The sequence below is a fragment of the Oncorhynchus mykiss genome, chromosome 20 (assembly GCF_057628025.1).
Source record: "Oncorhynchus mykiss isolate SJ-2025 chromosome 20, ASM5762802v1, whole genome shotgun sequence".
NCBI classification, from domain to species: domain Eukaryota; kingdom Metazoa; phylum Chordata; class Actinopteri; order Salmoniformes; family Salmonidae; genus Oncorhynchus; species Oncorhynchus mykiss.
The window spans coordinates 36,455,279-36,527,367 of NC_143041.1; the positions used below are offsets into that span (position 1 = coordinate 36,455,279).

The following is a 72,089-nucleotide window of genomic DNA, read 5'->3' on the forward strand; positions in this document are numbered from 1 at the left end:
GAAATGCACAAGGTCCTCTACTCCGCCAATTAATCCACACATAAAACGGTCAACTGAATCGTTTCTAGTTATCTCTCTTCCTTCCAGGCATTTTCTTCTCTTGACTTATATTACGATTGGCAACTTTCATAAATTAGGTGCATTACCGCCACTGACCTCATTCATCTTTCAGTCACCCACGTGGGTATAACCAATGAGCAGATGGCACGTGGGTACCTGCTTCTATAAACCAATGATAAGATGGGAGAGGCAGGACTTGCAGCGCGATCTGCGTCAGAAATAGAACTGATTTCTATTTTAGCCCTTGGCAACGCAGACGCTCGTTGGCACGCACTGTCACGACTTCCACAGAAGGTGGTTCCTCTCTCCTGTGCTCGGCAGTCGGCATCGCCGGCCTACTAGCCATCACCGATCCATTTTTCCTTTTCCGTTTGTTTTGTCTTTGGTTCTTTCACACCTGGTTTCATTTGCTTTAATTTCTGTGTGTATAATTACCCCTGTTGCCTGCTTAGGTTTGTGCGGGATTATTCGTGTGATGTTGCTCGTTGAGGTTGTGCCTTAGTTATTTTCACATATTATACAGAGTGTGTATAAGTTTAAGGAGCGTTGTTTTTCCTCCTTCTGTGAGTACTGTGTTCTCTTTTGTCGAGGGCGTTTATTTGGTATTGTACCTGACCTTTTTGTGGTGGACTTGCCTATTAAAAGACGCTACTTGGACATCTCTGCTCTCCTGTGCTTGACTCCTTCACCTACCTGTAAACACAATAACGTAACACGCTCGAGCAATGTGGGTGAAATAATTGAATAACATAGATTTCAAAATGTATTCTCACGCAACTCAATGCAACTCACGCGACGCGATTGGTGTGGTCAGGCTGTTAGAGACTTACCCAGAAAGACTCCCAGCTGTACTTATCTAATCAAAATATATCATTGTTAAATTTTCTAGACAGTCACTCACAAACTATATATAGACTACCATCGCTGTCCATGGTGATGAAATGTCTTATGTGGCTGCCTATCGAAACGGTGATAGGATTTCTGTGGTGCCAGGGCATGTAGCATGTAGCTTTGCTTTAGCTAATGGATAGCCTAAATGTGTATTGGTATAGGCTTATTTGGTCTTCATTTTCTCATGTTAACCCTAACATTTCACAAAGCTATACTGTACATGGTGTCACAGGGCATCCATTTAGACAGCTGGGTGGCAGCAATAATGTATTTACTTGGTCATTAATTCAAGTTGAAAATTAAAACATTGCAGATTGTAAAATAAATGTCTGATTCAACTAATCAGCAATCAATAGATTTTTTTTTTGTATACAACTGTCCTGCATAGACTACTAAATCTGCATGACATGAGCTGTCCTTGGGCTAGAAATTTATGCATAAAAAGTTATGCCTAAAACCAGTCTATTAATGCCAATCTCTCTTTTTTCTATGTATAGTAGCTACCGTATGCGACTGATTGCATCGTCTTGTATTTTTGTGTGCAAATTTTTTCATCGTGGCCTGTAGGCCCTACTGTTTTTCTATCCTAAGCATTGACAACCCAGACAGTCATTCCTGAGACATTGTGCATTTTATGTCCATTGTGCTGCACACACTTGTTGATGTTGCAACCACACAACTCAAATGCTGGTTCACCAGTATGAACAAAATTGTAAACTGCTTTTTTTTTTTTATCCTTCAAGAACTGTTGTCCGCTCAAGATTATAATCTGTGGCTGTCCAGTATCCAGACGACATGTCCCAGAGTTTCCTATACAGTTAATCTCTTTCCGTAACATGTTGAAGCCGGCAATTAAGGAGAAAGCAAGAGGGTCAATTAAAGATGTTAACTGCTGTATTTGAAGCACCACTCCCTTTTCTGCCCAGTTTCCCTGTAGCTGTCACTTCTGTAAGGATCGACACTGGTAGACGAGAAGCAAGTACAGGGAGTGAACATTTAATTAACAACGGATATGAAACAGGACAGGACAGCATCTGGACATGAAAACATAACAAAATTAATGCTGACACGAGGAACCAATGGAGGAACAGACAGATATAGATGGGGCAATCAACAAGGTGAAGGAGTCCAAGTGAATCCAATGAGTGCTGATGCGCGTAATGATGGTGACAGGTGTGCGTAATGTAGGGAAGCCCTTGAGCGCCAGAGAGGGAGAGTGGGAGCAGGGGTGACAGCTTCTGCAGAAAGATTGTTTTCTAAACAAAAATTCATAAAGAACTACATAAGAAGCATTAGGGTCTCGGTCTGATATGCACTTTGAACATCTGAGTAACCTCAACTGATTCCACTGGCACCATTGTAGTCTTGACCACGGCATTTGTTCACCGATATCCCTTTACTTTCAATCAGTTCAATTATTATAGGCACTTTGATCAGTCACATTCTTGAAGCCCAATTAAAAAATACTTAGCTTCCTATGTGGAAATTAAAAATGATTATGAATGAAGTACTGTCAAAATTATTTAATTTAATACATAAAAAATCAACATCAATGTCAGACAAGGGCATGGGCCCCCAGAGAAAGTGTGTCCGGTATTCCAGTGGACTGATACTGATCAAAGGGTGGCCAGCCCTGCGGCCACTTTGAGAACTCTTAAGCCACGTTTCCATTGGCACTTTGATGTCAACCCAGGTTAGGCTAGCCTTGGTGGGCTAGCTCGAATTGCATTTCCACTACCTTCAGAAATTATAAATGATGTCATGTTGCTAGGTAGCCAATAGCTGACTGTGCAGCTGTCTTCGATGATGTTGCTAGCTAGCAAGATGTTGAAGAATTTAATTCACCCTCACCATGCTGTAACTAACGTTACCCATACTCCCGCCAGTGTCAGCCATGTATTTGCTAATGTTAGCCAGCTAACTAATCTGTTAGTTAGCATAATTGCTAGTATAACAGGCTAGCTAGCTAAATTCCTACCTTTCTTGCCATGGTAATAGCTATTAGCTAGCTAGCTAACCAAGCAAACCAAACAACAGGTTTGATATGATGTAGCTACCTAGCTTTCAATGCGACCTGGCCAGCTAAAGTTCCTGCTAGCTCATGTTAGCTAGCTAGCTTGTTTCAACTCTGATTTGCAAGCTAACTTTGGGAAGCTACTTAGCATTCAGGGGCTGACTGTTCTCATAAAAGTTTGTGTAGTGCAAAAATAAATGAAGGATCCAGCTATGGCGGTAATTTGTGTCATGTTTGACTACAGCAGTATTGCTTGTCCATGTGCTAGCTAAAAGCAACAGGCTAGCTGTGGTGTCAGCCTCCAGCAGTGATCAGCTGGTGGTTGGATAGCAACGACGTCACCAGCCCAAATTATAATCGAGCTGGCACCAGTTGTGGAACTGGGCTGTATTGGCCTGGGATTCCCTCGATCCAGCTCAATTTTTGAGAATTCCATTCGAGCCAGCTCGAATTTGACCCTAATTTAGCCCTAATTTTAAGTGTCAGTGGAAATGGGAGTTTAGATAGAGTTTATTGCCTGAGTTTGTTTACATAACATCTTGACTGAGTTTGTTTACATAATGTCTTGCCTGGGTTTGTTTTGTTGCCCCGACATTTTGATATTTCTTAAATACAAATCAAGTAAATGAGACTTACTGAGTCTGGCTTTAACATTACGGGTGTGTTTGTATATTCACTCTGGCGTAACAGAGTGCGCTCAGATTGCACACTGGGGATTTATAAATTCAGAGCGTTGTTGTAGGGTTGATCTGACCGTTCTGACCTCACAATGGCAACCAAGCACCCAAACTAACTGGCTAAATTTGGCTAGCTTGCTAGCTATAGCTACTTCCAGACACAAATTAGAGAACACCCCACTCTGAACATTTTACTCGCCCTAGCAGAGCTGATTAGAGTGTTTTCATGTTATCAAGAGAGTAAATGTGTTATGGCAACAATTGATACTTTTTTTAGCCAATGTTTAGGCCTACTTACAACTGTCATAACAACCAAGTTTAGGGACGTTCATAAATTATTTAATTATTCTGCGCTCTTCACTGTCAAATCAGAGTGCTCTGATATTGCAGTAGATTAGGCCTACCAGGGTGAATTTACGAACACTGATTTTAAAAGTGAGGCATGTGGTATATCAGAAATTATGTTATAGAATTATTGTCAACCTATTGTCATATAATTATAAATAGCCTACACTTTATAAGGGTTTAATACCAATGTTCTGTAGCCTATAAATAGCCTCTAAAATATATCTAAACAGACTATAAATGTATAAATGTTGTATGTGCTTGCCTTGACAAAAGTTACAATTCGGAGCTATTAATTAAACCAAAAGAAAAACGTGTGCGTAAAGGTTTTGGGAACGTTTTGAAAACGCTGGACTGCAAAGACTAGAGAGGGGATTTTGTGTTCATTTACAGCTACATATGAAGCGTAACAAAGCATCAGTCTTTCAGCATCCTGTGCGAATCCACAGAAAAACGTGGGTAGTGTGTGCTTCCTACAGTCCTCGCAACCAAGCGCTTTGCTCTCCCAAAACTAAAAGCCTAACCACCTCGCTATAACTTTCTCTCTATCAATAACTCCTCCCCGAAACCGAATTCCGTTCTGATTTTGCTAATGAAGTGGGCTTGATAGAGAAGTGGGATTGGGGCACGAGAGAGCGCGAGGGAGGGGGTCACGGGTGGATGGTAACTGCCGCTCTAACAGGTACGAGCAAATTACGCTATCAGAAAGGAATTATGTAGTTCCGCCTCAGCAACGGTTCCTAACATTTCATACTTAAACGTGACTGACAGGGTCGTAGTGAGAAGTAAGTATATAAGAGGGAGGGAGACTAGTGATTAAGCCACTATCGCTCAAGTCCTCCCTGCGTAATGTGGATCTAGTGAAGTAAACTAAGCGCACTTTACATTTTATGCACCGGGTTATAGCAGTTTTTGTGTTTTCATTCTACTATTCATACTTATCAGAATAATATATATTGTTATTATCTCCTTTTTCATTGGATATCTAACATATTTTTTTCAAAGGGGGATTTGCACTTTCACCAGGTAAGTTGTTGCATTCAAGTTTACTGCTAGTCAAAATCATTTAGTCAAAGAATTATTCATATGCAAACCTATATTCTGTTATTAGATTCATTCGTGTTGGTTAACATTATGCATTTGAAGAAATTGTTTTAGAAGTAGTGTATTCTCTTTTCCCAATAGCCTAAATACTATATGTGCACGTTGTAAGGTGCTTAATTGATGTATCTTCCGAGATACATCTGTGTTCGTTTTAGAGACAGTTGTTAGGCTGCTTTACAGCGTTGCTATTGTTGAAGCAGATCTGTGGATTTTACGTTAGGGGATGCACATGTAATGGCATGGCATGACTGAGAGCTTCAGTATTCACAGTTGCAATGAACTTGGTGTCGCTTTGTGACAGCAGAGCAGAATGTAAATAAAAACTAGATAGCCTATAATGGCTAGACAACTTTATTTATGAGATGTGAAGTAAAGTTTCGTCAACTTTACTTGACTTATTATTACATTGTCGTTACAAAAGTGATAAAGTTAACAACTTACAATGTGCCTTTGATGATAATCAGCTTTTGTGTCTCTTGTGTTTTGAAGGAGATATGATACTCAGGAGAAGTCTCAACTTGCTGCCTATTTTATTACTTTGCTCCTCAGCGCTACCTCAAGGTAAATCTACTTATGCATAAAGTTTATACGCCTTATCATCATCATTATTCTATCCACTATTCAATTACATTTGTATTGATGAATAAGTGTGATGTTTGTATGGCTTTCGTAGATGCTGTAGGTTTTAGTGTAACTAGATGTAAAAAAAAAATAATAATAATAATAATAAGCATGAGTGAATATGATGCTGTCACTTTTGCTTGTGCATAGAAGCATACCCAGTTAGGTAATAGCCAGGGCTCTACAACCCTGCTCTGTTCTTGGAGTGGTACTGTGCTGTAGGTTTTTTAGTTACAACTCTAATCTAGCACACCTGATTCTAATAATTTGCTAGTTGATAAGCTAAATCAAGTTAGTTACAACTGGGCTTGGAATGAAAACCTACAGGAGGGTTGCTCTCCAGGAACAGGGTTGGAGAGCCCTGTTATAGACCTTGTTAAAATCAGTTGATCAGATTTTCGTAAAGAATGCCATGCTGTTTCATCAAGCTAATTTGCTGTACACGTTCTCCTCTCCTTACCTATCCCCTGTATGACTCATGGAAGATGGTGAGGTCACAATGGATGACGACACAACGTTTGACCTGTTTGATATTAGCGGTATCACACGCAAGACTCTGGGCGCCAAGCAATTCCGTGGCCAAGACACGGACAACCCCGCTTACCGCTTCATCCGCTTTGACCATTTGCCCTCTGTGAGCGCGCCCGTGCTCAAACAGATGCTTCTGCAAATCCAGAACAACGAGGGCTTCGTGTTCGTGGCCAGCATGCGTCAGGACCGCGGCTCGCGGGGAACCCTCATCGCATTGGAAGGCGCCAACGGCCAACGGCAGTTTGAAATCGTCTCCAACGGTCGTGCCAACACGCTGGACCTTGTCTACTGGGTGGACGGCTCTCAAAATGTTGTCTCCTTCGAGGATGTTGACCTGTCTGACTCGCAGTGGAAGAATATCACACTTCATGTTCATGGCGAAAATGCAAATCTGTTTGTGGGCTGCAGTCTCATCGACAGCTTCATCTTGGATGAGCCTTTCTACGAGCACCTGCAGGCAGAGGATAGCCGAATGTTCGTCGCCAAGGGATCCATCCGCGAAAACCATTTCAGGGTAAGAATTTCTCCTGTAGAATAGACCACTATATTATGCTATTCAACTCAAGCTTGGTTCCCAGTCGTTCCCAGTAGTAAAAAAAAATTAATGTAGACTGTTCTTTTAGACTGTATTTTTATAAGGAAGAAATGTCCATTTTCCTTCTGCACTTTATTACTTGTGTGGTCTTCCGCAGGGTGTGCCTTTGTTAAAAATAAAAACCCTACTACACCATGCCCAAAAGTCCTAACATACTCTTAGTATTAGTCATAATAAAGGTTTAAGAAGTTAATACACCATATAGCATTACAAAGAAGTGAGCCATGTAATTATGAGAGAATATTCTTATTGACAGACTACACGGGCCTTTATGGTTTTACTGAGCCTGTCACTTCACGCTACACGACTCCAGACCATGTAGAAGCCAATGGCCCTCCCTTCGAGGAGGGTTCAAGGGTTCAACAAGGACCTACTGGAAATATGGCATGAAGTGCATTCAAAATGGCAATCTTTTTTTGGGTCGAGAAAAGTAGTGCACTAAATATAGGGAAATGGATTCCATTTCAGATCTATCCCCTTGAGTCATGAGGATGAGTCTAATATTTACCGTTAAGAATAACTCATTCGGTATTAATTTACCTTGACATAGTAGCTCAAGGTAAGCGAATACCAAATAAGTTGTTCCTAGCTGCTAGTCCAATGTGACACACAACTGTCCAAGTAGTCATTGATCAATCTCTTGTCTTGTCACACAGGGCTTACTGCAGAATGTTCGCTTCATGTTCGACACATCCGTGGATGATGTTCTGAGGAACAAAGGCTGTGAAGTCACTAAGGCTGGTAAGGGTTTTTGGCTAACTTTACTGTACTGGTTGTGTTCATTAAGCACCAAATGAAGAAGAAAAAAAGTTTCAAACAGGGAGGGACTACCTAGACTTGTCCAATGAGAAAGGCTCATTTTTGTTTGCCATTGCAAAAAGTTTTAGAATGTTTTCCAATGCGTGCCCTAAGAACATGCCGCTGTAGTTTGGATAGACTGAATTCTACCAATTGGGACGATATGGATATTTATTTCAAGGACATCATCTGGAAGACCGTCTAAAATCGTGCTGTATTGTGTTACAGCAATTATCATTTACGCTGTGTTTACACAGAAAGCCCAATTCTGATATTAGCGGTATCACACGCAAGACTCTGGGCGCCAAGCAATTCTGCAGCTGAGACGCAGACTACCCCGCTACATCCGCTTCGACCATTTACTCTCTGTGATCGCGCCCGTGCTCGAACAGATACTTCTGCAAATCCAGAACACAATAATGGCCAAAAGAGCTGATCTGATTGGTCGAATGACCAATTAGTCTAAAAAATATCAGAATTGGGGTGCCTGTGTAAACGCAGCCTTTAGTAACCTTTTCCCAAACCGGTTTGTGCTGTACAGCAAACTGTTATGGTCTTTGTCATCCCAAGTTTGTCATGAAATTGACCATATAAATGGACAAAACAGCACAAACAGATCTGGGACTGACTGAAGCTAGCCCTTTTTGTGTATCTGTGGTATTGTTTTCATGCTTTGAATATTCTGATGATCCGACTTTAACTCGTCCTTCCTGACCTGCTCTGACCTCCTTTAAACTCCCTATTAAAGCTCCATCCAATGCAGATGTGACTGAACGATCCATCCTTCTGCCTCATAGGCTGCAGCATCCCAAATGGCACCCTATTCCCTATAGTGCACAACATTAGGGTGCCATTTCAGATTGCAGCCACAGTCACATGCAACCTCTTACAGCTTTGGTCTTCTGCGTTTCATTTAGATAAAACCGTAACACATTTCCACAACAGACTCCAACCACTTAAAAAGATGGAGTTCTTCTTTATTTCCATTGTGTCTGGTTCCGCTATTCTATCATTTTTTTTTCGATCTGTAGTTTTAGTGGGTCACAGAAAGCTTGTAGATCTGATATGTGGAGATTTCTGACAGCATTACATCATGTTAGCGGAAACAGCTGTGTCAGTGTGGTTGTGTGAGGTCAACAAGTGTGTGTGTGTGCGCTGCGGTCGTCAACACAAAAGGAGATACTGTACAGATGCTTACATTTATTTCCATTGGCAGTGGAAGAAATGCCTGGGGAAGAAAAATAGAGAAAGTAAAATGCTATGCTGGAAGGAATTAAGGGAGTCACCACCGCTTTGCCCTGCACACACACACACACACACACACACACACACACACACACACACACACACACACACACACACACACACACACACACACATACACACACATACACACACATACACACACATAGTGAGGTCATGAATTGGCTGATGGGGTAGTAGCCTCTCTGCTGCTTTTGTTCACACTGGGCGTGAGGCCCTGTAATCCTCAGTAGGGGCTTTTGAGAAGATCCAGAAACCCCAGCGTGTGTGTGTGGGTGTGGGTGTGTGTTCTCGCGTGAGTGCGTGCGTGCGTGCGTGCCAGAATTTGTGTGCTTGTAGCTCCATTGTTGAGTACCATTCGATTCTACCTGAGTGAGCACATTTTATGTTATGTCACCAAGACTTCCCATTGAGTCACTGGAAAAAGTCTAGATGCTCCTACCAGCCAAGGTCTTACCCTGGCATCAGATATCTCTAACGCTAGCTCAAAAGTCACTCATAAAATCACACGATTCATAGTCATACAAAACTGCCACGTTGTACAGTTTATGAGAAGCAGTTGAAATATTGTGTGTCTTCCCCTCTATCTCAGTCAAAAAGAGGAGAGGAAAGAATTGAAAGAGGAGGAAAAAGGAGTTGTGAACCAACCAGAATATCTCATCAGATATGTCCTAAAGTCACACACATACACACATAGTCTTGTACAGTTAACCTTGTGGGGACACACAATTCAGTCCTATTCAAAATCCTATTTTCCCTAACCCCTAACAATAAACCCTAACCTGTACTCTTACCCTTACCCTAACCTTAACCCAAAAACCAAACCTAAACCTAACCTTTGCTCCTAACCCTAACCCTTAACGTAAATCTAACTCTAACCTTAACCCTAAACCCCATAGAAATAGCATTTGACATCGTGGGGACTAACAAAATGTCCCAGTTGGTCATATTCTTGTTTGTTTACTATTCTTCGGAATAGTAACACTGTTATCTGTGACTGTTTTGTTTGTCTTCTGTAGTTTCTTAATCATTGTACCTAAACTGTATGTGTTAACATGTATATGCAAGGCCCAGCTGTAAAATAGACCTTGGTCTCAGTCTGTGTTCTTTGTTAAAAATAAAGGTAGAATAATAACTTGGGAGATTATTGTGGTTAAACGGGGCCAGCATGACTGGGACCTAGCCTGATTTAGAGTCCCTAACCACCCATTCATCTCTGCTCAACTTCTACACCTGGCATGCACACACATGCAAACACATATAGACACACACACACACACAAACACACTTGGCTGGACACACTGCGTTCCTCAGGCCTTTCCTCACCAGGAACCCCAGTCTGAGACTCTGCTCTGGGGCCACTAATCTATCTGATGTTCTATCTGTCATTTTCTTATGCATTTATCAGAGTTTAAATAAATAAAAAGCAGTACAATATACTATTAAACAGATGTATGTTATATCTGTGGACAGTTTATCATGTTGTAGACCAGGTAATAGTCAGTCAAACACTTGACGTGAGACCTCTGGGATTATGGGTGAGACAATGTGGATCATAGAATAACTAAATATTGCTTAGTGATTGTAAACTGTAGGGACTGTTGAGGCAATGAGTATAACAAAAGCATTATCTTCGCTATGATACAAACACAAAGCATCCAACAAGTAGAGGGGAAAAACCCGGCCTGGTCCCACATCTGTTTTTGCTGTCCTGCCAATTCCTATGGTCATTTTGGCCTATTGTTGGGAATTCAGCAAACACACACACACACACACACACACACACACACACACACACACACACACACACACACACACACACACACACACACACACACACACACACACACACACACACACACTAACAGCCCCCCAGGAGGAGTGAGACTGATGGATAAACAGACACATCCCTTCCTGTCAAAAGCCAATCTCTCTCTCTCTCTCTCTCTCTCTCTCTCTCTCTTTCTCTCTCTCTCTCAGTTACTAGCTATGCCCTGGACTAGAGGTAGTGACAGATTATAGCTCTAGTCCAGGGCATTAGAGCACTGCATGCGCACATACCAACGGAGATGCAGAATATCATCTGTGCCACATGCGCATGCGCTTTGATATTTGCAGACCAGGTGGCCTCCGCGAGCATAATCTGCAGCTGGATGCTTCTTCTCCAGGCAGGCTCAATCAAACAAACGCTCAAAGTATTTGAAAGAAAAAAAATACCATTTGAGCCCAGGTCTGTGTTGGACTAGTGAGACAGAGCCAAGACCATTCTCTTCCAAAGGAAGACTTGTTGCAGGCCCAGCTGTCTGCCAGCCCAGCCCAGCCTGCTCATCCCACCCCATCAAACCACAGCTGAGCTCTGCTCTGTTTATAAAACAAACAACCACCCATCGGGCTCTGGCGCCCGCAGCAGAACGTCTCTGTGATTCACTCTGAGAGCGTCAACGTGAAGCAATTTCCTAGCTTGGGCTTTTTGCAAAAATCCATCTCTATCTCCGACTCCCACCATTAAGGCCCACTGTGGCTGTGTCCCAAATGGCACCCTCTTCACTATATAGTGCACTACTTTGTACCAGAGCCCTATTGGCCCTAGGTGGGCTGAGGACACATGTTAAAAATAAAATGGAAGTGGATGATGAAACAAAACAGTGTGCTTTACTTATGAGAACTCTACTAAGTGCCCTCCCTCTCATCTCTGGGGTAAAGAAACATTATGACACAAAGCTGCTTTTCTAATCAAGTTGTGAGCGGACACATTTTGAGTTCTCTTAGAACGTTTTCATGTGCTTTTAAACCCCCCCACCTCCACCCCAGCCTGCCCTCCTCAGTTTCTGTGTGCTGTCTGATGGTATAGTTGACAGAAGATCATCAGCCACCCGAGCCATGGCCCGTTCACCCCACGACCCGTTCACCCCACGACCCGTTCACCCCACGGCCCATTCACCCCATGACCATCTAGAACGTGGAGACAGTACAGGTGCATCAAAGCTTGGACAGAGAGACTGTAAAAACAGCTTCCATCTCCAGGCCATCAGGCTGTTAAATAGTCAACACTAGCCGGCCTCTGCACAGTACCCTGCCCTGAACCTTAGTCACTGTTCTAGCTGGCTAACACCTGGTACTTTATCCTGCACCTTAGAGACTGTTGTCCTATGTACATAGTCATTGAACATTGATCACTTTAATAATGTTTACATACTGTTTTACCGACTTCATATGTACAGTATACAGTGGGGCAAAAAAGTATATAGTCAGCCACCAATTGTGCAAGTTCTCCCACTTAAAAAGATGAGAGAGGCCTGTAATTTTCATCATAGGTACACTTCAACTATGACAGACAAAATGAGGGAAAAAAATCCAGAAAATCACATTGTAGGATTTTTAATGAATTTATTAGCAAATTATGGTGGAAAATAAGTATTTGGTCACCTACAAACAAGCAAGATTTCTTTCTCTCACAGACCTGTAACTTCTTATTTAAGAGGCTCCTCTGTCCTCCACTCGTTACCTGTATTAAGGGCACCTGTTTGAACTTGTTATCAGTATAAAAGACACCTGTCCACAACCTCAAACAGTCAGACTCCAAACTCCACTATGGCCAAGACCAAAGAGCTGTCAAAGGACACCAGAAACAAAATTGTAGACCTGCACCAGGCTGGGAAGACTGAATCTGCAATAGGTAAGCAGCTTGGTTTGAAGAAATCAACTGTGGGAGCAATTATTAGGAAATGGAAGACATACAAGACCACTGATAATCTCCCTCGATCTGGGGCTCCACGCAAGATCTCACCCCGTGGGGTCAAAATGATCACAAGAACAGTGAGCAAAAATCACAGAACCACACGGGGGGACCTAGTGAATGACCTGCAGAGAGCTGGGACCAAAGTAACAAAGCCTACCATCAGTAACACACTACGCCGCCAGGGACTCAAATCCTGCAGTGCCAGACGTGTCCCCCTGCTTAAGCCAGTACATGTCCAGGCCCGTCTGAAGTTTGCTAGAGAGCATTTGGATGATCCAGAAGAAGATTGGGAGAATGTCATATGGTCAGATGAAACCAAAATATAACTTTTTGGTAAAAACTCAACTCGTCGTGTTTGGACGACAAAGAATGCTGAGTTGCATCCAAAGAACACCATACCTACTGTGAAGCATGGGGGTGGAAACATGCTTTGGGGCTGTTTTTCTGCAAAGGGACCAGGACGACTGATCTGTGTAAAGGAAAGAATGAATGGGGCCATGTATTGTGAGATTTTGAGTGAAAACCTCCTTCCATCAGCAAGGGCATTGAAGATGAAACGTGGCTGGGTCTTTCAGCATGAAAATTATCCCAAACACACCGCCCGGGCAACGAAGGAGTGGCTTCGTTAGAAGCATTTCAAGGTCCTGGAGTGGCCTAGCCAGTCTCCAGATCTCAACCCCATAGAAAATCTTTGGAGGGAGTTGAAAGTCTGTGTTGCCCAGCAACAGCCCCAAAACATCACTGCTCTAGAGGAGATCTGCATGGAGGAATGGGCCACAATACCAGCAACAGTGTGTGAAAACCTTGTGAAGACTTACAGAAAACGTTTGACCTCTGTCATTGCCAACAAAGGGTATATAACAAAGTAATGAGATAAACTTATGTTATTGACCAAATACTTATTTTCCACCATAATTTGCAAATAAATTCATAAAAAATCCTACAATGTGATTTTCTGGATTTTTTTTCTTCTCATTTTGTCTGTCATAGTTGAAGTGTACCTATGATGAAAATTACAGGCCTCTCTCATCTTTTTAAGTGGGAGAACTTGCACAATTGGTGGCTGACTAAATACTTTTTTGCCCCACTGTATACTGTATTCTAGTCAAGGCTCATCCTATATACTGTAAGTACTGCTGCTGAATAACTACTGCTATTCATATAAAGGAAAATATGTGTACGAGACCAATAAAATTGAATTTGATTTGAGATGGAAGATTTTATTTCCTAAAGTCAAACATATGCAATCCCTCAATCTCCATGCTGTTTCTGCTCCATGGACATCTCCTTTAAGGACTCAGTATGGTGATCTTAAAGGAGAGGAAAATCATTCAGTTATGTCCTTTCTGCTTACCTCATCATCACACTCCTGCATCAGTAGTGTTCATCACATGTATTGTTCATCATATTCTGTATGTATTGATCAATTATTCATCCAATCTCCCTCTCTCTCTGTCCACCTGGAACCCCCTGTCCCCCTGGCAGACGAGGCCAACGTGGTGGTGAGTGAGAGCACAGATATGGAGGATGTGAGTACCTCCACAGCCATCACCACTAACTTCATCGGCCAAAAGACAGAGAAGCTGGGAGCAGATATGTGTGAACGATCCTGTGAGGAACTCAGCACCATGTTCCAGGAGCTCAAAGGACTGCGGGTTGTAGTGGGGAACCTCATAGACGGCCTGCAGAAAGTGGTATGTACAGTTGTCCTCCAATCAGGAAAGGGGAGCGGGCAAGAAAATAAGAAAATAGTACATTATTTAAGCAACAAGGCCTGAAGGGGTGTGGTATATTGGCCATATATCACAAATCCCAGAGGTGCCTTATTGCTATTATAAACTGGTTACCAACATAATTAGAACAGTAAAAATAAATGTTTTGTCAAACCCGTGGTATGCGGTCTGATGTACCACGGCTGTCACCCAATCAGCATTCAGGGTTCGAACCACCTAGTTTATAACCACCTAGCTTATAATATGTCTTTGATGTCTACTGTCAGTACTGCTTTCTATGAAACCGGGTATGCGATCAAATTAGTGTACTTAATGAACTGAATCAGCTGACCAGTTACTTTGATTCTTTAAAATAATGTTTATAGAATGATAGACTGTTGTTAGGAGTGACCGAGAAGATTAGGGAAAATTGGGAGTATGTGTTGGTTGAAGTCTTCTTTAGAGGTTAAGATGAGAGAACTGAGACTTTCTAGAGAGTTGCTGGTAAAGTGACCCAAATACCCTGTTTGAAGTCATGAAGCCAGGCATGCTAAAACTACTTTAGCAGCTGAGTTAAGTGTGTGAGTCAGAGTCAGATTGTGAGTCAGTGAGGCTGGGTTTTATTGGATGTAACATGTGGATATAGGAAGTGTTCCCTTGGCTGTGATTGGCTCCAGCTAGTGGCTCCTCTCCACTCTGATGTCTGGCTATGTTTAACCAGCCCATGTGCTTCCTTCTCCTTCCTCTTTGTTTGTGTGTGTATGTGTGTGCGCGTGCGTGAGCGCTTGTGTGCATGTCTGGGTGGGTGTGTGCGTGCGTGCTTGTGTGTGTGCGTGTATGTGTGTGTGTGCTTGTGTGTGTGGGTGTGTGTGTGTTGGCGTGATCCATGGGAATCAACTCACTAACTGTTCACTGGGAGGAGAAGCACTTATGGTCCCCAAGGCTCTTCCAGACCAAGTGGTGTCTCATAACCACTCATAACACTGCAGCTCACGGCACACTACCACCATCTCACACACACACACACACACACACACACACACACACACACACACACACACACACACACACACACACACACACACACACACACACACACACACACACACACACTTAGGCTCTAGCTCATGTACTGCTGATAGTACCCCAGTGTTTCAGAAGCTCAGCCAGCAGGAATCCATTCAACTCTATGGTCAGAGGTTACAATGTGCAAATAGAACAACATTCCTTTAAATGTCTGCTTTCCCATCAACATTAGAGCAATGGAGTTCAGTAAACGCACACACACACACATACACACGTTCACACACACACACACACGTTCACACACACACACACACACACACACACACACACACACACACACACACACACACACACACACACACACACACAAACTTTTACAACTTAATAAAGATGTGACCCTGTTGCCCTCCTTGAAGTAGCTGCGTGTATACAGGCACCACATTTCTGATCTTTTTCTCAATTATAGGCAAAAAAGCTGATCTGATTGGTCAAAAGACCACAAATTGGGTTAACAAGATACATATACAGTACCATACCTCCCTACATCTTTACTCCATATGGAGGGAGGTATGAAGTTATTCTATGTACCTTTGTTGTCAGATTTAAATCTTTCCGTAGCGTTCTGTCTGTCTGTCTGTCTGTTTTTCTATCTTCGGACAGAGGATACATAAAGCTCCATACATCTTCCTTCAATATGGATGGAGTTATGGACATGTGCTTTTATTGTCCTTTTCTTTCTTTAGGGAGGTTTTTGACTGTAGGCTATGTCTGTCTATTTGGCTGTTGTTGTATACTCAGACAGAAGTTTAAGACTGTAGGCTATGTCTGTCTATCTGGCTGTTGTTGTATACTCAGACAGAAGTTTAAGACTGTAGACTATGTCTGTCTATCTGGCTGTTGTTGTATACTCAGACAGAAGTTTAAGACTGTAGGCTATGTCTGTCTATCTGGCTGTTGTTGTATACTCAGACAGAAGTTTAAGACTGTAGGCTATGTCTGTCTATCTGGCTGTTGTTGTATACTCAGACAGAAGTTTAAGGCTGTAGACTATTTGCGTCTGTATCTTCACTCCTCAGACAGTGGAAAAAAACGGTGATTAGTGATTAGTATTAGTGTCAGTGATGAGCTATGTGTCTGTCTGATTCCTCTCTCCAGACAGAGGAGAACACAGTAATGAAGGATGCTTTGGGGAAGATGAAGAACTCCAAGGAGAAACACATGTGTTGGCAGGACGGACGGCTGTTTGAAGATAAGGAGGACTGGGTGGTGGACAGCTGCACCACGTGTACCTGCCAGGTAGGAGACATACAGACCACCTTAAATGGAGAGACATGAGAGACATAGAATGTGCTAGGGGGATAGATATGGTTATTCATAGAATGATAGATTTGGTTGGTTGGTTGATTTATGTATTGATCCCAAATGAATCAGTGTCCTACACCTTTTAAAGGTGCCCAGCTCCTATGGACTTACAAAACACTAATTCATACGTAGGTCTGATCACCTATCACTTGATACCAACTAATGTCAAAACATTTTTTTTCTCATTACAGGACTCAAAGATCGTGTGTCACCAAATCACTTGTCCTCCTGTGGCCTGTGCTAGCCCCTCCTTCATCGACGGAGAGTGTTGCCCTGTGTGTCTGTGTAAGTAGTCACCCATTCTACACAACATTCTATTGTTAAAGCCGCATTCTGCCATTTCAACAGCCCAACCCTGCCCAAAAATAGCAGAATGTGGCCAAAAAATGTATTTACAAATTGCAGACCACACCTTTAATGACTGTTTAAGTAAGCTTTACAGGAGTAATCGCAATTACAAAACATACTGAAGTGAAAACTAGACTCCCGTGCACTGTAAAAACAATGGCATCACATTGACCAATAAACAACTACTGTAACACGCATTCTCTCACACACACACACCTTGATTCATTTCACATTTGGCTGAAGTCCTTTCTAAATACAACGCCTCCGATGCCAGATCTGAGTACTGGAGAAACAACGTTACCATGCATATCACGCTTTAATAATATAGCAGTGTTATTGTTGTAAACCGGATGGTCTGTAAAGGGACGACCACATGTTTTATGGTTCTACATGAAACCAGAGGTACTACAGGCTGCAATGCTTTCATACTCTGAAATGGTCACTGTGGACTTAGAACCATGATATAAAACCTACAAATCAAAGCAGACTGCTGGCCAGAGCTTTGTTTCTCTGCAGCTTTTGAATCCGTTCCAAGCTCAAACAATGCGAGAGACTGTAGAGGAGAGGGTGTGGTGGGGAAAAGATGCAATAATACGATGAGTTGACTTCATTTTAGAAAGATAGCACGTTTATTTTGACGTTTCCATTTATTTTACATTTTATTGCATTGGGGGGGGGGGGGGGGGGGGGGAAATATCACCTGAGAGCTTATTTTGTAATAAAAAATATTTAAAAAATAAAGCCTTTTTCCAAGGAAGCAGGTTTTCAATATCAGAGCCAGAATAAAACATGATTTGTCAATAACCCCTTGTGTGTTTCTGTTTCCTCCAGCTAAGGACAGTGAGGACGGCTGGTCCCCCTGGTCGGAGTGGACAGAGTGTACTGTCACCTGTGGGACAGGTACTCAACAGAGGGGACGCTCATGTGATGCCACCAGTAACACCTGCTCCGGACCATCCATCCAGACCAGGAAATGCAGCCTGGGAAAATGTGACAGCCGAGGTGAGTCTCAACGTCTCTGCTGCAGTCCACTTTGTGTGAACCTACCTTGTTGTTTGCTGAACTCTATTGATTAGACACTATTGGTTTTCTTGTTTTATTCTAATGTGTTTTGCAATTTTTAAATGCACTTTAAATAAAGTTTGATTTGACTTGATTTGATTAGACCAACAAAGGACCTATGGGTGAGCACGATGGTATCTCTGCTTGCTCCCAACTCATACCATTACCACTGACTAAGTTAGAGTAGTTTTAGCACAAACCAAAACAGCATCATAATAGGTTTACAGACAGGAAATAGGTGATGGGCCATAGCAAGCTATCCGCTTTAGATTTCGACGAGGGAGGAGCTGTTGTTTATTATATTTATTTCTTCTTAACACAGTTCTATTTTTGTTGTCAATTCTTGCATATTTTTTCTAAATACTTACTATTATGTTCGCTAGCTGGACACACTAACGCCGCAGAGTGCTAATCTGTAAACCAATCACAACTCGTGTACTATCCATGGTATTATCTCTGCTAATCACATCTGCCAATCACGTTATCCATGTCTAACATAGTAAAAAGCTGGTGACATCTAGAGAGAGATCGCCATCCAACAAACTGCTATCAGGTGAAGTATTTTTATTTTATTTCTACTTATTTAGTTAGAGAAACATGATACCATCAATGCAAGCTGTAAAATGACTCCCAATTTAGAACACAGCAACCTTAGTAATCTAGCTAGCTTGCTAGTTAGCTACAGTAGCTAGTTACAACAAGTACATATGTTTCTAGCTAGCAGGAGCAGATTGCTGTATCACTAGCTAGCATGTCATTCCGCAATCAGTTTATTCCCTGTAATAATTGAAGACTACAAAAATCTATAGGACAAGTAGTGAAATCTAATACAGTCATCAAGACAGGACCCACTTATTTCATTCATACTGACAAATAAGAAATGTCACATTATCCTTGTCAATAGTTGGAGTAGGATGATTGCAGAGCACCCTTCCTCAGACTGTCAGTAAGTTCATTTTCTAGCTCACAAACTACATTTCTTTACTGTGATGTCTCTCACGTTTGTCTCACATGATCTATTCAGCTCTCCCTTTTTCCTGCTCTTAGAGATCGATCAAGTGCTATTCACCAAGCATTGGCTGATTCACTCACCTATGAGGAGAACCATCATACTGCACTTTGAACTAGCTGTTTGAACACTATTTAGGCATTGGGATCGCATATGCATTTGCCTGTTTTATCTTACACAGTCTAGTGCATTTTAGAGTTGAAGAACACCCACTACAGATACACATGCTTGTTAGAGCATCTTTATTCATTATTGTCTCTCACTTTTGTCTCCCATAATCTATTCACCAAGTCCTGCAGTTTGAACTAGCCCTGCTGTCACTATTTAGACATTGAGGTCAAAAATGCATATGGCTGTTGTCTTTCCTTTGTGTGTTTTGTCTTACACAATCGAGTGCAGTTTAGTGTTGAAGAACACCAACTACAGATACACGTACTTGTTTGAGCATCTCAAAGACTAAATTCAATGTAGAATCAGAGGTGAAAAACAGATCATTTTACTATTGTACCATGCAGTGGGGAGAATTCTATTGTCCCAGTCAGGAGCCCAGGCTTTTGACATAGATGGTAGAGTTCTCATCTCTGGACCACACAAGCTTTAGATTGCATTCTGCTAAGGCAATTGTCTCTCTCTACAGCTGTCAGCTACATATGGTGACCAGGGTGTGATCCTTTCGATACGCCTAGAGGACCTGGGTTCACAAATACTCCTAGAGAGAAAGGGGAATACTGAATCATGTGTTGATGACAGTTCTACAGTGTCCATCAGAGGTCCAGGCTATCGGCATAGAGAGTAAAGGACTGCAACATTGTAAGATAGTGCCCTCCACGGCACTTGATATACATTGATTGGTAGGTTACACTATATTTAGACACTTCAAATACCGCCTGAGACACCTTTGCTATTTGTCTCCGTACTCAATAAAGGGTGAAACACTATTTGTTGATTGTGTTCTTTGTTCGTATGTATATGCATGAAACGTACATGATGGAAAACATACAGTTGAAGTCGGAAGTTTACATACACCTTAGCCAAATACATTTAAACTGAGTTTTTCACAATTCTTGACATTTAATCCTTGTAAAAATGTCCTGTTTTAGGTCAGCTAGGATCACCACTTTATTTTAAGAATGTGAAATGTCAGAATAATAGTAGAGTAGAATGATTTATTTAAGCTTTTATTTCTTTCATCACATTCCCAGTGGGTCAGAAGTTTACAGACACTCAATTAGTATTTGGTAGCATTGCCTTTAAATTGTTTAACTTGGGTCAAACGTTTCGGGTATGTAACGATTCTCTTCTTGTGAAGTAGAGGCGGACCAAAGCGCAGCGTGGTGGTTGTTCATTGTATTTTATTCACGACACTATACATGAACAAACTAACGAAAAAACAAGAAACGTGAGAACTCAAAACCTAATACAGCCTATCTGGTGAATACTACACAAAGACAGGAACAATCACCCACAAACACACAGTGAAACCCAGGCTACCTAAGTATGATTCTCAATCAGAGACAACTAATGACACCTGCCTCTGATTGAGAACCATACTAGGCCGAAAACATAGAACTGCCCCAAAACATAGAAAAACAAACATAGACTGCCCACCCAACTCACGCCCTGACCATACTAAATAAATACAAAAACAAAGGAAATAGAGGTCAGAACGTGACAGTACCCCCCCCCAAAGGTGCGGACTCCGGCCGCAAAACCTTGACCTATAGGGGAGGGTCTGGGTGGGCGTCTGTCCGCGGTGGCGGCTCTGGCGCGGGACGCGGACCCCACTTCACCATTGTCTCAGTCCGCCTTATTGTCCGCCTCCGTGGCTTACTCACCATGCCCACCCCTCTCAATGACCCCACTGGACAGAGGGGCTGCTTGGGACAGAGGGGCAGCTTCTCGGGACAGAGGGACAGCTGCTCGGGACAGAGGGACAGCTGCTCGGGACAGAGGGACAGCTGCTCGGGACAGAGGGACAGCTGCTCGGGACAGAGGGACAGCTGCTCGGGACAGAGGGACAGCTGCTCCGGGCGGAGGGGCTCTAGCGGCCCCTGGCTGACTGGCGGCACTGGCGGCCCCTGGCTGACTGGCGGCCCCTGGCTGACTGGCGGCACTGGCGGCCCCTGGTTGACTGGCGGCGCTGGCGCTGGGCTGACTGGCGGCACTGGCGGCCCCTGGTTGACTGGCGCACTGGCGGCCCCTGGCTGACTGGCGGCACTGGCGGCCCCTGGCTGACGGGCGGCACTGGCGGCCCCTGGCTGACGGGCGGCACTGGCGGCTCCTGGCTGACGGGCGGCATTGGCGGCTCCTGGCAGACGGGCGGCACTGGCGGCGCTGGGCAGACGGGCGGCACTGGCGGCGCTGGGCAGACGGGCGGCACTGGCGGCGCTGGGCAGACGGGCGGCACTGGCGGCGCTGGGCAGACGGGCGGCACTGGCGGCGCTGGGCAGACGGGCGGCACTGGCGGCGCTGGGCAGACGGGCGGCGCTGGCGGCGCTGGCGGCGCTGGGCAGACGGGCGGCGCTGGCGGCGCTGGGCAGACGGGCGGCACTGGCGGCGCTGGGCAGACGGGCGGCGTTGGGCAGACGGGAAGCTCCGATGGCGCCGGGCAGACGGGAAGCTCCGGCAGAGGCGCCGGGCAGACGGGAAGCTCCGGCAGAGGCGCCGGACAGGCGGGAGGCTCCGGCAGAGGCGCCGGACAGGCGGGAGGCTCCGGCAGAGGCGCCGGACAGGCGGGAGGCTCCGGCAGAGGCGCCGGACAGGCGGGAGGCTCCGGCAGAGGCGCCGGACAGGCGGGAGGCTCCGGCAGAGGCGCCGGACAGGCGGGAGGCTCCGGCAGAGGCGCCGGACAGACGGGAGACTCCGGCAGCGCTGGAGAGGAGGAAGGCTCTGGACGGATGGGCCGGAGAGACAGCCTGGTACGGGGAGCTGCCACCGGAGGGCTGGGGTGTGGAGGTGGTGACGGATAGACCGGGCCGTGCAGGCGCACTGGAGCTCTTGAGCACCGAGCCTGCCCAACCTTACCCGGTAGAATGGTCCCGGTCGCCCTGCCAGTGCGGCGAGGTGGAATAGCCCGCACTGGGCTATGCAGGCGAACCGGGGACACCGTGCGCAAGGCTGGTGCCATGTAAGCCGGCCCAAGGAGACGCACTGGAGACCAGATGCGTAGAGCCGGCTTCATGGCACTTGGCTCGATGCCCACTCTAGCCCGGCCGATACGCGGAGCTGGAATGTACCGCACCGGGCTGTGCACCCGCACTGGGGACACCGTGCGCTCCACAGCATAACACGGTGCCTGCCCGGTCTCTCTAGCCCCCCGGTAACCACAGGAAGTTGGCTCAGGTCTCCTACCTGGCGTAGCCATACTCCCTGTTAGCCCCCCCCCAAGAAATTTTTGGGGCTGACTCCCGGGCTTCCATCCACGACGCCGCGCTGCCTCCTCATACCAGCGCCTCTCCGCTTTCGCCGCCTCCAGTTCTTCTTTGGGACGGCGATATTCTCCTGGCTGAGCCCAGGGTCCTCTTCCGTCTAATTCGTCCTCCCATGTCCATACCTCCTCGCGCTGCTCCTGCTGCTGCTTTTTCCTTTGCCCATTACCACACCGCTTGGTCCTGTTGTGGTGGGTGATTCTGTAACAATTCTCTTCTTGTGAAGTAGAGGCGGACCAAAGCGCAGCGTGGTGGTTGTTCATTGTATTTTATTCACGACACTATACATGAACAAACTAACGAAAAAACAAGAAACGTGAGAACTCAAAACCTAATACAGCCTATCTGGTGAATACTACACAAAGACAGGAACAATCACCCACAAACACACAGTGAAACCCAGGCTACCTAAGTATGATTCTCAATCAGAGACAACTAATGACACCTGCCTCTGATTGAGAACCATACTAGGCCGAAAACATAGAACTGCCCCAAAACATAGAAAAACAAACATAGACTGCCCACCCAACTCACGCCCTGACCATACTAAATAAATACAAAAACAAAGGAAATAGAGGTCAGAACGTGACAGTACCCCCCCCCAAAGGTGCGGACTCCGGCCGCAAAACCTTGACCTATAGGGGAGGGTCTGGGTGGGCGTCTGTCCGCGGTGGCGGCTCTGGCGCGGGACGCGGACCCCACTTCACCATTGTCTCAGTCCGCCTTATTGTCCGCCTCCGTGGCTTACTCACCATGCCCACCCCTCTCAATGACCCCACTGGACAGAGGGGCTGCTTGGGACAGAGGGGCAGCTTCTCGGGACAGAGGGACAGCTGCTCGGGACAGAGGGACAGCTGCTCGGGACAGAGGGACAGCTGCTCGGGACAGAGGGACAGCTGCTCGGGACAGAGGGACAGCTGCTCGGGACAGAGGGACAGCTGCTCCGGGCGGAGGGGCTCTAGCGGCCCCTGGCTGACTGGCGGCACTGGCGGCCCCTGGCTGACTGGCGGCCCCTGGCTGACTGGCGGCACTGGCGGCCCCTGGTTGACTGGCGGCGCTGGCGCTGGGCTGACTGGCGGCACTGGCGGCCCCTGGTTGACTGGCGCACTGGCGGCCCCTGGCTGACTGGCGGCACTGGCGGCCCCTGGCTGACGGGCGGCACTGGCGGCCCCTGGCTGACGGGCGGCACTGGCGGCTCCTGGCTGACGGGCGGCATTGGCGGCTCCTGGCAGACGGGCGGCACTGGCGGCGCTGGGCAGACGGGCGGCACTGGCGGCGCTGGGCAGACGGGCGGCACTGGCGGCGCTGGGCAGACGGGCGGCACTGGCGGCGCTGGGCAGACGGGCGGCGCTGGCGGCGCTGGCGGCGCTGGGCAGACGGGCGGCGCTGGCGGCGCTGGGCAGACGGGCGGCGCTGGCGGCGCTGGGCAGACGGGCGGCACTGGCGGCGCTGGGCAGACGGGCGGCGTTGGGCAGACGGGAAGCTCCGATGGCGCCGGGCAGACGGGAAGCTCCGGCAGAGGCGCCGGGCAGACGGGAAGCTCCGGCAGAGGCGCCGGACAGGCGGGAGGCTCCGGCAGAGGCGCCGGACAGGCGGGAGGCTCCGGCAGAGGCGCCGGACAGGCGGGAGGCTCCGGCAGAGGCGCCGGACAGGCGGGAGGCTCCGGCAGAGGCGCCGGACAGGCGGGAGGCTCCGGCAGAGGCGCCGGACAGGCGGGAGGCTCCGGCAGAGGCGCCGGACAGACGGGAGACTCCGGCAGCGCTGGAGAGGAGGAAGGCTCTGGACGGATGGGCCGGAGAGACAGCCTGGTACGGGGAGCTGCCACCGGAGGGCTGGGGTGTGGAGGTGGTGACGGATAGACCGGGCCGTGCAGGCGCACTGGAGCTCTTGAGCACCGAGCCTGCCCAACCTTACCCGGTAGAATGGTCCCGGTCGCCCTGCCAGTGCGGCGAGGTGGAATAGCCCGCACTGGGCTATGCAGGCGAACCGGGGACACCGTGCGCAAGGCTGGTGCCATGTAAGCCGGCCCAAGGAGACGCACTGGAGACCAGATGCGTAGAGCCGGCTTCATGGCACTTGGCTCGATGCCCACTCTAGCCCGGCCGATACGCGGAGCTGGAATGTACCGCACCGGGCTGTGCACCCGCACTGGGGACACCGTGCGCTCCACAGCATAACACGGTGCCTGCCCGGTCTCTCTAGCCCCCCGGTAACCACAGGAAGTTGGCTCAGGTCTCCTACCTGGCGTAGCCATACTCCCTGTTAGCCCCCCCCCAAGAAATTTTTGGGGCTGACTCCCGGGCTTCCATCCACGACGCCGCGCTGCCTCCTCATACCAGCGCCTCTCCGCTTTCGCCGCCTCCAGTTCTTCTTTGGGACGGCGATATTCTCCTGGCTGAGCCCAGGGTCCTCTTCCGTCTAATTCGTCCTCCCATGTCCATACCTCCTCGCGCTGCTCCTGCTGCTGCTTTTTCCTTTGCCCATTACCACACCGCTTGGTCCTGTTGTGGTGGGTGATTCTGTAACAATTCTCTTCTTGTGAAGTAGAGGCGGACCAAAGCGCAGCGTGGTGGTTGTTCATTGTATTTTATTCACGACACTATACATGAACAAACTAACGAAAAAACAAGAAACGTGAGAACTCAAAACCTAATACAGCCTATCTGGTGAATACTACACAAAGACAGGAACAATCACCCACAAACACACAGTGAAACCCAGGCTACCTAAGTATGATTCTCAATCAGAGACAACTAATGACACCTGCCTCTGATTGAGAACCATACTAGGCCGAAAACATAGAACTGCCCCAAAACATAGAAAAACAAACATAGACTGCCCACCCAACTCACGCCCTGACCATACTAAATAAATACAAAAACAAAGGAAATAGAGGTCAGAACGTGACAGGGTAGCCTTCCACAAGCTTCCCATAATAAGTTGGGTGAATTTTGGCCCACTCCTCCTGACAGAGCTGGTGTAACTGAGTCAGGTTTGTAGGCCTCCTTGCTCGCACACGCTTTTTCAGTTCTGCCCACACATTTTCAATAGGATTGAGGTCAGGGCTTTGTGATGGCCACTCCAATACCTTGACTTTGTTGTCCTTAAGCCATTTTGCCACAACTTTGGAAGTATGCTTGGGGTCATTGTCCATTTGGAAGACCCATTCGTGACTTAACATCCTGACTGATTTAACATTTAACTGATGTCTTAAGATGTTGCTTCAATATATCCACATCATTTTCCACCCTCATGATGCCCTCTATTCTGTGAAGTGCACCAGTCCCTCCTTCAGCAAAGCACCCTCACAACATGATGCTGCCACCCCCATGCTTCACGGTTGGGATTGTGTTCTTCGGCTTGCAAGCCCAAACATAACGATGGTCATTATGGCCTAACAGTTCTATTTTTGTTTCATCAGCCCAGAGGACATTTCTCCAAAAAGTACGATCTTTGTCCCCACGTGCAGTTGAAAATCGTAGTCTGGCTTTTTTTTTGCTTGCTCCTGAGCAGTGGCTTCTTCCTTGCTGAGCTGCCTTTCAGGTTATGTCGATATAGGACTTGTTTACTGCGGATATAGATACTTTTGTACATGTTTCCTCCAGAATCTTCACAAGGTCCTTTGCTGTTGTTCTGGGATTGATTTGCACTTTTCGCAGCAAAGTACGTTCATCTCTAGGAGACAGAACGCGTCTCCTTCCTGAGCGGTATGACAGCTGGTGTTTATACTTGCGTACTATTGTTTGTACAGATGAACGTTGTACCTTCAGGCGTTTGGAAATTGCTCCCAAGGATGAACCAGACTTGTGGAGGTCTACAATTTATTTTCTGAGGTCTTGGCTGATTCCTTTTGATTTTCCAATGATGTCAAGCAAAGAGGCGCTGAGCTTGAAGGTAGGCCTTGAAATACATCCACAGGTACACCACCAATTGACTCAAATGATGTCAATTAGCCTATCAGCTTCTAAAGTCATGACATCATTTTCTGGAATTTTCCAAGCTGTTGAAAGGCACAGTCAACTTAGTGTATGTAAACTTCTGACCCACTGGAATTGTGATACAGTGAATTATAAGTGAAATAATCTGTCTGTAAACAATTGTTGGAAAAATTACTTGTGTCATGCACAAAGTAGATGTTTTAACCAACTTACCAAAACAGTAGTTTGTTAACGAGAAATTTGTGGAGTGGTTGAAAAACAAGTTTTAAAGACTCCAACCTAAGTGCATGTAAACTTCCGTCTTCAACTGTATCTCACACTCAGTCATAGTTACTAAAATAATGAAAATAAATAATGATTGCCAAGATTTTGGCACCGTCAACTTTTAGAAGGTTAGTAGGAAATTGTATCATTTAAACCACCTAAATATACTCACATTCACTGAACATGTAGTATCTGAACCTCAAACATTAATTTCCCAACTGCTGCTCTTTATCCTTCTCCATATCTTATACTCCAATGCATCCAGCATGTCCACCATGGTATTGGGCAGCTGCTATTTGAGAAAGCAACTCTGGTTATTTAGAAAACTCTGGTCATCTTATTGCAGAGCACATTGTGTTTTTAGAGAAGATTGTATTGCAAGGTGTCCTAAATGTGTAGGTTATGCCGTATGTATTGGCTAAAGTGGGTATGCAGCTGTCGTTTTTTAAACCTCCATTCTAGCACATGACACACACACCCACCCTTTTATTGGGGTTTCTATGTGAAGTGTATGATTGAATGTTTATCTTAGCCTGCATCTAGTTACATTGAAATTAGACATACAGTGCCTTGCAAAAGTATTCAGCCCCCTTTTGCCACATTTCAGGCTTCAAACATAAAGATATAAAACTGTATTTTTTTGTGAAGAATCAACAACAAGTGGGATACAATCATGAAGTGGAACGACATTTATTGGATATTTCAAACTTTTTTAACAAATCAAAAACTGAAAAATTGGGCGTGCAAAATTATTCAGCCCCTTTACTTTCAGTGCAGCAAACTCTCTCCAGAAGTTCAGTGAGGATCTCTGAATGATCTAATGTTGACCTAAATGACTAATGATGATAAATACAATCCACCTGTGTGTAATCAAGTCTCCGTATAAATGCACCTGCACTGTGATAGTCTCAGAGGTCCGTTAAAAGCGCAGAGAACATCATGAAGAACAAGGAACACACCAGGCAGGTCCGAGATACTGTTGTGAAGAAGTTTAAAGCCGTATTTGGATACAAAAAGATTTCCCAAGCTTTAAACATCCCAAGGAGCACTGTGCAAGCGATAATATTGAAATGGAAGGAGCATCAGACCACTGCAAATCTACCAAGACCTGGCCGTCCCTCTAAACTTTCAGCTCATACAAGGAGAAGACTGATCAGAGATGCAGCCAAGAGGCCCATGATCACTCTGGATGAACTGCAGAGATCTACAGCTGAGGTGGGAGACTCTGTCCATAGGACAACAATCAGTCGTATATTGCACAAATCTGGCCTTTATGGAAGAGTGGCAAGAAGAAAGCCATTTCTTAAAGATATCCATAAAAAGTGTTGTTTAAAGTTTGCCACAAGCCACCTGGGAGACACAACAAACATGTAGAAGAAGGTGCTCTGGTCAGATGAAACCAAAATTGAACTTTTTGGCAACAATGCAAAACATTATGTTTGGCGTAAAAGCAACACAGCTCATCACCCTGAACACACCATCCCCACTGTCAAACATGGTGGTGGCAGCATCATGGTTTGGGCCTGCTTTTCTTCAGCAGGGACAAGGAAGATGGTTGAAATTGATGGGAAGATGGATGGAGCCAAATACAGGACCATTCTGGAAGAAAACCTGATGGAGTCTGCAAAAGACCTGAGACTGGGACAGAGATTTGTCTTCCAACAAGACAATGATCCAAAACATAAAGCAAAATCTACAATGGAATGGTTCAAAAATAAACATATCCAGGTGTTAGAATGGCCAAGTCAAAGTCCAGACCTGAATCCAATCGAGAATCTGTGGAAAGAACTGAAAACTGCTTTTCACAAATGCTCTCCATCCAACCTCACTGAGCTCGAGCTGTTTTGCAAGGAGGAATGGGAAAAAATGTCAGTCTCTCGATGTGCAAAACTGATAGAGACATACCCCAAGCGACTTACAGCTGTAATCGCAGCAAAAGGTGGCACTACAAAGTATTAACTTAAGGGGGCTGAATAATTTTGCACACCCAATTTTTCAGTTTTTGATTTGTTAAAAAAGTTTGAAATATCCACTAAATGTAGTTCCACTTCATGATTGTGTCCCACTTGTTGTTGATTCTTCACAAAAACATACCGTTTTATATCTTTATGTTTGAAGCCTGAAATGTGGCAAAAGGTCGCAAAGTTCAAGGGGGCCGAATACTTTCGCACGGCACTGTATAATCGTGCCAAAGCATGGTTCAATAAAATGGGTTCACTGACAGATACTAATGATACACAAAAATGGTTATTTACTGTAACATTGGCTAGCTTTCAATAAATTGGCTTAAAGGTCAACAGAGTTACCTCTTCATACAATCAAGACAATTCGTATTGCATGCTGCATGTTTCAAGGGTACTCGAAAACACATTTATCTTATTTCAGTCTTTGGAAGCTAGCTAGCTATATCTGTTCCTCTTCATCAGACAGCAGCTCGTGTTTTCACAAGAGGCTGTGTTTACATCGTAGATAGAAGTTGGCTGCCTTCATCATGAGGGGTACAGTGCCTTGCGAAAGTATTCGGCCACCTTGAACTTTGCGACCTTTTGCCACATTTCAGGCTTTTGCCACATTTCAAACATAAAGATATAAAACTGTATTTTTTTGTGAAGAATCAACAACAAGTGGGACACAATCATGAAGTGGAACGACATTTATTGGATATTTCAAACTTTTTTAACAAATCAAAAACTGAAAAATTGGGCGTGCAAAATTATTCAGCCCCCTTAAGTTAATACTTTGTAGCGCCACCTTTTGCTGCGATTACAGCTGTAAGTCGCTTTGGGTATGTCTATCAGTTTTGCACATCGAGAGACTGACATTTTTTCCCATTCCTCCTTGCAAAACAGCTCGAGCTCAGTGAGGTTGGATGGAGAGCATTTGTGAACAGCAGTTTTCAGTTCTTTCCACAGATTCTCGATTGGATTCAGGTCTGGACTTTGACTTGGCCATTCTAACACCTGGATATGTTTATTTTTGAACCATTCCATTGTAGATTTTGCTTTATGTTTTGGATCATTGTCTTGTTGGAAGACAAATCTCCGTCCCAGTCTTAAGGTCTTTTGCAGACTCCATCAGGTTTTCTTCCAGAATGGTCCTGTATTTGGCTCCATCCATCTTCCCATCAATTTCAACCATCTTCCCTGTCCCTGCTGAAGAAAAGCAGGCCCAAACCATGATGCTGCCACCACCATGTTTGACAGTGGGGATGGTGTGTTCAGCTGTGTTGCTTTTACGCCAAACATAACGTTTTGCATTGTTGCCAAAAAGTTCCATTTTGGTTTCATCTGACCAGAGCACCCAGGTGTCTCCCAGGTGGCTTGTGGCAAACTTTAAACAACACTTTTTATGGATATCTTTAAGAAATGGCTTTCTTCTTGCCACTCTTCCATAAAGGCCAGATTTGTGCAATATACGACTGATTGTTGTCCTATGGACAGAGTCTCCCACCTCAGCTGTAGATCTCTGCAGTTCATCCAGAGTGATCATGGGCCTCTTGGCTGCATCTCTGATCAGTCTTCTCCTTGTATGAGCTGAAAGTTTAGAGGGACGGCCAGGTCTTGGTAGATTTGCAGTGGTCTGATACTCCTTCCATTTCAATATTATCGCTTGCACAGTGTTCCTTGGGATGTTTAAAGCTTGGGAAATCTTTTTGTATCCAAATTCGGCTTTAAACTTCTTCACAACAGTATCTCGGACCTGCCTAGTGTGTGCCTTGTTCTTCATGATGCTCTCTGCGCTTTTAACGGACCTCTGAGACTATCACAGTGCAGGTGCATTTATACGGAGACTTGATTACACACAGGTGGATTGTATTTATCATCATTAGTCATTTAGGTCAACATTGGATCATTCAGAGATCCTCACTGAACTTCTGGAGAGAGTTTGCTGCACTGAAAGTAAAGGGGCTGAATAATTTTGCACACCCAATTTTTCAGTTTTTGATTTGTTAAAAAAGTTTGAAATATCCAATAAATGTCGTTCCACTTCATGATTGTGTCCCACTTGTTGTTGATTCTTCACAAAAAAATACAGTTTTATATCTTTATGTTTGAAGCCTGAAATGTGGCAAAAGGTCGCAAAGTTCAAGGGGGCCGAATACTTTCGCAAGGCACTGTATGTACAGGAGTTCTGATTGGTTACAAATTTAGCAGTTCAGCAAATTTGCCTGAGCAGATAGTGTTGAAATATATTTTTTATGAGAAATTGTGCAAGAATTGAAGATGCCAACAAAGTTATAGTCATCATAAGAATGATGAATGATGACAGGGATCGATCAACTTCACCATTTTCAGCTTCGGGCCTCCACCTACAACATAAAAACAATATTTTCCTGCAGTTGCTATGTGAGTGTGTGTGTGTGTGTGTGTGTGAGTATGTATGTCAGTAGAAGCAGATGTGTCATGTTGGAACAGGAGAAATAAATAGAAATCTAGAGGAACGCTGCTCTGCTGGGGTGGAGATGGTTGGACAGAGACCTCATCCCTCTCTGGCTCAAAACCCTGTGACTTGTCTTTGTTTGTCTCTGTCTGTCTGTCTGTCTGTCTGTCTGTCTGTCTGTCTGTCTGTCTGTCTGTCTGTTTGTTTGTTGTGGTAAATAGATCCCGTGCAGGGTTGTGCACTGACTCACTAGTACCCAGTATACTGCAACCAAAATACCCAGCAATACAATATTTGAATCTGAATATATTACACATGTCTTTTCCCTATGCTCTGACTTAACTGTGTGTGTTCAGTTCGTCAGAATGGTGGGTGGAGCCTGTGGTCTCCCTGGTCATCATGCTCAGTGACGTGTGGCGAGGGCCAGATCACCAGGATACGCCACTGCAACGCACCCACACCACAACTGGGGGGCAAGGACTGTGAGGGCCAGGGGAGAGATACACAGCGCTGTGAGGCCAAGCCCTGTCCCAGTGAGTATGGTGGTCCTAGCAGGACAACATAGACAATGTTGTCTTGGAAATCCTGCATCCGGGGAGGCAACCAGTCTGTCTAGAGCAAGACTATAGACACAATGTCCATACCAGACCTGGGTTTAACATTTTAGCTTTCTTTCAAATAATTTAGCTGTGCATTGATTGAGCTAGACTATTTCTTTTGAAAGATATCAAATACTGTTTGAATCCAGTATAAAGTAGTTTGAACAAGTATTTTGGTCTGATTCATACCCACTTACTTGGATTTACAAACAGGGAGAAGTAGAAGAGTTTTACACCTCTACCCACTCGTATAGAAGTTCACATGCTAACAGTGCTATGTGTCTGTCTTTCATAAAACTGAGAGTGCACTGGCCACTACAGAATGGATGCAAAGTGGTTACATATTTCCTGTGTATGACTGTAGGCCTACAACTACTACTGTAATTCTTTGCTACACTTTCTTACAGTAAATAGACTTGATAAGACAGTCATGTCTTATCAAAGATTGTAAAACCTCCCCATGGACTCTTGGAAGACTAGCCCCCATTGTGATCTAAGAGATCAGCAAACATTGTGATGATCTACTAACTGTTTATTTGTTGTCCATGTGCAGTTGACGGTGGTTGGGGACCGTGGTCGCCTTGGGCGATCTGCTCGGCAACCTGTGGGGGTGGAGTTAAGGGTCGGACCCGTGTCTGTAACAGCCCCGAACCCCAGTACGGAGGCAAGAAGTGCCCTGGGGAGACCAACGACAGTGATGCCTGCAACAAACAAGAATGCCCTATCGGTGAGTGTGTGTGTTTGTGTGTCCCATTCAGCACCTCTGACCCAAACCCTCATCCCTTTCTCTTTCCCTTTGAGGCATTTTAACCTTCCTTACTCCCTTTGAGTTATTCCAGTTCATTCTTGCATTCCAGTTGAGTTATTATTTCTAATTTCAACATTCCTGTGATAAGTGCTCTAAGAATGGCCTCCAGGCAAATTTTTGTCAAATATTTGTGCTGATAACAAAGTCTGGAAGGATGTGTTTTGCCTCTTTGTAGAATGCACATTGTGTTTGGTCAACAAGCTTTGAAAGCACTGAAACCTGTTAACTTTGAGAGAAATGAAGAGAGCAACCTGAAGTGAACAACCTGGGGAAGCTGAATGTCAATATTCTAAATAAACAAATGTCCAAATGTAGCTGCATTAGGCATGTCCTGGTTCTCTTCCTAACCAGTCGCCAACAAACTATGGAGAATTGCTTCCCTGTCAGACGGTTGCTTTAGTTCTAACTATTTTCTAACTCTGTTAAAAGTATTTTCTAACTCTGTTAAAAGTCTTTTCTAACCACTGCGTTATTGTTCCCTGTCAGACGGTTGTCTGTCTAACCCATGCTTCGGAGGAGTGGACTGTAACAGTGCCCCCGACGGATCCTGGGAGTGTGGGCCATGCCCTCTCGGTTTCCGCGGCAACGGAACCCACTGCGAAGACGTCAACGAGGTAATTTTGGGTTAAAGAAGCATGTTACACAAGTCAGATACTTGGTTAACCCACTAACTAATGGTTAACACTAACCTTAACCTTAGCCCTAAATACATTTTCATCCCCAGGCTATGTCTAACCTTAGGATCTTCCTTTACTCATTCATATTCATGACCTATTGCCCTACTTAGAATCTACATCTCATTCTGATCCTCTTCCTCCACAGTGTCACATGTTCCCTGATTGATCTGATTGATTTTATTATTGATCGATTGAATATCATCTATTCTGATCCTCTTCCGCCACAGTGTCACATGATCTCTGATAGATCAATTTATTTGATTGATTTTATGATTGATCAATTTGATATAATCTACTTCTGATCCTCTTCCTCCTCATCGTGACATGGTCTCTGCTCTCTGATTGATCTGCTCCTCTTCCTCCTCATCGTGACATGGTCTCTGCTCTCTGATTGATTGATTTGATCCTCTTCCTCCTCAGTGTGACATGGTGTCTGACATATGCTTTAAAGCTGGTGGAGCATCGCGTTGCATCAACACAGACCCAGGGTTCCACTGTCTGTCCTGCCCACCCCGCTACAAGGGAACGCAGCCCTTCGGCATGGGGGTGGAAGCTGCCAAGAAGAACAAACAGGTACGTCTGTATCACTCAACATCGGTTTTAGGTCTAGTGTATTATTTAGACTGCATTTACGCCGTTGCTGACAGGTGTATAAAATTGGGCACACAGCCATCCAATTTCCATTAGATTGGCCTTACTGAAGAACTTAGTGACTTTCAACGTGGCACCGTCATAGGATGCCACCTTTCCAACAAGTCAGTTCATCACATTTCTGTCCTGCTAGAGCTGCCCTGGTCAACTGTAAGTGCTGTTATTGTGAAGGGGAAATGTCTAGGCGTAACAATGGCTCAGCCACAAGGTGGTAGGCCACATAAGCTCACAGAATGGGACCGCCAAGTGCTGACGCGCTATAATAATTACCTGTCCTCTGTTGCAACAATCACTACCGAGTTCCAAACTGCCTTTGGAAGCAACATCAGCAGCAGAACTGTTAGTTGGGAGCTTCATGAAATGGGTCTCCATGGCCAAGCAGCTGCATACAAGCCTAAGATCACCATGCGCAATGCCAAGCTTCAGCTGGAGTGGTGTAAAGCTCACCGCCATTGGACTCTGGAGCAGTGGAAATACGTTCTCTGGAGTGATGAATCATGCTTCACCACCTGCAGTCCGAAGGACAAATCTGGGTTTGGTGGATGCCAGGAGAACACCACCTGCCCAAATGCATAGTGCCAACAATAAAGTTTGGTGGAGGACGAATAATGGTCTGGGGCTGTTTGTCATAGTTCAGGCCCATTAGTTCCAGTGAAGGGAAATGTTAACTCTACAGTATACAATTACATTCTAGACGATTCTGTGCTTCCAACTTTGTGGCAACAGTTCGGGGAAGGCCCTTTGCCGTTTCAGCATGACAATGCACCTGTGCACAAAACGAGGTCCATACAGAAATGTTTTTTTGAGATCGATGTGGAAGAACTTAACTGGCCTGTACAGAGCCATGACCTCAACCCCATCGAACACCTCGCCAACTGTGAGTCAGGCCTAATCGCCCATCATCAGTGATTTATTAGTGGCCCACATTTTTAGAATGAGTCTACACTCTGCTGCAAGGGTGGACTCCACTATGCATGAACATAGCACACCTTGACTCTGTATAAGGAGAGAGAGAGGGAGAATGTTATGAAGCTGTAATATATATATATATATATATAGATAGATATATATAATATATATATAGATATAGATATAGATATATAGAGATGTGTATATATAATAGCAAACATCTGCTATACTTCTCTCTTCATACTTCACCTGTGCTTGGTGTTACAGTATGAGTGGAGGTCTTAGATGGGATGAGAACTATAAAGTGATGTCTATGTCTCTCTGATGTTGTTGTTTGTGTTATCTACGTTTCCACTCTAGCAACACATGTATTACTGTTTAATGCAGCTCTGTCATGTCAATAGCTATTTCCCAGTGGGAACACACTGGTTGAATCAACGTTGTTTCTGAAATTACGTCGAACCAATGTGGAATAGACGTAGAATTGACAACATCTGTTGTGGCATACATACATCGTTTCTGCTTTGAAACCATGATAATTGAGTTCACACACAGATTTGTTTTGGAAAGTTGAATCATCACTCCACTATCCAATAGACCTGGGTTCAAATACTATTTAAAATAATTTACAATTCTTTATCTGGACTTGATTGAGCTTGCCTGGCACAATGAACAATGGAATAGTAAAAAAAAAACTACAGGCTAAAGTATTTGAAAGATCTCAAATAGTATTTGAACCTAGATCTGCTGTTCTGCCCTAACATTGCGTAACAGACCTTGTGAATCATTGCTTTGTCACTGGCTTTTAAAAACTGTACCGGCTCTGATCCTAGGCCAACATCGTACACATTGATTTGAGGAAAGGGGAAAGGGGAATTGTCTCATTGTCTCATCTGTTTCCCAGAGCTGATGAAAAAAAGAAAGGCCTTGTTATTGGTCATCACGTAACATTGTTGTAACTTTGTAGCATATGAGGTCACGGAGTGGCATCAAATCACTTCCTATTGATGGACATCTGTAGCAATACAGATACGACAGTGTTGTCTTTGATTCTCTTGCCGTAGCTACATAAAACACTGTAGCAGAATCCACAGGGTTCATGGCAGAGCAGAGGACATGACAGAACATAACATGACATCTGAGAATACACTTCACCCCAAGAAATGAGACTCACTGATTTACAGAACGTTTATTATGCTCATGCACTGTCCTCTCCTGTACAACCCAAGACAGTTTGACTTGATGCTCTCTCTCTCCTCAGGACAACTCTCCACTCCTGTACAATGCCAGAGAGTTTGACTTGATGCTCTCTCTCTCTCCCTCCCTCCCCCCAGGTCTGCGAGCCAGAGAACCCCTGCAAAGACAAGACCCACAACTGTCACCGGTCCTCAGAGTGTATCTACATCAGCCACTTTAGTGAACCCATGTACAAGTGTGAGTGCAGGATCGGCTACGCTGGTGATGGCTTCATCTGTGGAGAGGACTCAGACCTGGATGGATGGCCTAATCAGAACTTGGTGTGTGGGGCCAACGCCACCTATCACTGCAAAAAGGTAACAGACTCTAACTTTATGTTCTCTGTGGGCCACTTTCCTGGATCCAGAGTAAGCCTAGTCTCTAGTCCCCATTTAAATATGCACTCTTGAACTTTTGTATAATATCAGCCAGTAGTTTTGAAAGTGGTGCTCACGAGCCAAAACTGGTCCCTATTTTTGTGTACTACGTAATCCATTTGGTGTGATATGTTACCAATCCAATTCGTGCAATATGTTACACATTTATTGTGCTTAAGATTGTGGAGTGCATTTTTAAGTCTAGACCTTCCTGGAATAAAAAGGACTTTCAATTGAGATTCTCAATTGAGCATACGCTTTAGTCCAGGACTAGGCTAAATCTTATTAAGTCCAGGAAACTGTCCTAATAACTTTTATCCTCAACAACAGACCTGCAGATTTTCCACATTTTCTAATCTTACGGTATGACAATGTTTGACATTTTTCTTCCTGTGGCTATTTCTAAAACTGTTTCCATTTATTTATCAATATTTAACAGGATAACTGCCCCAACCTGCCTAACTCTGGACAGGAAGATTTTGACAAAGATGGTCAGGGAGACGCTTGTGACCAGGATGATGACAACGATGGAATCGTGGATGAAAGAGTAAGATATCTTTTATAAGGCAAATGTGTTAAATAGATGATGGATGAAAAGTTTCACTAACTCTTGCTACAGTCTTAGAAAAAAAAGTACAATCTAGAACCAAAAAGGATTCTATCTGGGACCAAAAACAGTTCTACCTGGAACCAAAATAGTTATCCTTTGGTGACAGCCGAAGAATTGTTTTGGAACCCTTTATTCTAAGAGTGTATGACAATGGAAGTTTGCTTCAAAGGTCAATGTTTGATTGTTAAAACCAACACATTTTTCAGCAAATGTCTTCATCAGGGTATTTAGATGAGTTCAATAGCGAATCAAATGCCCTCTCCAAGAAAACGGACACTCTAATCATTCCCATTTCGCTGCTCTCTCTCTTCAGGACAACTGTCCTCTCCTGTACAACCCCAGACAGTTTGAATTGATGCTCTCTCTCTTCAGGACAACTGTCCTCTCCTGTACAACCCCAGACAGTTTGACTTGATGCTCTCTCTCTTCAGGACAACTGTCCTCTCCTGTAAAACCCCAGACAGTTTGACTTGATGCTCTCTCTCTCTCTCTCTCCTCAGCACAACTGTCCTCTCCTGTACAATGCCAGAGAGTTTGACTTGATTCTCTCTCTCTCTCTCTCTCTCTCTCTCTCTCTCTCCCTCCTCAGGGCAACTGTTCTCTCCTGTACAACGCCAGACAGTTTGACTTGATGCTCTCTCTCTCTCTCCTCAGGACAACTGTCCTCTAATGTACAACCCCAGACAGTTTGACTTTGATAAGGATGATGTGGGGGATCGTTGTGACAACTGCCCCTACGAACACAACCCTGCCCAGATCGACACAGACCACAATGGGGAAGGTGACGCCTGTGCTATCGACATTGATGGAGATGGTACTAGCCTTTTCTTACCATGTTACTAAACATGATACTTTGCTGTATTATAATGATATTAAGTGAGAACAGGGAAAGGCTCCTTAAACTCTTATAACTTTTATATTTCGTGTAATATATTATTTAAAAGTCATTCATTTGTATTGCTATTGACAGTAGTTGGCTCTGAACTAGTCATGACATTTAAAAAAAAAAAAATCTTAATGAATACTCAGAAAATATTTGATGGATTATTGCAGGATAGTAAATCATGCAAAGGAATGACCAGCTGGCACGGTTTTGCGATTAATCTTTCCGCCCTCAACCATGAAGTGATTGATTAGCATTAGCAACTTCTATGGCACGGAAGGCGAAATGCCACATGCAAGAACAGGCAAGCAAATATCTAGGATTATGACTACAGATATGTCCTGCACACATGATATTACCGCTGCATGTTGTTTAATGTCCATTTCCCTATTCCTTTAGAAATCCTAAACGAGCAAGACAACTGCCCGTACTTGTACAACAATGACCAGAAGGACACTGACATGGATGGAGTCGGTGACCAGTGTGACAACTGTCCTCTGCTACACAACCCTGACCAGGTGGGAATAAAGAACAGTCACTTTGCCTTTTATGTAATTACAAAAAGGACATCATCGCTATCAGGGTTGCAAAATTCCAGAAACGCTCCCCAAATTCACAGGATTTCTAGACATTCCCAGTTGAAGGATTTGGATGACCCTTCTTATTCCTCACTCTGGGGATCTTGCAACCGGGATTTCTGGAAAACATTTGGAAAAGTTCAGGAAAATGTTTGATTTTTTTTTTATCATGCTGGCCACTGTAACACTCCTGTCCTCTCCTGTCCTCTCCTCTTTAACAGGCTGACACAGACAATGACCTTGTAGGAGACCAGTGTGACAACAACCAGGATATCGATGAAGACGGTCACCAGAATAACCTGGACAACTGTCCTTACGTCGCCAACTCCAACCAGGCCGACCACGATAAGGACGGCAAGGGGGACGCCTGTGACTTCGACGATGACAATGACGGTATCCCTGACGATAGGGACAACTGTAGATTGACACCCAACAAAGATCAACTGGACTCTGATGGTAAGGGGGACAACACACACACAGACAAACACACCATGGATCAGCATGTTGAATACCCTCATGCCCGTGAAGAATGCTGTAACAGTAGCTGCCTATAGCTGCCTGAGGAGGAATTAGTATCCAGTAGGTTGATTTGTGACTTCTGTAATAGCCCTGTATACACTACCATAGATACTATCTAACATCACACAGAGGATTGCTTGTGATACAAGAATCTTCCGTTGAGACGTCCCTGCACCTGTCCACCCTCCTTTTTACACTAACCTTTATAGATATAGGTCAACATGCCATGTCCCATTGTCCTGTAAACTATAGCTACTACTTTAACAGCGGTTGTGTATGATATCAGAATAGCGTTTTTCTGCATCTGCCCACCATAAAAAACATGGGGTGCCTTTTACCTCTTAACCACCTTTTCATTCATATATTTACCGTTCAGTATGTCTTGTTCCATTTCCCTCTCTCTCTCTCCAAAATGTAGAAGTATGGTGGGCGGTTTAGAAGTAGTGTTCACACATCCAGGAACTTGCAGGTGTAGGGTACAAAAAGTCAACTGATGATAGAAATATAGATATCTGTATAAGGTTGAATTGTTGAATGCTCCCGCAGTTTTATTGTGGTGCAAGTATGGTGGGTCAGACATTAAGGAGTTAACAAAAATGGGTATTTCTGGGTTAGGGTTGATGACGTCATTAGCGTGGGACTTTATCGTGCGGGAACCCATGAGGGAATCATCCGCCAGACACCCAGCCGCCAGGCCATGAAGTTTTATTTCCGAAGGGGGCATCTGTGCTAATCCACAGTGCCCAATTTCAATTTCATCATGCAGAGTTACCTGAAGTTTGTGTAACTGGCTTTAACTAGAAGCAGGCTGTGTGGAGACTGGGAGAGGTAGGGAGGGAGAGGGAACTAGAGAGTGAAAGAGAGAGCGATGGAGAAAGAGAGAAGGAGAAAGAGAATGAGATACTTCTCAAAGACAAACCCTAGAGCCAGATCCCTTAACCCTCTTAACACCTCATCAGAAGGTGTTTATTTGATAGAATCAAGTCAGCTTCCTGTGCAATTACAGAAGAGTAGAGGAGAAAGTGGAGAAAACAGGCTTTACAGCTCGCTGGCAACTTCCCTTTGCTCTGTATTATGAGTCTGTTTCTAATAGACTATGGCCTCTGAGATCGTTACATTATTCAGTAGAAGTTGTCACGGCATGCAGATGGCTGAGACTCCTTATTGGACTTGGCAGACATTAAAATCTACAGGAATTGCAATTCTTGCGATTATTTTTATGAAACGCTGGCAGAGTGAGTGAAACGTCTGCCTTCCCTGTGGTAGGAATGTTGCAACATTATTGCTAGTGTGGAAACTATCGTTCCATTAAAAAGGAATAGGAGAGCAACAAATATATATTATTAATTCATGGTGCTCTTTTATTCATTCAAAAAGGTGACACGTTTCAGCACAGGAAGTGACACAGTGGTCTAAGGCTCTGCATCGCAGTGCTTGAGGCGTCACTACAGACACCCTGGTTCGAATCCAGGCTGTATTCCAACCGGCCGTGATTGGGTGTCCCATAGGGCGGTGTAAAATTGGCCCATCGTCTTCCGGGTTTGGCCGGGGTAGGCCGTCATTGTAAATAAGAATTTGTTCTTAACTGACTTGCCTGGTTAAATAAATAAAAATAAACACCATAGTCTCTGTCAAAGTTCTCACAATAGGCCTCTGTATTTTAACCCAGCATCTTCCATTCTTCTATCAACAGGCGACGGTAGAGGAGACGCCTGCAAAGACGACTTTGACAACGACAACATCCCGGACTTCCTTGACGTGTGTCCTGAGAACAATGCCGTCAGCGTCACAAACTTCCGGAAGTTTCAGATGGTGCACCTGGACCCCAAGGGAACAGCGCAGATCGACCCCAACTGGGTGGTTAGACATCAAGGCAAGGAGCTGGTACAGACCGTCAACTCTGACCCTGGCATCGCTGTTGGTGAGTAGGATATAACCTCAATATGTAGTCCCTATACTGCCGTAAAAGAGAGAGAAATATTAGCGATAGATTAAAGATATTTAAATCACTACAGTTTAGAGATGTGCAGAATGTCAACTCTGACCCTGTCAACGCAGTGGGCGACCTTACCTCAGATACTTTCATATATTCCCTTGTAGGGTAGCAAAATTCAATAAACTTTCCCTTTTGCCTGATTTTTCAGAAATCCCAGATTCCCTCCCAGCTTATTCCCTCCTGATTCCAGGAATCCGCAATATGGATTTCAGGACATTTGCAACCCTATACAGTTGTATGATAATTTAGATCTGATATGTTACCATATGCAAGATGTCCAACTATTTATATGATCTATAAATATCAAGAGGAGCAGAAGTATTATTCAAATGTGTGTCCCACCAACCACCCTAGGTGTTCACTTTTTCTGTTCCACCGTCCTAGGCTTTGATGAGTTCAACGCGGTGGACTTCAGTGGTACGTTCTACGTGAACACGGACCGGGATGATGACTATGCTGGCTTTGTGTTCGGTTACCAGTCGAGCGGCCGCTTCTACGTGGTGATGTGGAAGCAGATCACTCAGACCTACTGGGAAGACAAACCCTCCAAGGCCTTTGGTATCTCTGGTGTCTCTCTCAAGGTGGTCAACTCAACTACGGGCACAGGGGAGAACCTGAGAAACGCCCTGTGGCACACAGGCAACACAAAAAATCAGGTATGCTAAGATCCAATATATAATTTCGTAGAGACAAAAAATCATATGGTTTCTCTGGTTTAGCCACACCCTCTATTAAGCAATCTTTCAAGCAGCCAGTCGAATTTATAAAGTAATCATAAATCATAGATCTTCAATAATTAAATGGTTTCCTTATCTGTTGTCCACAGGTGCGCACTCTGTGGCACGACCCAAAGAACATTGGCTGGAAGGATTACACAGCCTACAGGTGGCACCTCATCCACAGACCCAAGACTGGATTCATCAGGTGAGCAGGTCTAGCCTAATGCCTAGGCTTTAGCTCAGTGGGCTAACACAGTCGTGTGGTATGTAGGAGACCCGGGATTGAATCCAGCCAATCACACCCATCGCACTTTCCTCAGTAACAGTCTGAAAATACTTTTTATGATAATAAACTATAGGTTAACCTCTAGTGACACCCCATCCCGTGAACGGGACCGTTGTCATCATCTGACACTAATTAGCATAACGCAACAGACATAAATCTTCCTAGAAAATATTCCTATTCATGAAAATCACAAGTGAAATATATTGGAACACAGCTTAGCCTTTTGTTAATCACCCTGTCATCTCAGATTTTCAAAATATGCTTTACAGCCAAAGCTAGACAAGCATTTGTGTAAGTTTATCGATAGCCTAGCATTATGCCCTGCTAGCAGCAGGCAACCTTGTCATGAAAATCAGAAAAACAATCAAATTAAATCGTTTACCTTTGATGAACTTCAGATGTTTTCACTCACGAGACTCTAAAGTTCATTTTTTCGCAAAATATTATTTTTGTAGGCGAAATAGCTCCGTTTGTTCTTCACGTTTGGCTGAAAAATCATCCGGAAATTGCGGTCACGGCAACACCGAAAAATATTCCAAATTAGCTCCATAATATCGACAGAAACATGGCAAACGTTGTTTAGAATAAATCCTCAAGGTCTTTTTCAAATATCTATTGGATAATATATCCACCGGGACAATTGGTTTCTCAGAAGCGATTGGAATAATGACTACCTCTGTACTTTACGCAAGATTTTCTCCGGGAGCATCATGTTACTACTTGCGCAATGTAGCCCCCTACGGGTATTCTTCAACATAAATGCGTAATACTACGTCACAATGCTGTAGACACCTCGGAATACCTAGAAAGCGTAAGCTGGTTCATAGCACATTCACAGCTCAATAGGGACTCATTGGCATGCAGCGCTTTCAAAATATGGGGCACTTCCGGATTGGATTTTTCTCAGGCTTTCGCCTGCAACATCAGTTCTGTTATACTCAGACAATATCTTTACAGTTTTGGAAACGTTAGAGTGTTTTCTATCCAAAGCTGTCAATCATATGCATATTCTAGCATCTTGTCCTGACAAAATATACGTTTTTTTTTTTCAAAAATGAAAATACTGCCCCTAGAGTCGCAACAGGTTAAGCTGTTTTGTCCATAGTGTGCTTTGTCCAAATGTACAGTACTCCAGCACTCCACTCAGTTTCAATCATTCATGTATTGTCTTGTTGTGTTTTGTAGGGTTGTGGTCTATGAAGGGAAACAGATCTTGGCAGACTCAGGACCAGTGTACGACAAGACGTTTGCTGGAGGACGGTTAGGCCTGTTTGTCTTCTCCCAGGAACTGGTCTTCTTCTCTGATCTCAAATATGAGTGTAGAGGTGAGTCATGTAGTTAGCAACACCGTTCTAGCCAGGTCCCCGATCTGTTTGTGCTGTCTTGCTAACTCCTATGGTGTCACGCCAATGACCATAGGAGTTGGCAAGATGGCACAAACAGATCTGGGACCAGGCTAGTACAGTTGTGAATGGTTTGTGAAAAGAATGGTTGGTTGGTAATTGTGGAAGAGATCTCTCCTATTTGGGAGACAAAATGCAGATGAAGGGGTAAAAAAAAGTGTTTTTAAAACCTTCCAAATCTTTTCCAATACTCAGATAAGCTGGAGTTTCCAACTGTGTTGTCCATCAGGTAACAATCATAAAGGTGTATCTGTTTTGTGTCGGCTGTATAAAAAATCACAAAAAAACCAGAAGTCACGCTTTTGTTTCTGCTGTAACGCTGAAGTTCGGCTATATGGATGTAATAGAGCCCTTTGACTATGTTGTGTGCATACTGTATGTGTGTGGTTCAGATTTTTCGGTGTGTGTGTGTGTGTGACACTGTGAGAGGTCTGGTGTGTGTGTGTGACACTGTGAGAGGTCTGGTGTGTGTGTGTGTGTGACACTGTGTGTGTGTGTGTGTGTGTGTGTGTGTGTGTGTGTGTGTGACACTGTGTGTGTGACACTGTGTGTGTGACACTGTGTGTGTGTGTGTGTGTGTGTGTGTGTGTGTGTGTGTGTGTGTGTGTGTGTGTGTGTGTGTGTGTGTGTGTGTGTGTGTGACACTGTGTGTGACACTGTGAGTGACACTGTGAGAGGTCTGGTGTGTGTGACACTGTGTGTGTGTGTGTGTGTGTGTGTGTGTGTGTGTGTGTGTGTGTGTGTGTGTGTGTGTGTGTGTGTGTGTGTGTGTGACACTGTGTGTGTGACACTGTGTGTGTGACACTGTGTGTGTGTGTGTGTGTGTGTGTGTGTGTGACACTGTGTGTGACACTGTGAGTGACACTGTGAGAGGTCTGGTGTGTGTGACACTGTGTGTGTGTGTGTGTGTGTGTGTGTGTGTGTGTGTGTGTGTGTGTGTGTGTGTGTGTGTGTGTGTGTGTGTGTGTGTGTGTGACACTGTGTGAGAGGTCTGGTGTGTGTGTGTGGTCTTAAAGGGTTTCAGGTGCTACTTTGATCTCAAATACGAGAATATTGCTTGTTCACGCTTTACTGTATGATACACACAATGCTCCACCGGTTGCTGTATTGTTGGCTATATTTCCATACCATATTGTGTATGTATACGGCTGTATAGATTACTCTATATACTGTATGACTCTGGATATGCTGTTATTCCTTAGCTTTTTTGTTATAAATGTGCTTAGAATAAATAATCATACATTTTCTCCTATTTTCACTAGATAACTGAACAGCGTTGGATGTGAAAACTTCAAATGGCTAAAGACACTAAACCTCATAACCTGATCATCAGCCTTTTGCTGATTCGTTCGTCATTTCAACCAATGAAATGGAGCTTCAGCTTCGCCCCACCAAAGTATTTTTGCCTCTAACTTTCCATTGAAGAGGCAGCCGAGGCCTTTTCCAGTTTTTCTGAGTGCCTTATGTGAAAAGACATATCCTTGAGAAATGAAAACCGATGACAAATGAAAAAGGCCTTGTGGACAAATGAAAAAGGTCTTAGCAATGATAAAAACTAAGTAACCGATGTTGACAACATATTATAGGGATTATTTGTACAACCACTTATGTGCTTTACTCCGATTTCTTCCAAACTTTTTACAGCTTTACATTAACAAAAGAAAATATAAAACTATTGTTACTCGATAAATATTGATATTGTTTGTGCTGGAAAAGAGATCAACTTGATGCTAAGTACAATGTACAATAAAGGCGTCTAGGTTGCTTAGCAACTAAAGGTTTCTGTATTGACCTCAGCAGTTTCAGCCCTGCAGTGAAAAATTGGATCAATTTTAATATTTACTGCCAAATATCCACCAAACTCTTAATCAATACCAAAGCACACTGATGTACTTCGCTAACTTGAACAAAGTTCTTATTTTTTGTATTGATTCTTATACCACCCAGAATGCAGTTTTGTTAAAACGGTCTTCAGTTGCTCATTTAAAATGTTTGTCAAACTCTAAAAAGGTTGACCGTGAGACCGTCTTATAGCATTTTAAAGTACTTTGGGATGAAGATGTTTATACTAAGTTTGTATTATAATTTCTTCTGTAAATTATTATCACGAGTTTATGTCTTGCTGGTTTGTTTGTTTTGTTTGTTTGCTTTTTTGTTAGAGATTGTAAATAATTTATTTATTTGTTTACACTGACGAAATTTCACAATTGAAGATTGTTGGATATCAACATAAAAATTTCTCAAACATCAAGTTAAAAATACACTATCACAAACTTTGTGTACTATGCAGTGTTATGCCATGTGTTATACTGAACAAAAATTTAAATAATAAAACAACATGCAACAATTTTATTGATTTTACTGAGTTACAGTTCATATGAGAAAATCAGTTAATTGAAATAAATTCATTAGGCCCTAATCTATGGATTTCACATGACTGGGAATACAGATATGTATCTGTTGGTCAAAGAAACCTTTAAAAAAAATGGGCCTCACAGTGGGCCTCAGGATCTTGTCACAATATCTTTGTACATTCAAATTGCCATCGACAAAATGGTGTTCGTTGTCCGTAGCTTATGCCTGTCTGTAACATAACCCCACCACCACAGGGCACTCTGTTCACAATGTTGGCATCAGCAAACCGCTCGCCCACACAACGCCATACACGTTGTCTGCGGTTGTGAGGCCGGTTCGACATACTGCCAAATACTCTAAAATGACGTTGGAGGTGGCTTACGGTAGAGAAATGAACATTACATTTTCTGGCAATAGCTCTGGTGGACATTTCTGCAGTCAGCATCCCAACTGCACACTCCCTCAAAAACTTGACACATCTGTGGCATTGTGTTGTGACAAAACTGGCCTTTTATTGTCCCCAGCACAAAGTGCATCTGTGTAATGAACATGCTGTTTAATCAGCTTCTTGATATGCCACACCTGTCAGGTGGATGGATTATCTTGGCGTAAGAGAAATGCTCACTAACAGGAATATAAACAAATTCGTGCACACAATTTGAGAGAAATAAGCTTTTTGTGCTTATGAAAAGTTTCTGGGATCTTTTATTTCAGCTCATGAAACATGGGACCAACACTTTACATTTTGCATTTATATTTTTGTTCAGTGTACTTGATGGATATGTTAGCCAAATTCTCAAGAAAGGCCCTATAATCACTCAGATAAAATATACAAAACAATGCAGTGGTTTTAAGAGAAGGTGTAGTAGCTATAGTTTGGGTTAGTTGTAACACTCTATTCCAATATCCCTCTAGCATACCCCTTACAATGAAGCAATAGGATACTGTGCATGCATTCTAAGTAGTATGCTAGTATGGACATTGGAACACAGCCTTAAGTGTTGAGGAAGTGAAGATGATGTAAGAGTGAAACATTGATGTAATGGTAAGAGTGTCACGTATGGGGTTAGATGTAGTAGTAGTACCTGTGAGAGAGCAACAGTGATTATTATGTTAACAGTTCACAGCATCCTTGACCTTGACAACTGATGGTCTGAGGTTTGAGTGTGTATGCCTGGTGTGACAGGGAGCATTTGACTTCATGTAAATGTAATGTGTTGTTCACAGATGGATGAGGAAAGAACGTTCTGCTTTGAATGAGTGAAATATGTAACCAGATGAAGGCCATTCTAGAATCTATCAAAAATCTAGTAAAAAGGTTTCTTGTAACTTTTGGTTGACTTATATGGATCAAGGATATTTGCAATGTATAGCTTTTTGGTTGTTGTTTGTCTGTATAGCGTTAATTGTTGCCCAGTTTTGTTTTTTGTAGTTAGTAACTAGCTTAGTTGTATTTTGTGAGGGATTTTGCAATGCATAAATGTCAATTTTTCAGCTTTTCCTTTGTTGTTAGATCTACATTGTCTACAAACCATTTTTTGTTAGTCTATCACTTAAAATAAATGATCTTGTTTCATAAATAAATTGTTTGTACACCATCTCTTTTTCTTTGAGATAATGACAATTATGGAAGAAAATGAAAACGTGTTTATATTTGACATTAAATCGATTAATTATTTAATGAAAATATCTAATAATTTAAGTAGTATTAAGAGAAAATATAACAAAACAATATAGCCCCGATATATGAATCTAGCTTCTACAAAGATGAGATTGAAAACTTTAATTTCAAAGCTATTATGTAAACCATTTTCCAAACTTGGAACATGTTAAGAGCTCTAAATGTGGCAGTCAATATTGATAGAAAGGTTTTTGTCCCACGCTGGATGCTAAAGATGAGACCTTTTAGCAGGTTAGTTAACTCCTTTCACATTCCATGAAATGACATTGAGGGGTTGGAGTTGTCAACAAAGCAACATGACAGAAATATGATGCCAAGTTTTGAACTACTGGTAGTTTCAATGAGAAGATATATAAAGCGATCTGTGCATTTGAACAACAGCATAAATACACTATTTAGAATGAGCAGGCAGCTCACAAACGAACGAGTGTACTAGGGAGAATGCAACAAGCATAGAGATGCAATAAGTGAAAACACATTATCTGACTGAAGATAGCTAGCTAAAATAATGTCACAAAGCATGATCACTTGGCTAGTGCATATAAGTCAGATATTAGTTTAGAAAGACTTGAAATTGGCATGGGAGTTGGCATGGGGGCAAGCTATCAGCTAGCCATAGCTACGGTGCATTTGGAAAGTATTCAGACCCCTTCACTTTTTCCACATTTTGTTATGATACATCCTTATTCTAAAATGGATTAACTTATTTATTTTCCTCATCGATCTATACACAATACCCCATAAACAGGTATTTAGACATTTTTACAAATGTATTACAAAAAAAAAACTAAAAGTACTCAGACCCTTTGCGGTGAGACTCAAAATTGAGCTCAGGTGCATCCTGTTTCGATTGATCATCCTTGAGATGTTTCTACAATTTGATTGGAGTCCACCTGTGGTAAATTAAATTGATTGGACATGATTTGGAAAGGCACACTCCTGTCTATATAAGGTCCGACAGTTGACAGTGCATGTCAAGTCCCCAAGAACACAGCTGCCTTCATCATTCTTAAATGGAAGAGGTTTGGAACCACCAAGACTCTTCCTACAGAGAAGGGTCTTGGTCAGGTGACCAAAAACCTGATGGTCACTCTGACAGAGCTCCAGAGTTCCTCTGTGGAGATGAGAGAACCTTCCAGAAGGACAACCATCTCTGCAGCACTCCACCAATCAGGCTTTTATGGTAGAGTGGGCAGACGGAAGCCACTCCTCAGTAAAGGGCACATGATTCTCTGGCCTGACGAAAGCAATATTGAACTCTTTGGCCTGAATGCAGAGCATCACATCCGGAGGAAACCAGGCACCGCTCATCACCTGGCCAATACCATCCTTACGGTGAAGCATGTTGGTGGCAGCATCATGCTGTGGGGATGTTTTTCAGCGACAGGGACTGGGAGACTAGTCAGGATCAAGGTGGAGATGAACGGAGCAAAGTACAGAGAGATCCTTGATGAAAACCTGCTCCAGAGCACTTAGGACTTCAGCCAAGGGGTCTGAATACATTCTGACTGCACTGTAGATAGCTGCTTATCAAAGGTAGATAACTGGTTTGTGATTTGTGATACACACATTTTTTTGCTGTTTTAGTCCACACAACATGTTGTCCTGTCACCTACAGTAGAATCTGATTAACACCATGGGGGGAAACAATAAAATTGGCCAGCCACATTCATGAATTTTTGTCCTATCAGATCCACGATTTGAAGGTTCTAGCTAGTGTATTCCTCTGCCCTTTGACTCTTGTTGCATGTAGATGTCCAGTTTATCAGGTCCCAGGCTGCCATGACTGTTATGATTATTTATTTACAAGTTCATTCAAATTAGCTTTTTGCTTTCGCGCCATCTGTACCTGATATAGCAGGTACGTGCGGATATAAGCCTACTGGCGTGAGAGACTTTTTGAGAAAGAGATTAGAGCAGACCCAGAAGTTGTGATTTGGGCACCCAAGCACAGTCCATTTACTTTGTGCTGTTATAATTTATGCTGTAAAATCCTGCGATTTCATCGGGGCAGCCCCCCCCCTTATCTGACCTTGCTGTGAAAATCCCCAAAAAAGAAATGTTCGAAGAGGTCTTTGCTCCAAGATCAGACACAAACACACACACACGCATGCACACAAATCATTGTCAAGTTCAACGCTAATAAAAAAAACAACGTAACCATTTAAAATAAAATTATGCAGTCACTAAATTATACATCCATTTGCACAAGCAATTGTGTTCCTTGGAATGCACAGCTGCAAATGGGATTCAGATGTTTTTTCTTGTCACGTTGCTGCTCAGGCCTTTGTTACACATCACTAGTATAATAGCACAGAATGACTTGCTCATGCACTCTGTGGCATAGTAGCAGCACATCCTCAATGAAAAACCCAAAGTGGACCTTGAAAAACCCTAACTAATAGCCAAACAGCACATTATATTATATTATATTCGATTCTACAATATATGGAACCAAAGTGATGAGGTAAATAGTTTGAAAACAGCAGCAGAAAATAGATAAAGTGTGTGTTGTACATTGCTGTTGTACATGTGTTGCAGAGGGGTGGTAGAAGTCTATGTACAGTCTATTGCTGTTGCATAGTGTGATGGTCTTTTTGAGGTCTTCGTGACAGGAGCATCAGCACCAGGAAAGAATCTGTGGCATCTGATAAGTGTCGGGGGTGGTAGGAACAGGAAAACACTAAAGGACGGGTGGAGGGGTAGAACAATGGGGGCTTAACTACTGAGGCATCTGCAGGAGTCTGAGGAGTCTGCAGGACGGCAGGCAGCCTAACGGTTAAGAGTGTTGTGCCAATGACTGAAAGGTCGCTGGTTTGAATTCCTGAGCCGACTAGGTGAAAAAATCTGCTGATGTGCCCTTGAGCAAGGCACTTATTAACCCTCATTGCTCCTGTAATTTGCTCTGGATAAGAGCATATGTAAAATGCATGCTGTACCATCTGTCCATGAGGTGTGCCGAGATCAAGGAGACGTATGGGTTAACTCCTACAAAAGGGGAAGGAGATAAAGGGGTGGATTGATAAAAGGGAGAATAAAGGCCTTCTCTTTGATACACACTGCCGTTTTGATGAGAGGGGTTATATTTCTCCAGCCCCATCCCAGGTTAAAAAAATATAGTTGTGGTTGTGTGGCTTAGTGTCTGGGCCCTTAGGGCTGAGGCCCACTGAATAAGCCCACGTGGCATGCACCACAGCCTGGGTATGGGTCGGCCGCAAGGTCCTGGCACCAGGCCCAGAGAGTTTTCCTGGTGGTTCTTTAGAGAGGTTTGGAGCACCATCTGAAGTCACCAAAATATTTATTTATGCATTCTGTTCGAAATGTGTTCTCAAATCTGGCTGTAATTTAGAGTCCTTTGAGCAAATGACTAACCCTAGCTTCATGTCCACATCCATTTCAACCCTAACCTTAGCCTCAACCACAATCACAACCCTAACCCTAGCTTCATGTCCACATCCATTTCAACCTTAACCTTAGCCTCAACCACAATCACAACCCTAACCTTAGCCTCAACCACAATCACAACCCTAACCCTGGCTTCAAGTCTACATTCATTTTGACCCTAACCTTAGCCTCAACCACAACCCTAACCCTGGCTTCATGTCCACATTCATTTTGACCCTAACACTAGACAGAGCAGATGAGCCGGTTTCCAGACGTGTCAGTGTGTGTACAGTGTTGATTACTGTAATCAGTTACATTACAGTTGAAAAATATTGTAATCAGATTACAGATACTTCTGAAAAACTAGATGATTACTTATAAATTCCAAAAGGATGCTTGCGAAAAATGTTTAAGTTTGTTCCACCTGAGCGAGTCTTTGATGGTTCCTTTTTGTCTTCTTCTAATGCCTCTTCAGAAGACAGTAAACCAAATGTTAATGAAAGTAATCTGATTACGTTACTGAGTTTGGGTAATCCAAAAATTACATTCTTGATTACAATTTTGTACAAGTCACTAGTAACCGTAACAGATTACATTTAAAAATGTAACCTACCCAACTCTGTGTGTGTGTGTGTGTGTGTGTGTGTTTGTGGGTGTAGGTGTGGGTATATGTGTGGGTGTGCGTGCGTGTCCTATTTGGCTAGTTCGGCTACAGTAAGACGGATGTGGGCCTTGGCACCACAACGTCAGTCTAAACAAGCCCAGGCTAGGGAGACAGACACAGCAGCCAGCAAGAGCAGAGCACCGTGGGCTAAGTCCCAAATGTCCCCATATTCCCTACATAGTGCACTACTTTTGACCAGATCCCTAAGGGTCCTCGTCAAACATAGTGCACAATATAGGGAATAGGGTACCATGTTGGACGCATAGAGAGCCCTGGCCCCAGACTGACTGAGGGAGAAAAATGGAAGGGAAACCTCTTATCCAAACAGGTTTAAAGGGAAAACTGCCCTGTGTGATGTTCTTCTCCTTCAGACACAGAGGTGGGAAATACCTGCCTGTCTCCAGTCTCTTATCCCCAGGCTCACCACCTCTCTTTTTATCTCCCTCTCTGTCTCTCTCTTTCTCTCTTTCTTTCTCTCTCACTTTGCCTCTCGCTTTCCATCTCCTATCTCTCTTCGCGACTCTCCACATGGCTGCTCCTTGCCATGCCGTCCCTCTTCCTCTCCTCCCCTTCCCGCCCTGCTTCATCTCTTCTCTGAGCTAGTCGAGATATAAATACATGTAGTTGGTGTGTGGCTGAGGCTTCACAGCATAACATGGAAGGAAATATGAGGATTCCAAATAGAGGAAAACATTTTTTCCCTTGGAAAATAGAACTCAGCAAGTATACTGCTCTCAAACAAGATTATGACGACTCCTCCACACCACCATCTGTGCATGCTTCCCCAGGCAAACTTGCCAGGAACTCAGGAATAGGCAACATCCCATTCAAAATGAAAGAGCATATTTTGTCTTTTTCATTTCCTTTATGTAAAAAGTCCATGTTAACATTATACCTACAGATAAATACAATAATATATGGTCACCTGAGGCACCCAAAAAAGTATGTGACCTTCCAGTTGTGTATAATTGTGCTAATCCTGGATATTACCATACACTCCCAAAAGACCCAACCTAGGTCCAGACATTTAGGGCTCTATTCAATCGGTGTTGCTAAAGTTCAGCTCTATAGCGAGTTTACAGTGAATTCAGTCTCTGCTAATGAGGGAATATTATCTTTAAATTAATATTGCGTTGTAGTGCAGCTCTTCAGCAAAAAAGGATTGAATCGAGCCCTGCATCGAGCCCGTAGTCCACCTCCTCTGCATGCCAACAAAAAAACGTGGATTACATCAAACTGCACTGCAAGAATTAAACAATCAATTCAACTCTATGCCTGGGAAGCATGGCATGGATCATTTTGTTTTTCCCAGAATTTCTCTATTAGAATCATGATTTTGTGCTAATGTCCCTAACTCTGCTACACGATGCTTAATGAACAAACACGGACTCTAACTCAACTAGCGCTGGTTTGCCGAACAAAGTAAACAGAGTTCCTGCGGGCAAAAAGAGGCGCGTTAATGGAGAAGTGGGCCTGTCAACTGAAATAAAATAAGTCATTAATTTTGGAGGCATGAGTCCCACTAGTCATTGGGAAAATATCCCTAGTCCTGTCGGACTGCCAACCGTTGGTGGGGCATGGAGTCCGCAGATTCATTGCTTTCAGAGAAAAGGAAAGAGAGAGAGAGAGAGAGAGAGAGAGACCGCAACATTTGGGCAACATTTGGCCTGTATATTGAAGTGCGACACTACAGCAACATAAAGGGCTAAAATCTGTGTGCATTAACGTCTCTCTATCATGTTGAGTTTGGGGGCAAGAATGTGATTTAGATTTATCTCTCCCACAACAAAGAATGTAGGTCAAAGAGCGGTCTGGTTGCTAGTAGCTGGCACAGACGGGGTTAGTGCTAACATGCTATGTAGAAGGACTGAGGAGAATGGTAGATATAAATCATGCTATTGTGACTGACAGATCAAGGGTTGAAACCCGGATCTTCTGCATAGCATCAAAATACTTTGTTAGCCCACTGAGACAAAGCTGCTGGCCTAGAAAGGTAAAAGCACACTTGGATCAAATGACTTCCTTGCTGATGGGCTTGTATTAATTTGGGTGCCATTTTTCACACACATCTTACATACAAACTTTCATGTAACCCAGCATAATATGGACAAACCGCAAAAACAGATATTGGCTCCAGAGTGTTACAGTGTTTCTTGTCTTCCCTGAGAGTCTCTGGGTTTGACAGCTTTGGTGTGAAATGGGGAATCTCAGTCCCAGCCTCCTTAAATCAGAACTGGAGCGTTTACCTTGCACAAAATAAAACCAGACGTTACAGATGTAGCTAGTGATGTGTGCTACAACAAATACATTTATTTAGATTTATCTCTCCCACAACAAAGAATGTAGGTCAAATATTGAACATGGCAACAATGAGGAGCCTGATATTTTCTAGGCAAGCCAAGCCAGAGCTATCATCATAATCACCCCTCCTTTGTTTTCCTTTAAATGCTTGTTATGTCTTTAATCTTTTGTGGTATTAGCGAAGTATGCAGCATCCTCCATCAAATATCTTATTTGCACACACACACACACGCACGCACGCACGCACTCACACACACACACACACACACACACACACACACACACACACACACACACACACACACACACACACACACACACACACACACACACACACACACACACACACACACACACACACACACACACACACACACACACACACACACACACACACACACACACAGCTGGAGAACAGACAATGGGATAATTGCGTTGTGATGTCTCAGGTCATGTAGCAGTGACTTGTACATGTGTTATCGATTTGAGTTCCCGTAGCCCATATTGGAGCCATTATCTTTGCGGCAATGACATGACAAAGACTTGAATCAAAACGTTAATCATAGAGGACTTAATTGAATAAACAAATTACATTTATAGTCAAGAACTATCAATACCATAGTGCCCTATAAGCTCATTACAAAGTTCAAAGACCTGGGTCGCAACTCCTCCCTATGCAACTGGGTCCTGGACTACATGACAGGCCACCCCCAGGTGGTGAAGGTAGGCAACATTACGTCCTCGACACTGATCCTCAACACGTGGGCCCCACAAGGGTGCGTCCTCACTACCCTCCTGTATTCTCTGCATAGAGACAGCATGGTGCCAGGTAAACAACCTCTCCCTCAACTTTAGCAAAACAAAAGAGCTGGTTATGGACTTCAGGCTGAGCATAACCGATCCTCGTTAACATTGGCCGCCAAGGAGACGGTCAATAACTTCAAATACCTCGGCGTACACATCTCAGAGAAGCTGAAATGGTCTAACCAAACGGACACCGTTGTGAAGAAGGAAAGAGTCTATTATCTCAACGTGCACCTTGATTGAGACTCTTCAACCTCAGGATGCTAAAGAAATTTGGCCTGTGCCAGGGGGCCCTCACTGCGTTCCACAGGGGAACAATCGAGAGCATATTGTCAGGGTGCATCACAGCCTGGTACGGCAACTCCATCACCGCAGACCGCAAGGCTCTTCAGAGGGTGATTGGGTACACACTGCCTGCCCTACATACAGGACACCTACAACACCAGGTGTCGCAGGAAATTCAAGAAGATAATCACGGACCACAGCCACCCAAGCCATGTCCTGTTCTCCCCATTTCAATCACTCAGATGCGGGCATTACAGGAGCATCATGGCAAAAACTGAATGACTGGCCAATAGCTTCTACCCTCAGACCATCAGGCTGCTGAATAGCCACCAATAGTTAGCTACCTGCTCCCCCCTCCCCCTGCTACTGCCCCTATGGACATCCCAACTCTCACCTACCTACTCCTCCTATGGACATTCTTTCTCCTGCTCCCCCCTCCCCCTGCTACTGCCCCTATGGACATCCCAACTCTCACCTACCTACTCCTCCTATGGACATTCTTTCTCCTGCTGCCCCCCCTTCTACTCCCACTATGGACATTCCCCCAACTGACTTTACTCTGCCTCCACCCCAATGGACATTTATTTCTGCCACAGTTGTTATTATTATAAAGTGCTATTTCTATTGTTTTTATTACCTTTTTCCTTATTTAAATTTTATTTCAGAGTCCTGCATGTTGGAGCTCAGAGCCTAAGATTGTCACTGTACCCTGCAATCACACCTGCAACCCTGTACATGTGACTATTAAACCATCTGAATCTGATCTGAATCTGAATCATCTTAAGAAATATAGTCAATATAATCTTTATAAGTTACTGTAAGTTGTGCTAGTCATGTGATTTCAAGCTTAGTAACTGGACTGGCTACACTCCATGTTAACATTGTTCATTGAAATTCCACCAGCATTTCTTGTAAAGGGTATTTACATGACAATCAAGAGCTATAAAAGGCACTGTGAGTGGAAATGGGATTGTTTCAGACACTAATGCAAGCTGAGAGCTAAGAGAATGAATCAGACCTTCCTCATATCTGAGAAAGTAAACGTGGCCTAGAAAACGGCCTAAAAACAGGATCTCCTGTTTCTGTAGTGTGAGGCAGCTTGATGTACAAGTACACCCCTTGGGCAGGACGTTAGCCTATCACAGGACCATATCTGAGAAAGCACACTCCAAATTTCAATCGAGGTGCACGTTGAGATAATAGACTCTTTTTAGTTCACATGAAACGTCCTTTAGTTTGACGTGCACAGTGGAGGAGCAAGGAACAAGAGACAAGGAAAACCACAAACAGTGTGTGCGTCCATGTGTGTCACTATCGGAGCTTCAGGTCTGGCTCTAAAAACACTCCCAAAAATATGATGTAAAAATAAAAACCCGGGCATGGGACTCTGCAGGAGGACTGATGTATGCATACTGAAGTAACACTAGACTTCCCCCCTACTGACAAAAGAGCCTCTAGTTCATTTCTGATTTATTCAACTAGTATTTATTCTATTGGCTCTTCACTGGTGGTGAATCTGATATTGGCTAATAGCTACCTGTGGGGCCATAGTAGTGTATATTCTCTGAAGACTCCAATAGAACAGGATAAGCAGAGCTAATTGGAGCTGTATTAGTTAGCTACCAACTCCCAGTAAGTATTTTAAAGCTCTCTCAAGACTTTGTTCCATAATTCAGGGGTTATCAGAGTGTCAGAACCCAGTATCTCCAGAACTCAGAAACACACTTCCAGAACCCAGGGCCTTCCAGAACCCAGGATCACACTTCCAGAACCCAGGACAAGGCTTCCAGAACCAGCCTTCCAGAACCTAGGATCACACTTCCAGAACCCAGGATCACACTTCCAGAACCCATGATCACACTTCCAGAACCCAGGACCTTCCAGGATCCAGGACCACACTTCCATCCGCTTCTTCCCCCCTCAAGGTGATCTTCTACCCCCTCCATTCCACTGGCATGGTCGTAAAAGCTTCACACTCTTCTGTGACAGTTGCTGGTATATAAAGCGTCTCCTCTCTTTCCCACTGGCTGTATGTCTGTGCGTCTCACAGAAGCCCACGCCCAGACTGAGATATTTCTCACAGCAAACTGACACTTGATAAGCACGGTGCAATGTAAAGTCCTGATGTTTGCTGCTCTGCTCTACTGCCCAACAGGAACCATAGATCTAGATACTAACGTTGTGAGGAGGTCTCGTGGTGTCCTCGACTAGAATGTGTTTCTGTTAAGGGACTGTTGTAAATCATGTATAATTATTGCAATGTTTGTCTGGTTAGAAAAATTCATCCAATTTTATTCAAAACAAATTAATAAACTGATGAATAATAATTTTAACGTCTGAATCAACAGTCAGCTGCTATTAACTAAGGAATGTAGACATACTTCCTTTGACTCTACAGTCATAATATCCAAAACCAGTGAAGGGAAGAAGAACAAAAAGAAACTGAAGAGTAATAAGATGAAGAATATAGGATCCATGAAAATAGGACTTTATTAAGGAAACAATGCCATTTTTTTCACACATTACAACAAAAAAAATAATGGGTATTGACATGTTTTGGACATGAGTGCGTGTGGCCAGAGACCAAATTAAATATGACTTAATTGAAGCTATGACTATTTTTCCCACAGCTGTTTATAATGATCTCCTACTGTTTGAGATGCTACAGGCGAGCTCCAGACAAAACAATACAGCCCAGAACCAGAACCAGAACAATGGGCCGAGGCTACTGCTCACTGACATCAATTAACTACCATTCTCTCTCTAAACATTACTGCACGCAGATTCATGCCCATTTCAGAGTCCTTCTTCTTGTATTCCAGTAAAAACAGAAATATTATGTCATGTAACCATGGGGGCAGAGGGACAACAGAAGAAGACACACAAAAATGCTTGGGAGGTGGAGAGTGCCATGCATAAAGCAAAGGCTATGGTTACACACTAATTGTTCTTTTAACCAATCACGTCAGATATTTTCACATCAGATCGTTTCAGAGCTTATCTGATTGGTCAAAAGACCAATTAGTGAAAAAATATCAGAATTGGGCTGCCTGTGTAAACGCAGCCAAACAGAAGCCAGACAGGTTCAATCAAGCACATATAAAGTATTTGAAAGACAACACATACTATTTGAACCCAGATCTGGCCTTCCAACATGCCATTTGATGCCAAACTGACAAAGCAGATACAGTAGGACTGCTGTATTTCAAGCTCCATGGTTACAGAAGTATTTACTGAAGAGAAAATAATGAACAGTTTCCAGTCAACCACCCCACTACCCCGAAATTCAGTAGGGTTATGTTCAGTGGAGCAAAAATCTGTCTTCTCATTGAACAAGTTGAAGTATTAGGCCAATCCACTGGGCGCAGATGTCAATTCAATGTGTATTCCACATTGGTTCAACATAATTTCAGCAAAATTAAGTGGAAACTGTTGATTCAACCACTTTGTGCCCACTGAGGACTTACCCATTCACTTTTTTTGACTCACTGTGGAGTTCAAATGAGGTCGCTGGGTAGGAAGGGAATGGAGTGTTCAACAGTAAATACGCTGTGGGGGCACCTCACCACAGGAACTCCCCCCACACCGGTTAATGTCAGGTTTCAGAAATGATTTATGTGTAAGGATGAAGACGGCCCTGCCAATCCGGACCAGAGGACCCAAATGTAATAACGTCGGCTTACATGATATTCTGGCATGAGAGAACATTGGCCATATGAAACGCCACGGCCCTGTACAGCTCCCTCCTTTTCCTTCTTCCAGATCTTTTGTTTCTCTCACTCTGTTATCAGGGGAGAATAATCGCTTTTGGTTGTTCCCATTACATTCCTAAATAGTTTCTAAACATTATGTGTTATAATACCGATATGTTATTGAGAAGGGAAAAGTAGAACAATAGCTGACATGTCTGGGTCAGGATTCAGTTGGTAAAGAATGCAGAGCAAAAAAGGCTGGTGGCCAAAACCTTCAGCCATGAAAGAACTTGGACCCGTTGGTCTGGTAGCACATAGTTGATTTGGACAACACTATAGCGGACATTGGATTAATACTTATATTAGAGTGATTAATAGACCTGTTTGCTTCAACCATGACTGACTTCTGCTCCTTAGTCATCCAATACAAATTATCTCTTATTTAACACCCATGTACAGTATGCTTAATTCTTATTAGAAAAATAAAGCCCTTATTTAGTGATCAAATCTCTTAAGAGTTTCTCCAGAGTATGTGGTAAGTAGGCCACACTTTATCCCCATGGCATAGCATAACACATTCCCCCACTTGCGCTAATCAAATCAAATCAAAGTTTATTTGTCGCGTGCGCCGAATACAACCTTACAGTGAAATGCTTACTTACAGGCTCTAACCAATGGTGCGGGGAAAAAAATATATGTGTGTGTGTAGGTAGGTAAGTAAAGAAATAAAACAACAGTAAAAAGACATTTGAAAATAACAGTAGCAAGGCTGTACAGACACCGGTTAGTCAGGCTGTTTGAGGTGGTATGTACATGTGGATATGGTTAAAGTGACTATGCATATATGATGAACAGAGTAGCAGAAGCATAAAAAGAGGGGTTGTCGGGTGGTGGGAGACAATGCAGATAGCCCGGTTAGCCAATGTGCGGGAGCACTGGTTGGTCGGGCCAATTTAAGTAGTATGTACAGTACATTAATGTATAGTTAAAGTGACTATGCCTATAAGATAAACAGAGAGTAGCAGCAATGCAAATAGTCTGGGTAACCATTTGGTTACCTGTTCAGGAGTCTTATGGCTTGGGGGTAAAAACTGTTGAGAAGCCTTTTTGTCGTAGACTTGGCACTCCGGTACCGCTTGCCATGCGATAGTAGAGAACAGTCTATGACTGGGGTGGCTGGGGTCTTTGACAATTTTTAGGGCCTTCCTCTGACACCGCCTGGTGTAGAGGTCCTGGATGGCAGGCAGCTTTGCCCCAGTGATGTACTGGGCCATACGTACTACCCTCTGAAGTGCATTGCGGTCGGAGCCAGAGCAATTGCTGTACCAGGCAGTAATGCAACCGGTCAGGATGCTCTCAATGTTGCAGCTGTAGAACCTTTTGAGGATCTCAAGACCTATGCCAAATCTTTTTAGTTTCCTGAGGGGGTATAGGCCTATGTCGTGCCCTCTTCACGACTGTCTTGGTGTGTTTGGACCAATCTAGTCCAAACCAAACGCACCCCTGGGGAGCTCCAGTGTTGAGGATCAGCGTGGCAGATGTGTTGCTACCTACGCTCACCACCTGGAGGCGGCCTGTCAGGAAGCAGGAAGTTGGTCAGCACATGCCCGGAGCACACGTCCTGGCAATCCGTCTGGCCCCGCAGCCTTGTGTATTTTGACCTGTTTAAAGGTCTTACTCACGTCGGCTATGGAGAGCGTGATCACTCACGTCGGCTATGGAGAGCGTGATCACACAGTCGTCCGGAACTGCTGATGCTCTCATGCATGCCTCAGTGTTGCTTGCCTCGAAGCGAGCATAGAAGTGATTTAGCTCGTCTGGTAGGCTTGTGTCACTGGGCAGCTCGCGGCTGTGCTTCCCTTTGTAGTCTGTAATAGTTTGCAAGCCCTGCCACATCCGACGAGCATCGGAGCCGGTGTAGTATGATTCAATCTTAGCCCTTTATTGCCGCTTTGCCTATTTGATGATTCGTCCCAGGGCATAGCGGGATTTCTTGTAAGCTTCTGGGTTAGAGTCCCGCACCTTGAAAGCGGCAGCTCTAACCTTTAGCTCAGTGTGAATCTTGCCTGTAATCCACGGCTTCTGGTTGGGGTATGTATGTACAGTCACTGTGGGGACGACGTCCGCAATGCACTTATTGATAAAGCCAGTGACTGATGTGGTGTATTCCTCAATGTCATCGGAAGAATCCCGGAATATGTTCCAGTCTGTGATAGCAAAACAGTCCTGTAGTTTAGCATCTGCTTCATCTGACCACTTTTTTTATAGACCGAGTCACTGGTGCTTCCTGCTTTAATTTTTGCTTGTAAGCAGGAATCAGGAGGATAGACTTGTGACCGGATTTACCAAATGGAGGGCGAGGGAGAGCTTTGTACGCACCTCTGTGTGTGGAGTGTGTGTGGAACTGATTTAAGTTCAGTGATTTTTGCAATTTGTTCCAGTCATTGGCAGCAGAGAACTGGAGGGAAAGGCAGCCAAAGGAGGAATTGGCTTTTTTTATTTTATTTTTTATTTCACCTTTATTTAACCAGGTAGGCTAGTTGATAACAAGTTCTCATTTGCAACTGTGACCTGGCCAAGATAAAGCAAAGCAGTGTGACACAGACAACAACACAGAGTTGCACATGGAGTAAACAATAAACAAGCCAATAACACAATAAACAAATCAATGACACAGTAGAAAAAAAGAAAGTCTATATACAGTGACATGCAAAAGGCATGAGGAGGTTGGCAATAAATAGGCCATAGGAGCAAATAGTTACAATTTAGCAGATTAACACTGGAGTGATAAATGAGCAGATGATGATGTGCAAGTAGAGATACTGGTGAGCAAAAGAGCAGAAAAGTAAATTAAATAAAAACAGTATGGGAATGAGGTAGGTAGATTGGATGGGCTATTTACAGGTGGACTATGTACAGCTGCAGCGATCGGTTAGCTGTTCAGATAGTTGATGTTTAAAGTTGGTGAAGGAAATAAAAGTCTCCAACTTCAGCGATTTTTTGCAATTCGTTCCAGTCACTAGCAGCAGAGAACTGGAAGGAAAGGCGGCCAAATGAAGTGTTGGCTTTGGGGATTATCCGTGAGAAATACCTGCTGGAACGTGTGCTACGGGTGGGTGTTGTTATCGTGACCAGTGAGCTGAGATAAGGCAGAGCTTTACCTAGCATAGACTTATAGATGACCTGGACCGAGTGGGTCTGGCGACGAATATGTAGCGAGGGCCAGCCTACAGGTCGCAGCGGTGGGTGGTATAAGGTGATTTGATAACAAAACGGATGGCACTGTGATTGACTGCATCCAGTTTGCTGAGTAGAGTATTGGAAGCTATTTTGTAGATGACATTGCCGAAGATGAGGATCGGTAGTATAGTCAGTTTTACTAGGGTAAGTTTGGCGGCGTGAGTGAAGGAGGCTTTGTTGCGAAATAGAAAGCCAATTCTAGATTTGATTTTTGATTGGAGATGTTTAATATGAGTCTGGAATAAGAGTTTACAGTCTAGCCAGACACCTAGGTATTTATAGTTGTCCACATATTCTAGGTCGGAACCGTCCAGGGTGGTGATGCTAGTCGGGCGGGCGGGTGCGGGCAGCGATCGGTTGAAAAGCATGCATTTGGTTTTACTAGCGTTTAAGAGCAATTGGAGGCCACTAAGAAAGAGTGTTGTATGGCATTGAAGCTCGTCTGGAGGGTTGTTAACACAGTGTCCAGGGAAGGGCCAGAAGTATACAAAATGGTGTCGTCTGCGTAGAGGTGGACCCGCAGCAAGAGCGACATCATTGATATATACAGAGAAAATAGTCGGCCCGAGAATTGAACCCTGTGGTACCCCATAGAGACTGCCAGAGGTCCGGACAACATGCCCTCCGATTTGACACACTGAACTCTGTCTGCAAAGTAGTTGGTGAACCAGGAGAGGCAGTCATTAGAAAAACCAAGGCCGATAAGAATACGGTGATTGACAGAGTCGAAAGCCTTGGCCAGGTCGATGAAGACGGCTGCACAGTACTGTCTTTTATCGATGGAGGTTATGATATCGTTTAGGACCTTGAGCGTGGCTGAGGAGCACCCGTGACCAGCTCGGAAGCCAGATTGCACAGCGGAGAAGGTACGGTGGGATTCGAAATGGTCAGTGATCTTTTTGTTAACTTGGCTTTCGAAGACTTTAGATAGGCAAGGCAGGATGGAGTTTGGGTCTAGGGTGACAGCTTTGCACACTCTTGGCATTCTCTCAACCAGCTTCACCTGGAATTCTTTTCCAACAGTCTTGAATGAGTTCCCAAATATGCTGACCACTTTTTGGCTGCTTTTCCTTTAAACCATAATGAATAACCGGATCCTGGATCAGCATTCCTATTCTAGAGCGCTTTATGCGCCTGTGTGTGTTATTTTGACTCAGGCCCATCTAATTTTACTGCAGTGGACTAGAGTCCCGGGTCAAAAGTACTGCTGTATAGTGCACTACGTTTAACTAGAGCCCAAATGTAGTGCACTATAATGGTAATAAGGTGCCATTTGGGATGCACACATATACAGTGAGTATACCAAACACTAGGAACACCTTCCTAATATTGAGTTGCACCCCTCCCCACCACCATTTCGCCCTCAGAACAGATTAAATTTGTTAGGGCATGGACTCTATAAGGTGTCGAAAGTGTTCCACAGGGATGCTGGCCCATGTTGACTCAAATGCTTCCCACAGTTGTGTCAAGTTGGCTGGATGTCCTTTGGGTGATGGACCAGTCTTGATACAAACGGGAAACTGTTGAGCGTGAAAAACCCAGCAGCGTTGCAATTGTTAACACTAACCAGTGTGCCTGGCACCAGTCACCCTATGAATGGATCTCAATTTTCTCAAGGCTTGAAAATCCTTATTTAACCTTTAACCCCCCTTCATATACATGGATTGAAGTGGATTTAAGAATGGACATAATTAAGGGATCATAGCTTTCACCTGGATTCACCTGGCCAGTCTATGTCATGGAAAGAGAAGGTGTAATTAATTTTTGTATACTCAGTGTTTGCTGTAGTATGGACACTGATTCAAAATCATAGCAGGTGTGTGTGATGTCATATTGTAACGGCATTCGAGAGAAGAAGGTGAGGACCAAGGTGCAGCGTGGTACGTGTTCATAATTATTTCAATAGAACACTGAAAAACACAAAAACTACAACGTGAACGAATTAAACCAAAACAGTTCTGTCTGGTACAGATACGAAACAGAAAACAACTACCCACAACTCAAGGGCAAAACCAGGCTGCCTAAGTATGGTTCTCAATCAGAGACAACGATTGACAGCTGCCTCTGATTGGGAACCATACCAGGCCAAACATATAGAAATACAAACATAGAACAAAACATAGAATACCCACCCACATCACACCCTGACCAAACTAAAAATACAAACATTCAAAGAAATCTACGGTCAGGGCGTGACACATATGACGTTTCATGACATCTACAAAGTGTGTGCTGTCCGTGGGAGACAGGGAACATGTGCGGATTGAGGAGAAGTGTCAAAGCTTTTGGCAAACATGAACACCCTCACACAGTCCAGGCACCATATCCACCAGGCAGGCACCAGATGTTGCACAGCACCTGCACCTGAAACAACAGTGGGTAAAGAGCGACGCTGGGTGTATGATGATGAAAGGATGACAGGATAGACTAAAGGAGTAGTGCAGGGAGGGAGGGAGAGAAGTATAGTGCATTTGGTAAGTATTCAGACCCCTTGACTTTTTCCACATTTTGTTACATTACAGCCTTATTCTAAAATCTGACTGTGCAATCCACTGTCTCATCAGCCCAGCCACGCAATTTATAAACGTGATCTCTTCTATAAAAAGCATCTAGACATTATCTCACATTTCTTTTAGACTAACATTTAGTTTTCACCTGCGTAGATTTAGACTATATACAATGAGTACCGGTACCGAGTCAACGTGCAGTGGTATGAAGAACTTGAGGTGATGGAGGTAATATGTACACTACCGGACAAAAGTTTTAGAACACCTACTCATTCAAAGGTTTTTCTTTATTTTTACTATTTTCTACATTGTAGAATAATAGTGAAGATATCAGAACCATGAAATAACACATTTGAAATCATGTAGTAACCAAAAAAGTGTTAAACAAATCTAAATATATGTTATATTTGAGATTCTTCAAATAGCCACTGTTTGCATTGATGACAGCTGCACATGCTTGGCATTCTCTCAACCAGCTTCACCTGGAATGCTTTTCCAAAATATGCTGAGCACTTGTTGGCTGCTTTTCCTTCGCTATGCGGTCTTACTCATCCCAAACCATCTCAATTTGGTTGAGGTCGGGTGATTGTGGAGGCCAGGTCATCTGATGCAGCACTCCATCACTCTCCTTCTTGGTAAAATAGCCCTTACACAGCCTGGAGGTGTGTTGGGTCACTGTCCTATTGAAAAACAAATGATAGTCCCACTAAGCCCAAACCAGATGGGATGGCATATCACTAGAGAATGGTGTGGTAGCCATGCTGGTTAAGTGTGCCTTAAATTCTAAATAAATCACAGACAGTGTCACCAGCAAAGCACCCCCACACCATAACACCTCCTCCCCCATGCTTTACGGTGGGAAATAAACATGCGGAGATCATCAGTTCACCCACACCTCGTCTCACAACGACACGGTGGTTGGAACCAAAAATCTCCAAATTGTACTACAGACCAAAGGACAAATGTCCACCAGTCTAATATCCATTACTTGTGTTTCTTGGCCCAAACAAGTCTCTTATTATTATTGGTGTCCTTCAGTAGTGGTTTCTTTGCAGAACTTTGACCATGAAGGCCTGATTCACACAGTCTCCTCTGAACAGTTGATGTTGAGATGTGTCGGTTACTTGAACTCTGTGAAGCATTTATTTGGGCTGCAATTTCTATGGCTGATAACTCGAATGAACTTATCCTCTGCAGCAGAGGTAACTCTGAGTCTTCCATTCCTGTGCCTCATGAGAGCCAGTTTCATCAAAGCGCTTGATGGGTTTTGCGACTGCATTTGAAGAAACTTTCACAGCGCTTGAAATGTTCCATATTAAATGACCTTCATGTCTTAAAGTAATGATGGACTGTCGTTTCTCTTTGCTTATTTGAGCTGTTCTTGCTATATTTTTGGACTTGGTCTTTTACCAAATAGAGCTATCTTCTGTATACTCCCCCTACCTTGCCACAGCACAATTGATTGGCTCAAACGCATTAAGAAGGAAATAAATTCCACAAATTCACTTTTAAGAAGGCACACCTGTTAATCAAAATACCTCATGAAGCTGGTTGAGAGAATGCCAAGAGTGTGCAAAGCTGTCATCAAGGCAAAGTGGTAGCTTTTTGGAGAATCTCAAATATAAAATATACAATTTGTTTAACACTTTTTTGGTTGAGTGATTCAATACGTGTTATTTAATAGCTTTGATGTCTTCACTATTATTCTACAATGTAGAAAATAGTAAAAATAAGAATGAAAAACCCTGGAATGAGTAGGTGTGTCCAAACGTTTGACTGGTAGTGTATATATATGTATTTATTTGGATTGAAATCACAAAATGTATCCTAGATCAACACTCCTACTCTGAGACTTAATACATACAGTTTCTGACCCAGCCAGAATCCCACTTTCGTTAATTTCTTCCCTCTAGTCGGAAAGGTGCTATGCCAGAATGTGGAGGGCCTAGCGCAGTATATGGCTGGGAAAACATACCTCAGTTCGGGGATGGAATATGTCAATGTACTCCTAATTCTCCTGAAATGATGAATGTCAAGAAGATTGGAATACTGCTAGTTTTTTATTAAACTGCTGTTTTCGTCAGCATGCTAGGCTAGCTAATGCTACAGCAGCCCAATGAATTCCATGAAAATGTGATGCCTAGCGTTTGGGGTGAGTAGTTACTGGAGCGTTGCTGAATCCAATGGGTTGCTTTAACATTAACTAGCCTAGCATGCAATTTAATAGGCAATCAGTATTTCAATCTTCTTGACGTACCATTTTAGAGAATGGGATGATTAGGCGTACAATGCCATCTCTCATCCCTGGATTAAGGTATGCTTTCCGAGCCATATCTTGTGCTGGCTCTGTGTCCTGATCACGGCAGCCTTCTATTCAAACCTTACAGGGAAGATGCTATTACAGCGACCGTAAGGTCTTTAGGCTACCTCTAACCTCACCTTTTCTCCCGCCTCTATGACAAAGTGCATAATGGTGTGTTCATAATCAAGTGGGAAGGGGGTATTTAAAATCACCTACTAAGGAAATTACCTCGGTAATGGCATTTTCAGCAGTTAAATTCAATAACAAAACATTATTTATAGGAAAGCTTTTAGTTTTTGTTTGATTCAGCTTGTTGGACATTAGCCAATCGGCATTCTCAACGAGTTCAAAGCATGTGAATGTGAATGCATCTTCACAACTGGTCATTTCCACCTTCCCACTTGGTTATAAATGCAGCGTTAGCCTCTCTCACTGTCTTTGGCCTTTAATGCAGGAAATAGAGAGAGAGGGGAGAGCACTTGAGTGAATCAGCAGGTTTTCCAGTCCAGGGAGGGTTGATGCTTTGAGCAGACCAAACTGTCATCTTTATGAGTTGACCCCAGAGGAGAATTGCCTTCCTGAGGGATGTCAAGTTCATGGTCGGACCTTCCCTTATGCCAGTATATCATCCCCTATACAAGTTCCTCTTAGGGCTTGAAATATTAAATGTCTCTCGAAGGAAAAAAAAGCTGAATTTAACCATTGACCTAATAACTAAACTTCAGCCTGCAAAATCTAGATGGGACAATGAAATCGTTCTAGAAGTGAGATATGTGTGTGAGGCAGTGCATGGGCAGTTACTGTATAGTTAGTTGTTATTTTAGTTGGTGCATATACTGTACTGTACTGCCTACATTAGAGGTGGGAGATGAGGGCCTAATTGTGAAAAAGTGTGTGCAAACACACAAACTCCTCATATGTCTGTAAATAACCACATGGAAGAGCAGACGTGTGTGAGGTGTGACTGCCAACAAGCATTTCAGGGGAATAATGAGAACCTGGTGTGAGAAGTGTGAATCTGCCTCTGTGGTTCACTGACTCCATCAGGGGCATTGTAACCCCCCTCCCCCCCACACACATCCAGTCTGCAGTAAAACAGTGGGAGCCACTAATCCAGCACAGGTCTGTGGGAAACAGGTACGAAGCATGAGTCAGGAGGTGACAAACAACATCACAGTCAAGAGGAAGATCCACACACACACACGTTTGTTTTACTATCCTTCAAAGGTATTTTCAACATTCAGGAACTATTTAGGTGCATGGCAGCTGTGGGGGTGCTGGTGACATGGAAGTTAGACACACACACACACACACACACACACACACACACACACACACACACACACACACACACACACACACACACACACACACACACACACACACACACACACACACACACACACACACACACACACACGTAGCTGTGGGGGTGCTAGGGACTTGGAGGCAATCACTAGAGATGGAATGGACCAATTGAATTAACAGACTGAGTGGGCCAATTGGATTAACAGACGGAGTGGGCCAATTGGATTAACAGACACGATTGAGTTTATATCTGGACTGTCTGCAACAAGGGCCAAATAGTGGTGTACATATTAAGGGGGAGATGAACAGTTGACAGGGAGTCCGTGAGTCCATTTCCTGCAATTCTACACAGTTTGACATGACTTATTTTGCTTCTCTTGAGATGTATTTTGAGGAGTATACGGAGGGGTATTTTGAAAACACAGTCTAAGTGGAAGAATAACAGGGAAAACAGATTTGTTGGGGGGAAAACAGCTAACTTCCCGCATTTCAACACATTCTGTCATGAGTCTGAGAAAAACGATTGCCGTTTTAAAGCTAATTTCCTGTAATTCTACACAATTTTCCATGGGGCAGATACATTTGTTTTGCTCTTTTATAGCTAATTTAATTATATTCTTCACATTTTGCCATGAGGCTGAGAGAAAATGATGCCATTTTAATGTAACTGTCCAGTGAAAATCTTTTAAAGTTAATATTCTGTTCACTCATACCCAAATGTTGCCGACTCATTCTATAGTTAACAAAAATATAAATGGGAGAAAATACACTTCAAAACCTCCACCTCAAACTTGTTTCTCAAACAGACCGTTTAAAAAATGCATGCTATTTCCTCATAGAGGATGTCATCCTCCTGAGGTCCACTCGCATGGATATTTTTAATGACCAGTATATGCCGACACCATTCTGTTGTTGGGGTTCGCCCACACCATTCTGTTGTTGAGGTACACCCACACCATTCTGTTGTTGGGGTAGGCCCACAACATTCTGTTGTTGGGGTAGGCCCACACCATTCTGTTGTTGGGGTTCGCCCACACCATTCTGTTGTTGGGGTTCGCCCACACCATTCTGTTGTTGGGGTTCGCCCACACCATTCTGTTGTTGGGGTTCGCCCACACCATTCTGTTGTTGGGGTAGGCCCACACCATTCTGTTGTTGGGGTTCGCCCGCACCATTCTGTTGTTGGGGTTCGCCCACACCATTCTGTTGTTGGGGTAGGCCCACACCATTCTGTTGTTGGGGTTCGCCCACACCATTCTGTTGTTGGGGTACGCCCACACCATTCTGTTGTTGAGGTACACCCACACCATTCTGTTGTTGGGGTTCGCCCACACCATTCTGTTGTTGGGGTAGGCCCACACCATTCTGTTGTTGGGGTAGGCCCACACCATTCTGTTGTTGAGGTACACCCACACCATTCTGTTGTTGGGGTAGGCCCACACCATTCTGTTGTTGGGGTTCGCCCACACCATTCTGTTGTTGAGGTTCGCCCACACCATTCTGTTGTTGGGGTTCGGCCACACCATTCTGTTGTTGAGGTTCGCCCACACCATTCTGTTGTTGAAGTACGCCCACACCATTCTGTTGTTGAAGTACGCCCACACCATTCTGTTGTTGAAGTACGCCCACACCATTCCTACACAGAAAAGCTGCTTTGTAACATACTTAATTACAATTCTTTGGAAGGAAAAGTGTTTCACTCATTCACACAAAAAGCTTATTTCTCTTGTGCACAAATTTGTATACATCCTTTTTAGTGAGCATTTCTCATTTACCAAGATAATTCATCCACCTGACAGGTGTGGTATATCATAAACAGCATGATCATTAGACAGGTGCATCATTACACAGGTGTGCTAGGGACAATAAAAGGACACTAAATTGTGCAGTTTTGTCACACAATAACCAGCCTCACGACTGCAGACCACGCGTATGGCATCATGTGGGTAAGCGGTTTGCTGATGTTAACATTGTGAACAGACTGCACCATTATTATTGGTCCGCAGGCCTACAAAAGTGGGCCGCCAGTTGCCCATCCCTGCTCGAGAGGGAAATATCTATTAAGCTAGCATACATATGCAACTGTTTTAAGATGGTCATACCATGGATCATTTATCTATTTAATTTGTTATTTTATGACCAGGTAGGTGTGTTTCTATATTCTGAGAGATATAGAAAGGCTCAGGAAATAGTTCTGTGACTTGGAAATGTTCAATCCACTTCCATTCACAACAGACATGTCCGTGTTGGTGAGAGTCTCAGCTTTCCACAGTGGGGTTACATTCGTTTGTATCTCAAACCACTCTGACTTTACTGACTTTTTTGTTCGAAGACCTGTTTCCTGGATGCCTCCTGGTCAACCAAACATTGTTGTAGGTTCCATCGTAGAGCCGAATGGCCGACACCAACGGATGCAGCGGATTGAGACACAGCCCATGTAAAAAAACAAACAGCTGTCTCTAGCTTTAACTGACGGATGAAATGATTATACTAATTTGATTTCCATGTGGGCGTGGACATCCACTCCTGATTAAGTCCAGATTGTTTTTGAAGACGTAACTTCATAGATGACCAGCAGGGTCAGATAATAATCATGATGGCAACACTTCAAGATTCAATGTCAGTTGAAGAATTAAAAGCCAAATATATTTAGGTCTGTATGTGCATAACACATGTGTTCCTACAAACACTAAACCTGATTGACATAAAACTGCAAAAATAAAAAAATAAAAAAAATAATGAACTGCTTTGGCTCAGACTGTGGAAATTTGTTGCAGATTTTCCAGCATGCAGTTCTCCAACTGGCAAATCACACACACACAAAGAGAAAGGAAAATAAAAAATGATGTCTGATATCTTTAGAGTTTTTCCATCATGCGTATTTTCACGACTGAAAAGATGTTCCATTGCGACGCAGATGGAACCTCCCATTGGGCAAAAACCGGTTGAATAAACGTTGTTTCCACGTCATTTCAACCCCTAAAATCTATGTGATGATGTTGCATCAATGTGAAAAACTAATTGGAATTGCAAAAAGTAATAAACTTTTAACCTAAATCCAATGACATGGTTAAATGTTTGTTTATTTCGCATTGAATTATAGTTAGTTGACAACTCAATCACATGTAAATGAAAACTAGATGTTGAACTGATGTCTGCTCCCAGTGGGAAGGAGAAAGTCATCAGAGATGTAAGAGGATATACTGTGATCACTTGTTTACACTGGTGCAGCGGAGAGAGAGAGAGAGAGAGAGAGAGAGAGAGAGAGAGAGAGAGAGAGAGAGAGAGAGAGATGGGGAGAGAGAGAGAGAGAGAGAGAGAGATGGGGAGAGAGAGAGAGAGAGAGAGAGAGAGAGAGAGAGAGATGGGGAGAGAGAGAGAGAGAGAGAGAGAGAGAGAGAGAGAGAGATGGGGAGAGAGAGAGAGAGAGAGAGAGAGAGAGAGAGAGAGAGAGAGAGAGAGAGAGAGAGAGAGAGAGAGAGAGAGAGAGAGAGAGAGAGAGAGAGAGAGAGAGAGAGAGAGAGAGAGAGAGATATGGACAGACAGACAGACAGACAGACAGACAGACAGACAGACAGACGGACAGACAGTGTGTTTGTGTGTGTTTGAGGTCATTCTCATAATAAAAAGGACCCAGCATCGCCTTTCTCTTCAGTCACGCCACGCTCCTTGTTGAGTGCACTACTTTTAACCAGGGCCCATATGGAATAGCGTACCATTTGGGACGTCTCTCTTCCTGTTGCTCCATGGACAGAAATACACCCTGTAGGTTTTGGTTTCTCAACATGGCTTCGAAATGAATATGCATGTACAGTCTTTGAAAGAAGGGTTCCAAAAGGGTTCTTTGTGGAGGGATATAGTTATTTTTTTATATGTATTTTTTTTACATTGAATATTTTAAAAATTCAATATACTTGCAGTGAAGCCGCTCAAAAACTACATCACATTAGTCATTTAACAGCCTCCCATCCAAAGCGACATACAGAGCAACCCCCCCACAATGCACTAACGAAGGCAAAGGGTTTTTACCTAGAACCTTTAACATCCTTTGATGATTCTTTAGAAGGCAATAAGGGTTATTTGGAAGGAAAGAAGGGTTCTACATAGAGCCATATTCCCAGCATGCTCTATTGCAGAGTGATCTTCAG

General features: G+C 43.8%; 1 protein-coding gene across 7 annotated transcripts; it reads left to right on the forward strand.

Annotated features, from left to right (window-relative positions):
• The first annotated feature begins 4,561 nt into the window (after nt 1-4,561).
• Nucleotides 4,562-47,357, forward strand: thbs2a (thrombospondin 2a). Of its 7 annotated transcripts, none has more exons than XM_036956189.2 (24): nt 4,568-4,669; nt 4,993-5,013; nt 5,581-5,652; nt 6,198-6,757; nt 7,495-7,579; nt 14,124-14,332; nt 16,532-16,672; nt 16,930-17,023; nt 17,918-18,088; nt 31,524-31,700; nt 32,320-32,493; nt 33,061-33,188; nt 33,672-33,824; nt 36,146-36,364; nt 36,864-36,971; nt 37,689-37,848; nt 38,317-38,435; nt 38,717-38,951; nt 40,708-40,935; nt 41,395-41,666; nt 41,837-41,934; nt 43,201-43,340; nt 43,614-43,647; nt 44,681-47,357. In XM_036956189.2, the coding sequence occupies exons 1-24, from the start codon at nt 4,648-4,650 to the stop codon at nt 44,682-44,684; spliced, it is 3,624 nt and encodes a 1,207-aa protein (XP_036812084.1). In that variant the 5' UTR covers nt 4,568-4,647; the 3' UTR covers nt 44,685-47,357. The 7 variants fall into 7 exon arrangements, with proteins under 7 accessions (XP_090069124.1, XP_036812084.1, XP_090069121.1 ...); XM_036956191.2 differs by lacking the exon at nt 4,568-4,669 and adding an exon at nt 4,757-4,772; XM_090212995.1 differs by lacking the exon at nt 44,681-47,357 and having other exon boundaries at nt 43,614-43,651.
• Nucleotides 47,358-72,089: the final 24,732 nt, after the last annotated feature.

Coding starts and splice junctions, on each gene's coding strand:
- thbs2a (XM_036956189.2), top strand. CDS start 4,648: ATGGTAACTGCCGCTCTAACAG. Junction 7,580..14,123: donor CTGTGAAGTCACTAAGGCTG/GTAAGGGTTTTT, acceptor TCCCCCTGGCAG/ACGAGGCCAACGTGGTGGTG. Junction 36,972..37,688: donor ATGGAATCGTGGATGAAAGA/GTAAGATATCTT, acceptor CTCTCTCCTCAG/GACAACTGTCCTCTAATGTA.